Source organism: Pyrus communis, chromosome 17 (assembly GCF_963583255.1).
Source record: "Pyrus communis chromosome 17, drPyrComm1.1, whole genome shotgun sequence".
In the NCBI taxonomy this organism is placed as follows: Eukaryota; Viridiplantae; Streptophyta; class Magnoliopsida; order Rosales; family Rosaceae; genus Pyrus; species Pyrus communis.
This window is the reverse complement of record NC_084819.1, coordinates 11,872,475-11,943,824: the sequence shown is the minus strand read 5'-3', so window position 1 is coordinate 11,943,824 and position 71,350 is coordinate 11,872,475. Positions and strand designations below refer to the sequence as shown.

Below are 71,350 nucleotides of genomic sequence, written 5' to 3'. Positions count from 1 at the left end.
TTTTGAGATTTGTTTCTATACACAACACAAATTTTGAAATTGAAACTTATTTAACTGATAAATAGAGTGGTGAATATCATCATCACTTGAAAATGGTGAGTAAGAATATCCCCCATTTGTAAATAGGTTTTAAAAAGATTCAAACTTTGTGGATGTTAAGTTCCATATCAAATTTTAACTTATTCATTATGGAGCCATGTAAATTCACGTTCTCTTAATATCGTTGTATAAAAAAGTTAAAAACTAAACCAATTTATAAAATTCCAATTAATGTAAAATAAAAATGCTATTACTCTTATCATAATTTACATATCACATTTATACGATATCTCTAATAAAAATGAGATCCACATGTGTTAAGCAACACAAATATGATACAAGTATAACATTGCTTAATGTAAAATACCATTTTCTTGAAAGTACTTCACATTGAAGGACAAGAGAACAGCATTTGCATGGAAAACAACAATTTGACCATTTGACCGGAAGATTCCCATAAACTACGGCTCTCCATCAGCAGCCTCTTTACAATAGCATATCTATTTTGGAGGCTGAGAGCTAGCAAGAATAGGCATGGGATGATGGTAATGTTGATGGAGTCCTCTCATGGTCGGTCTCTCTTGCCGCTGCTCTCGAAGGCTGAGAGCTAACAAATCAAAACCGAACCACACCGAACTAAACCCTACATCATCATGTCACCCCTATCGAAGATAGAAACTACCTAGATTCTAACCACCACCTTCAGAACCTCCACATACAACCACCCAATGCCACGAGGTCAAACATTCTCCACCGTAATACTCACCACCTTTCTCTTGATTCTCGCGGTCTCAGCCAACTTGAGAAATCACATTCTTCATGTCAATCATGTTTACGCGACGAACGCCGATGTTAATCCAATTATGAATCACACGACATAGCTAATGTCGCCGACCACATTGGCAAGGTCGTCGGTGGCATTGCCAACGACGCCAACAGCCCCAACAGCCTTGTCAATAACCTTGTCAGCGCGTTGAAACCAAACAAGGACAACTTCACCGAGTACACTTGGTCGGCGCTGGTCCAAGAGTTCATCATGGCCCATAATGAGATCCGAAGGGCGGAGAAAATGAAACCGTTGGTGTGGAATGACACGATGGCCCAGTTGGCGGAGGACCGGGCCAAGAAGCAGGATCACGACTGCGGAATGCGGCACTCGTCGTATCAAGGTATGGGGGAGAACTTGTTCTGGGGTTACAAAGCGCATTGGCTGCTGAGGGAGACAGTGTATGATTGGGCACATGAGAAGCAGTACTACAACAAAGAAAACCGCTAGTGCGAGCCAGACAAGGCATGCGACCACTACACGCAGATTATATGGAAAGACACTGAACAAGTAGGATGCGCCCGATACAAATGCTCCAGTGGAAGTTTGCTCATTGTTTGTGAATATTACCCACCCGAAAATTGGGTTGGTATGGACCCCTATAACTATTGGAAGAAGTTCTAGGGTTAATATAAATCTTAGTCGGCAAGCATGGGTGTATGTACATGCCATCATTACAACTATAGTCATCATTGCCATAAAGGAAAGACAGCAAGGGTGTGCACTCTGGAAAGGAATGTTGCATGTGATTGCTGACTCCTGGACAGCAAGGAGGTCATTTACTTTGTATTATTACTGCATGTGTGCTGTTGCATCCGGTTACAAGGGTGTAAAGCTTTCTTTGTATTGTGTATAAGTATGCCTTCCCATAAGGCTTTCTATCATATGAAATGTATTACAATTCAAATCAGAAAAATCAATATGGTATCAGAGCGGTGATCTCTATCGACCTGCTTCTGAGTACCGTCTTCCTGTTTCCCATTCTTATCCATCATGGCTGAAGAGAGCTCCATGCATGGCGAAGAAGTAAACTCGCATGCTGCGTTTTCTTCATCTCATCTAGACGTTGATATCAATCCAAATCAACGTCTCAGTTCGGTCCTACTAAATGAGTTCAACTATCTCCCGTGGAAGAGAGTTGTCTCTCTTGCGTTAGGAAGACGATCAAAGCTTGGTTATGTCAATGGCGTGATTCCAGCACCTGATGTGTCCTCATCCGATTACAATGATTGGCTGTGCAAGGACCAGCTGGTCATGTCATGGCTGCTCAACTCTATGGATCAAAAGGTTGCAGAAATCTTCAGTTATACGGAATCTTCATACGTTCTCTGGAAAAATCTCAAAGAGATGTATGGAAATCAGAATAACGCAGCTCGAGTGTTCCAGCTAAAGAAGGATATTGCTAGTCTACAACAGGAAGGGAACTCGTTTGTGTATCATCTTGGCAAGTTGACCACCATGTGGAATGAGTTGAATGTTTATCGGCCACACACCATTGACGCTGTCGTGTTGATCAAGAGAGCTGAGGAAGATAAAATCTTTCAGCTTCTAGCAAGTTTGAGCTCTGAATACGAAGATCTCAGGAGTCAAGTTCTCATGAATCCTGAACTTCCTTCCTTCTCAAGTGTGTGTGCCACTATCCAAAGGGAAGAAACTCGCAGAAAAATCATGACTGTGGAATTAAAGTCAAATATACCAGAATCTAGGGTATATTTCTCAAATCACAAGGCTAGTGAAGAGAGGAGATATAAAGGAAAGAAACCCACTGTGAAGTGTAACTATTGTGATAATGGTGGACATACACGAGATCATTGCTGGATTCTCCATCCTGAACTAAGGCCCAAGCATTCGAGGGGCAGCAATAAGAGCTTCATTAGAGGAGCACACAACTCATCACCCAAGGCAAATCATACCATGACCTCTCATTCCGAGGAAGCACAAATGTTCACCTCTAATCCGGCCATGCTGATAAATGAATTTGCTGCCTTTCTTCACAAGAAACAAGGTGGTGGGGAGAATGAAGGATCAACCAGTCATGTTGACAACAAACCAGTTGCTCTACTTAGGCAGTTTGCTGGTTTTTTGGCTGGGAAAGAAGGCGTGACACAACAGGATATTCCAGGTATCTTACGATCCTTCTCAACTGCTCTTAAAATAGGTAATATGCATGATTATTGGATTATAGATTCAGGAGCCACTGATCATATGACCAACAAGTCCACAAATCTGTATGATTTTAAAAAACTTTCACGTCCATCCCAAGTGTCAGTTGCTAATGGCAAGGGTGCCATGGTTGTAGGGAAAGGAAAAATACATTTGATCTCTAGTAATGTCGAGTCTGAGGCCCTATATGTTCCTTCATTCCCTTTTCAGCTTTTATCTGTTGGAAAAATCACAAACTCACTAAACTGTACTGCTATCTTCTCTCCAAAAACTGTGTTTTTTCAGGATATCACCACCAAGAAGATGATTGGTGAAGGTTTTTTTTCTAAACGGCCTTTACTATCTTTTCCAGCATGTTCAAACTCCCAAGGCTTTTCAAGTCACCTCAAGCCTGATTCAGGAACAATAACTTTGGCACCGACGCCTTGCACATCCTTCTGATAAAGTCTTATCCTTTTTGTTTCCAAACCTGTGCAAGGTTACAAGTTCTTGTGATGTGTGTCATTTTTCTAAATTCACTAGATTACCTTTCACCTCCTCTCTATCTAGGGCTAGTAAGCCTTTTGAAATCGTGCATTCCGATGTTTGGGGACCAGTTCTAGAGTCCTTTAACGGATACAAATACTTTGTAACCTTTGTGGATGATTTCACAAGGATAACTTGGTTATATCTTTTGAAATTTAAAAATGAAGTGTTGGAAGTTTTTCAAGATTTTCATAGACTTGTAAACACTCAATTTGCTTCAAATATTCATGTCTTACGATCAGATAATGGCTCCGAATATATGTCCCATAATATGTCTCATTATCTAAGCACACATGGCATACTTCATCAAACCAGTTGTGTTGGAACACCCCAACAAAACGGGGTAGCAGAAAGGAAGAATAGAGACCTACTTGAAAACACTAGGGCCCTGATGTTTCACTCGAATGTGCCGAAAAAATTCTGGTCTCAAGGTGTTCTCACTGCTGCATATCTTATCAATAGATTGCCCAGTAAGGTTTTGAATTTTAAATCACCCTATGAGATCCTAAAAGGCAGACAAATCGATTTGTCACACTTACGAGTATTCGGATGTACATGCTTTGTTCACATTCAAGCACAAAAACGTGACAAGCTAGAACCACGGGCTGCCAAATGTGTTTTCTTGGGCTACTCTTCCACTCAAAAGGGTTACAAATGTTACAATCCCGCAACTAGGAAAATGGTTGTTTCAAGAGATGTAAGATTTGAGGAACCAATGCCTTACTTCACACAACCGCTGGACCACTCTCAAGAGGGGGAGAACATGCTTGACTTGTTTCCAATACCATATCCATGTAAAGAAGACGCAACGGGTGTCATAAGGGACCAAACACTGAATGAGGTCCATTCTCAGTCTCACAACCTGCAGAACACACCACCAGTGGCACCTGATGAACTTATCTTATCTAAACCCTCAAGAAGTCCTCCCAACCAAGAGACTGCTCAACTACCAGTGGTTCAACCTCCCACAGTTTGTCGAAATCCTTCCCGTGAGAGGAGACTCCCATCCAAGTTAAATGATTATGTAACTTACAATGTCAGGCATCCCTTAACTTCTGTTATTAATTACAGCAAAGTGTCACCTTCATTTGCTGCATTCCTCAATACAGTTACTGAGACCTATGAACCTCAAAGCTTTCAAGAAGCTAAATTACATAGCGAATGGAGAGCTGTTATGGCAGAAGAGCTTCAAGCTCTTCACGAAAACAACACCTGGACCATCATGAAGCTTCCTAAAGGAAAGAAGGCTGTAGGAAGTCGTTAGGTGTACAAGATCAAGTTCCATTCAGATGGCACGATTGAAAGACACAAGGCTCGATTGGTTGCTCGTGGATTTACTCAGACTTATGGAGTAGATTACAAAGAGACCTTTGCACCTGTGGCAAAGATGAATACAGTGAGGGTGCTGTTATCTGTTGCCATTAACAATACATGGCCTCTCTTTCAAATGGATGTTAAAAATGCCTTTTTACATGGGGAACTAGAAGAAGAAGTTTTCATGAAAATCCCTCTGGGTCATCCTCAATCAAACAATCCAGACCTGGTGTGCAGACTTCATAAAGCCATTTATGACCTCAAGCAAAGTCCCCGAGCATGGTATGCCAAGCTCAGTCATGTCCTAGAGGGAGTTGGTTTCTCTCGGAGCAATGCTGATTCCTCCCTATTTGTGCGATCAGGCAAATCTGGTAAACTTGTGGTGCTTATTTATGTCGATGACCTAATTGTCACAGGTGATAATGTTTCTGAGATTAATGCTCTTAAACAATATCTCCGTCACAAATTTTCTATCAAAGATCTCGGCACTCTTAAATATTTCTTAGGAATCGAGGTGGCACATTCCCACAAGGGCTATTTTCTAAATCAGCGCAAGTACATCATTGATCTTCTCCATGAGGCAAACATGACAGATTGTAAACCTGCTCGGACACCTTTGAATAGCAACTTGAAGTTGCAGTCTCATGGTGATCTCATTCCTAATATAGAGTATTATCAGAGATTGGTTGGCAAGCTTATTTACCTAACTATCACTCGTCCTGATATATCATATGCTGTGAGCCTTGTTAGTCAGTTCATGCATGCTCCAAACACAGATCACATGAAGATTGTTCACCGTGTGCTTCGCTATCTGAAGGGTTCCATTGGTAGAGGGATCCTCATGCGCAATAATGTTCATACTCAGATCTCGGGATATACAGATGCAGATTGGGCAGGGAACTCTCTCGATCGCAAGTCTATCACTGGTTTTTGCACATTTGTAGGGGGTAATCTTGTAACCTGGAAGAGCAAGAAACAAAGTGTGGTTGCATGCTCAAGTGCAGAGGCAGAATATCGTGCTATGGCATCAAACGCATGTGAACTCACTTGGCTCAAAACTCTACTCTCGGATCTAGGGTTCCCTCACCCGCAACCTATGTCCCTTCACTGTGACAATCAAGCAGCAATGCACATCACATCAAATCCTGTCTTTCATGAGCGAACTAAACACATTGAAGTTGATTGTCATTATGTTCGGAATCAAGTGCAGTCCAAGGTAATTGCTACACACTTCATTCGCAGTCATGATCAGGTAGCAGATATCTTCACCAAAGGACTGGCATTTACTACTTTCCATCATCTCCTATCCAAGCTCGGATCAATTGATCCCTTTGATCCAGCTTGAGGGGGAGTATTGGAAGAAGTTCTAGGGTTAGTATAAATCCTAGTCGGCAAGCATGGGTGTATGTACCTGCCATCATTACAACTATAGTCATCATTGCCATAACGGAAAGACAGCAAGGGTGTGCACTCTGGAAAGGAATGTTGCATGTGATTGCTGACTCCTGGACAGCAGGGAGGTCATTTACTTTGTATTATTGCTGCATGTGTGCTGTTGCATCCGGTTACAAGGGTGTAAAGCTTTCTTTGTATTGTGTATAAGTATGCCTTCCCATAAGGCTTTCTATCATATGAAATGTATTACAATTCAAATCAGAAAAATCAATAATAACCCAATCCCTTTATATCAGTTAGCTCATTATAGCCTGTCGACAATGTTGCCACCATCACCATTATCTTAAGATTCACATACTTCTCCACTTTTGTCGTCACCATCATCATCGCCGCCACCATTGCCTTCTCATTTTGGTGAGGTTTCGGCTTCAAGTAGCAACACTTTTCTGAACGAAAGGTAATTTTAATTACTTGGTTTTAGGCTTAAGCATGTTAACATCGTTAAAAGGAGAATGAGAACCTAACTTCAATAGTAAGGAAATGATTTTATTTAAATTGTCCGAAAAGATAAGAATCTAAGATACAAGAATTATAATTCTTCTTATAACTTTTTGCTATTTTACTCTCTAGGGTAATAAAGGTGCGGGTCATCATGTTCCACGTGGACAAAATGGACAAAGTCAAGGTCATCACGTGCCACCTCAAGGTCACGGCGATTTGGATCCTCTCCGGATCCTTTTTTTGGGGATTCCGATAATCAAGGCACAAAGACTGTTCATCAAAGATTGTGCGATCGTCATTAAATATTTTTTATATTTTTAAAAGTAAAGTAATCTCGTTTTATCTAAAAAACATTTAATTATGAGTGCACAATCTTTAATGAACGGCCTTTGTGTCTTGATCCCTGAATTCCAGGGAGGGGATCCGGGTCACGGGCCTCATCATGGTGGTCACCATCGTCAACCTCAATCACATTTCTCACAAGGTCATCACGGGACGCGACACGGTCATCGGCGAACGCGTCATCACGGCCAAGGTCAAGGGACTCGTCGTCGTGGTCACCGTCGTCAACCTCAACCTCAAACGCAATCCCGACAAGGTCATCACGTGCCACGTCAAGGTAATCAAGACCCAATTAATCACGGATAAGGTCAAGTGCCTCGTCGTGGTTCTCACCACCATCAACCTCAATCGCAATCCCCACCACTAGTCGAAAAATCCGACCCGATACAACACTAGGGTTAGCCAAAACACACGACCGGCACCACCTCAACTCTGATCGTTGTAAGCTTCACGTTCTAGATGTTGTAGTGGCATACCTTTTCATACGAGCAGCTGAGACGTTAATTTTATGGAGCGATTTTGGCACTCCTCTTTGATCATTTGGACCCAAAGCTGAACATTTTGCAATTGTATCTGAACTCGTAGGGGTAGAGTGCAGTAGGCTAAAGGAAGAGTGTTGACATCACTTCTCCTACTGTGACATCCCACATCGCCCAGGGGAGTGATCCTTATATGTATATTCCCATCCCTACCTAGCACGAGGCCTTTTGGGAGCTCACTGGCTTCGGGTTCCGTAGGAACTCCGAAGTTAAGCGAGAAGGGGGCTAGAGCAATCCCATGATGGGTGACCCACTGGGAAGTTGCTCGTGAGTTCCCAAAAACAAAACCGTGAGGGAATGGTAAGCCCAAAGCGGACAATATCGTGCTACGATGGTGGAGCTGGGCCCGGGAAGTGGTCCCGTCCCGGGCCGGGATGTGACAATTGGCATCAGAGCCTAACCCTGGCCGTGGTGTGCCGACGAGGACGTCGGGCCCCTAAGGGGGGTGGATTGTGACATCCCACATCGCCCAGGGGAGTGATTCTTATATGTATATTCCCATCCCTACCTAGCACGAGGCCTTTTGGGAGCTCACTGGCTTCGGGTTCCGTAGGAACTCCGAAGTTAAGCGAGAATGAGGCTAGAGCAATCCCATGATGGGTGACCCACTGGGAAGTTGTTCGTGAGTTCCCAAAAACAAAACCATGAGGGAATGGTAAGCCCAAAGCGGACAATATGACATCCCACATCGCCCAGAAGAGTGATCCTTATATGTATATTCCCATCCCTACCTAGCACGAGGCCTTTTGGGAGCTCACTGGCTTCGGGTTCCGTAGGAACTCCGAAGTTAAGCGAGAAGGAGGCTAGAGCAAGTTAAGCGAGAAGGAGGCTAGAGCAATCCCATGATGGGTGACCCACTGGGAAGTTGTTCGTGAGTTCCCAAAAACAAAACCGTGAGGGAATGGTAAGCCCAAAGCGGACAATATCGTGCTACGGTGGTAGAGCGGGCCCGGGAAGTGGTCCCACCCTGGCCGGGATGTGACAATTGGTATCAGAGCCTAACCCTGGCCGTGGTGTGCCGACGAGGACGTCGGGCCCCTAAGGGGGGTGGATTGTGACATCCCACATCGCCCAGGGGAGTGATCCTTATATGTATATTCTCATCCCTACCTAGCACGAGGCCTTTTAGGAGCTAACTGGCTTCGGGTTCCGTAGGAACTCCGAAGTTAAGCGAGAAGGAGGCTAGAGCAATCCCATGATGGGTGACCCACTGGGAAAGTTGTTCGTGAGTTCCCAAAAGGCCTCGTGCTAGGTAGGGATGGGAATATACATATAAGGATCACTCCCCTGGGCGATGTGGGATGTCACACCTACTTTATTACATCAATGGTGTTATTCTTTTTTCAATCATGCTTATTATCAGAACAACAACTTATGTACAGGTAAAAGATGAAAAAGTCTCCAATGTGTTTTTGGGAATTACAATATTTTCCACGTGTTTGTAGCCCAAATAATTAAATAGCATGATGGATGCATATATATATTTGCCACTCAGTGCTTGTTTGTGTCGTATGATTGGGTTGAAATGGAGAAATCTCAAATTTCAAGATATATTGCAAGTTAAAATGAATAGTTTTCATTTGGAGGGGATTAGAAGACGATTAGCTATGAAGGATATTCATCCTTTTTAATCCTCCAATTTTGTGAGGATCAGAGTGAATAATTTTTATTTTTATGAGTAATTCATCTCCTATCTTTTAGATAATCATAATTTTATAATTACCTATTCACTTTTAATTTATTTTTTTATTCATTTCAATCCAATCATGTATGTGTACCAGTCCTAAGAGAAAAGCAAAGTGACCGATTGATACACATTGTACAATCTAACAATTCAAAATCCCTATTCTGAATAGAAAACCTTGGTCTCTAACTGATAAGCCTTGGAAAAGAAAGCAGGCCAACACAGATATGTTGAAAAAATGCTGCTAACTGTAGATGCACCAATCAGAAAGTTCATCACAACAATCTGCAGATGAATGGCCTCCAGAGGAGAAGCTCCTCCCATTATGAGACCAGTCATTGCGCCAGGAAGCGAGATGAGGCCGACGGTTTTCGCATTGTCCAGAACTGGAGACAGAGAAATCACCAGAGCTCTCTTCACCTGCTGCATTGTTGCTTGGCGCGGTGTTGCACCGAGAGCCAACGCTGTCTCTACCTGCATAAGCAAATATTAAAATCCCAACTGGAAAATGACACAAACTAAATTGTGATCGTACTGAACTAAATATGACATTCATGATCCATTTGCAATTACCAAATCATGAATATTGAACAATATAACAATGCAAGACTATATCTTGAACACAAGTTGTGGACTCCAGTGTCCGTTTGTAAATTTTTTTGTATGCAGCGCTTATGTTTGTCAGAAAAATACTTGTAAGTACTTTCTGAAAATCACTTTTAGTTATTTCTGTCAAAAAAACGTCACAAGAGCTTTTGGATATATGAAATCGCTATTGGAAACAGGCAGGCAGTCTTCCTGTGGAAAACTTGTAGGTAAAAGAAGAGAGGGATTTGGTACCGATATGGTTTTCTTCGGGTGAGAAATTAACCTACCAGGTTCATTTGACTTCGAATGTCATCTCGAAGTCTTTTCATCGTAACCCCAGTTACCGTCATTGAATTTCCGACCATCATTCCCGCAACAGGGATAATATATCTTGGAGTGAAGGGGAACACGCTCAGCAGCACAAGTAGCAACATTGTGACTGAAGTTCCAGCCAATATAGAAGCCCCAGCAACATACTTCCCTCTAGGAACATGCTTAGCCCTTTGCCCTGCTGTATAACCAGCAACCGTCACCTGTAGGCCAACAATCACAAAGATCCTCAAATAATGTTGGAACTTTTACTATTGAAGCAGTAAGAATAAAAAGAGATACAAAACAAATAGAACCGGTTATAACCTTTTAATTACAAATTGAATTGGAGCGACACAAAACAAACAATAAAAGGACACTAAACCGTGTTATATACGGTTTATGGTCTGATTAGTGTTTGATATCTTTTTTAGGAATGCATGATCATTCATGCTTTATCAGAAGATGGAAAACGCATACCTCTATTCTCTATCCACGAAAACAAAAAAAAACAAAAAAGCAATAAACTCTTGGCTAGTAGGTGACTAAGATAACGAAACTCCTTAAGTAAGCAGAGTAAAATCAGAGGTCTCTACTTCTAAAAAAAAAAAAAAAAAAAAAAATTAAACCAACCCATCAACACGTTTCAAAAGCTTCATCCAAGAAAAGGTAATGACCAAACAGTTCAATTTTTTCTCGGAAACCAAACACATGGCAAGAAAGTTAGCACAATAGAAAGAATCACAAACCATGAAAAGGTAAGCCAGAACGATCCAAACGGCATTGTCCCGAGTGAAGATGAACTGAAGAACAAACCCGATAATTGAGAGCTGAATGAAGGCCCTAGCAATGGAGTAAATCATTTCTCTACCCAATCCCAGCTTCTGCATGTACGACAAGGCCACCGCCATGGGCACCACCACGGTCGCCGCCAGCGGCTTCACCATGCCCTTGAGAAAGTCCACCATCCATGACAAGTCCATGTTGGCCAGAAACTCAGGTAAGGGAAGAAGAACTTGGGCAGCAAATAGGCCTTGTATGAAATTGGACGGTGCAATGTCTGTGTGGTTTTGTGCGGTGGTGGAGAGGAGCGATGTCATTTGCTAGGAACTGATAACGAAATTCTGATTGCGACGGAAGAAATTAGTAATATGCGGTGAGAGAGAGAGAGAGAGAGAGAGAGAGAGAGAGAGAGAGAGGAAACGATCTTCCCCTGAAGTTCGAATTATATGGCGAAGAAAGGAGAAACGACCTTCCTCTGAAGTTCGAATGATATGGTGGAGTTGACAACTCCCAAGATTTTTAAGTACTTTTGCACGTACCTTTTGGTATGACGGTTATCTACCACATGTTTACAAATATTTTTTCTGACACACAAAACTAATCACAATTTAAATATACGGTGTATTAACATTGCGGTCAGTTTTTATAAAATATCATTGTATCAAAATCATGTTGTGCACTTTGTAGTAGTCGGGAGTTTTGTGGGTCAACTTGGCGGTGCGTAAAGGCGGGCAGGGCCGGGGTTGCGTGGCGGGAATGGTGGCGGCTGGGCCGCTGACAGAGGAGAGTTGATCCAGTGGGAGAGCTGCTGAGTCTGAATTTTTTTGGTTAGTTTGGTAAATCCACGTCGACATGGCATTGATCCATGAATTCTTCCTCCGTCATGTTTACTTGTTCAATACCAAATCAAAGCATTTCAATCTTTAATCTAAAAATGTATTCTTAATTATTTCTTAAATTCTTAGAAAATTACTTGTGGTGTTCGTAATGACTGAAAGGGTCGAAGGCCAAGAAGTGAGTTATTTATTGCCAAGAAATGTCAAAAGTTCTTGTTTAGTAACAACGATAATTTTGTGTTACAAATTCAATCAAATTATAATATTGTGGCTCTTTTAAAATTGTCGTTATGCTATATGTCAGAAAACAATTTTTGGACCATAAATTGTAAGAGTATCTGCACGCTAAATTTACATCAAGATACTTCATGTAAACGATGAACTATGCATAACGATACATATGGTTGTCAGCAATGTTCTGGTAAACTTTTGAAGAGTCGCCAAGGTCAAAAGTGTTTATAATGTGTTTGTGAAATCTTTTGAATAATAGTGTTATAATTTTTGTTTACTTTTATTATAAGAGATATTATTCCGCTGAGTTATATTAGGGAGATGATTTAAAATCAAAACACAATAGATTGCAAAAAAAAAAAAACTCTATTCGCCACATACACAATTCTCATTTTATATTTGTCAGGAAATTAGTAAACAAAATGACAAAATATTACTTATAACAAATCAAATAACTGTCATTCTTGCCTTACAAATTTGTACTCAAATTGATATATTAATTGGTTTTTGGTAGCAACTGATAGATTGTCTTGATGCTTAGAGCTTTTCTATTTAGGTCTTTATGTTCTGAGTTTAAACTTTCTATTTCTTCTTAGTGCGATTAGTGTAGAATATTGCTTATAATAAAAAATTAGTAAATATAAAATACATTTTTTAAGAGCAACAGGGTGAATAATAAAATGCATTTCAAATTTTTGGTGGTTTAGCAACATGGTGAGTAATTTTTTTCGTTCTCATGCATACCATGAGGTTAATTTTGTTGTGGATGCTTCAACTTCAATGGGACAGTCATCTTTTAATCCAATGGTGTGATATCGCTCGCTGTTTGGGCAAGTTCGTCTAACTAGATTATGAAATTTTCAATACTACAAAATGGACTTATTATGTCACTGGATGATGTTGTTTTAATATAATATAGTGGCAGACAAGACATTTGCGACGCCTACTGAACATAATGTCGGATTTACTGTCGCTTGTAAGCGTCATAAACTGTCTATGTCACTTTTAACTGACGTAAACATTTAATGTCACTTATAACCGACATAATTTTAATAATTTTTAAATAATGGTGTCGCTTTAAAAAAAATAGTGTCGCTTTTAAGCGACATAAAGTATTGGTGTCGCTTCTAGCCGACACTAATTATTGTTTTTAAATATTTTAAAGCTTGCGTCGATTCTGAGCGACATAGATTTTATTTTTTTAATATTTTGAAACCCAGTGTCGGTTGTAAGCGATAGATTGATGGTCTTTTTATACTATCCCCCGTGTTTTCTTCTTCCTCTCTTGCATTTTTCTTAAGGATAAGTTTATGAGGTGGCACGCAACTAGGCTTAGAAAACGGGTCGTGTCTATCGTTTTCGTGTAACATCTGTTATCTGTCTCACCCATTATCTTAACGGGTCCTTAACAGGCAACCCGTTAGGACCCGTTAAGAAAAAAAAAAATTCTTAAATTTGCACATACCACACATTGCCACATAAATATTACTTCAAAACATTAAAACACATTTGTCGTTTAAGTACTACATCTGCACTCGAAAATAAGAGCCTAATAAACAAACATCCACTTCTGTAACTCAAAGCTTGCATGTTATTCCTTTTACAAAATCCTCAATTTTCATCGATCATCATGACATAAGATTTTGTGGTATCCACTTCTGTAAATATTTTAAATTGACGATCAAATTAGTTCATTATATTCATATAGGATCAAGGAGTGTAACTGTAAAACATTATCAAAATCGGAGTTAAAATAACCTTTAAATCGTGATTTTTTATTTATAACCGTGGAAAAGTTTTGTCTTATTACTTGATCTCTAAATGTTTGTTTTTTGCAATTTTTGGCGTATGTGATCTCGAAGCATATATAAATAAGTTTAACGGTTAGATCATTGAAATTAGTTTCGTAGGATGCGTATCTCATCAAAACGATAGATTCACTAACACTTATAGTTTATTTATACTTTCATTAAGTATAACATAAAATTTTATGGTATCCACTAGTGTAAATATTTTAAATTAAAGATCGAATTCATTCATTGTATTCAAATAGGGTCAAGGAGTGTAGCTGTAAAACATTATCAAAATCGGAGTTAAAATAACCGTTAAATCGTAATTTTTCGTTTATAACTGTCGAAAAGTTTTGTCTCATTACTTGATCTCTGAATAATTTTTTTTTGCGATTTTTGGCGTATGTGATCTCGAATCATATATAAACAAGTTTGATTGTTGGATCGTTGAAATTAGTTTCGTAAGATGTGTATCCCATCAAAATGATAGATTCACTAATACTTAGAATTTATTTATACTTTCATTAAGTATAACATAAGATTTTGTGGTATCCACTAGTGTAAATATTTTAAATTGAAGATCGAATTCATTCATTGTATTCATATAGGGTCAAGGAGTGTAGTTGTAAAAAAAATCATCAAAATTGGAATTAAAATAACCGTTAAATCGTAATTTTTCGTTAATAACCGTCGAAAAGTTTTGTCCCATTACTTGATCTCTAAACGTTTGTTTTTTACGATTCTTGGTGTACGTGATCTCGAAGCATATATAAACAAATTTGACGATTGGATCGTTGAAATTAGTTTCGTAGAATGCGTATTCCATCAAAACAATATATTCACTAAGAGTTCATTTATACTTTCATTAAGTATAACATAAGATTTTGTGGTATCCACTAATGTAAATATTTTTAAATTGAAGATTGAATTCATTCATTGTATTCATATAGAGTCAAGGAGTGTAGCTATAAAAAATCATCAAAATTGGAGTTAAAATAACCGTTAAATATTAATTTTTCGTTTCTAACTGTCGAAAAGTTTTGTCCCGTTACTTGATCTCTATGTTTGTTTTTTGCGATTTTTGGCGTATGCGATCTCGAAGCATATACAAACAAGTTTGACGGTTGAATGGTTGAAATTAGTTTTGTATAATTTGTATCCCATCAAGTTCAATGGTGTGTGTGTGTGTATATATATATATATTAAGTAGATTTAAATTTATTTATTTTGTATGTATAGCACTTAAGAAATTGAATGGTATGTATATTTAATCTGACATCCCGTCCCGAGAATATCGAAAATGTACGTGTGAAATGACAATTTTGCCCCTAGTTCGATTTCTTTACGTTTATTGGTTGTTTTTTGTGTTGTTGGCATGCTTTGAGCCACACACACCTTCCCACACACCTCACACCCTTTCCCTCCTGTTTCCCTGCTCCTCCCCTGTGTTCCCTTTCCTCCCATTTCCCTTGAAAACGTACGGACACACACACAAGCACACTAAACACCAGCAGATTGAGGGAACCAAGGCCACATTCAAGCTCGTGAGGCTGAGAGGAGTGCAGCTGTACCATTTTCAGGTAAGGAAACCACCATTTTCACGTCGATTTCACGAAATCAGTTTTGAGATACTGTTCATGCAAACGTAAATCCTCACGTTTTAGGGAAAATGAAGCTTGTAGGTAGCTTGGTGAGGTCCCAAGGAGTCTCGGAGTAGTTCGTTTGAAGGAATTGGACGTTGGAATTGACGTGTTCAAAGTTGGCCGGAATTGGAGTGTGGTGACAGGTGAGATCTCGTGATTTTTATCCCTTAAAAGTGGTATATTTATGTTCTCCTAGGTCTAAGCTTCATTTTGGTGCAAAAATCGTGAAATTTGGGTGAAAAACGGACGAGATATCAACGTTTGAAAATTTTCCAGTTTTCCGGCGTCGGCGACGGCGCCGGAGTCTCGCCGGAGAAGGAGACGGAATATTCCTGACGCCGTTAACGGAATCCGTTAGAACTAACGGAATATTCCTTACGGCGTCAGTTGACGCCGTTAGCGTGCCAGACACGTGCCTGTGCGTGGCCGGCGCGTGCGGCGGTGGAAAATTTTTCTAAAAATATGGGGATGTTCCTGAGGTTGAGTAGGTCACATTGGTATATTCATTTGTCCAATTTGAGCAATGTATGAGAAGTTATTACGAGAAGTTGGTTATGTGATTTAAAACTTACGTTTTTATAGTTGTTTCGCATATAGGTGATACGTATCCCGAGGACGAGCGTGGTCACTCGAGGCAGGGGGCTACGACCCTTCCACATACCAGTGAGTGGGCTTTTGGTTTTCCGTATATACCTATATACTATATTTTCCCAGAATTGATTTAAATGTTTATTAGTTATATGCCATGCATTATATTATCGGTGGTTGTGCATTGTTAGTACATTATTAGTTGCGTATATATATATATATACATATGCATATTGGGTGCTGTGGACGCACAGGTAAGTGCCAGGTAAGTGTTATTCATGTTTACATTCAGTAGTGATTCGAGATGCTTAGAGAGCTCATAACCTGCACCCCCGGTGTTAGTTCTCCCGCCCAAAGTAGGGCACAGTCCTTCACGTGATGTTCACCTCCCGCACCACACGCTCAGCTTTGATCCAAGTTAGGTGCACAGTCCTGTCGTACATACCACATTAGGTGGTTCCGACTTGTAGGTGACATGCGACTATTCGCACAGCCTTCACGTGATCGTAGCACTAGAGCGTATATATATGTTACACCCAGGCCTGTCGTACAGACCACTTTAGGTGGTTCCGACTCGTGGGCAGGTTCAGTTATTGAGTTTAAGATTTGAGCTCTACATGCAGCCGTACAGGTCACGTTAGGTGACTCCGGCTGCCAGATTATTTGTTATTGATATAATTTTATACCTGAGCACTTGCATTTCATTCTGAGGTTCCGATATGGCATATTATTGAGCATGATTGGCATATATACTATACGTATATTTATTTTCTGGGAAGTATACAGTTTTACGGTGAGGGGTTAGAATGTATTTTATTAAATGGTTTTTGAAAAGCTTTGTTTTTGCCCACTCATGCTTTTGTTTTGCGCCCCTCCAGGTTCTAGTTGTCTAGCAGGGTCGGTGGTTTCCCGGAGGGCTTTCCCAGCATTTCTGACAGACACTCACCAGCGTAGGGTCACCTTCGGGTGTACTGTTGTTGTATCACTTCCTTTCGGACTGCTGTAGGCTTATGCTCTAAACTTAGCGTCTCACTTACGCTAGCACTTGTTTTTATTACTTTGTATGCTAGTTTTTAATTATTCGTACTTTTTATTACTATTTTATTAGCTTCTGCACGTGCACATGGTTACGTCACCTCCGTGTGGCGGCCAGCACGCCCTGATCTCGGTCGAGGTGTGTCAGTTTGGTATCAGAGCCTAGGTTTGGCAGTCATGTGCTTTTGTGTGAGTATTCTAATGGTTTTGGTGTCTTCTGTCAGAATTATGCCACCTCGTCGGGAACCACGTCGCTCTTCTGAGTCTAGCTTCCCCGATGTTGCTCAGCTGGGGAAAGTTATTGCTACAGCCCTTCAGTCAGTGATGCGCCCTGCCCAGAGGACTCCTCTGGAGACTATGTACAATCTGAAATTGGTTAAGTTCGAAGGTAATGAGGGTCACGAGGGCGCAGAGCGATGGTTAGAACATATTGAGAAGACTTTCCGTGTGTTGCACAATCAGGGGAACCTTCCTATTAAGAGGTAGGTCGAGACGACCTCATGGTTTCTGGGTATGGAGTCTGCAGCCTGGTGGGAACAGGAGCTTCATCGTTTGACTCCAGTTGAGAGGGCTGATTGGAACGTTTTCAAAGAGTTGTTCAAGATGAGGTTTGTGCCTCCTGAGTACATTGATCGTAAGAAGCAGGAGTTCACCGAGCTGAGACAGCGAAAGATGACGGCTAATGAGTACTATCGCAGGTTCACTGATTTGTCCCGTTACCATCCTGACGTTGCTGGTAATCCGGCGGAGATGCTTCGTCGTTTCCGCCTAGGTACTAAGAAGAAGTGGCGTTCGATGACGACTACTACCCACTGTGAGACCTACCAGGATTTCTACGAGATATTGTTGAGGATTGAGGATTCTGAGAACATGTCGAGCGAGAGTGAGGAAGAAGAAAAAGATGGCAATCAGAAGAAAGATGACAAGGGTAAAGGTCAAGCGTCGCTCGGGCCTCGTAGGACGCAGAACTTCAAGAGAGGTGGTGCTAGTTCGAGTTCTTCTAGCGGTGCTTTCAGTGCCACTGGACAGGGACGAGGAGGTAGATTTTCTAGTGGTGCTCGAGGCCAGAGCTCCAGTTTGTCGCAGATGTAACAACCGACATTTCGGCGAGTGCAGGCGTGGCAGCAGTGGTTGCTTCACGTGTGGGCAGATGGGACATCGGGCTGCGAATTGTCCCCAGAGTCAGCAGCAGAAGCCGCAGCAGACTTTCATGCCACCACCTGCACCGATCCAGCAGATTCAGGGTTCGAGTAGTTATGGCCAGGCAGGTCGAGGTGGTGCCTACCACTACCAGGGTGATGCTGTTCTATATGCCCCGGGACAGTATCAGTATCCTCATGACCCGTATTCCCAGGGTGGTTACCCTCCGTATCCTGGTAGCTATATGCCGTATCCTCCAGCTTCAGCATACGGTTCTCAGTGGTTTCAGGGAGGACAGTTTCAGCCGGGAGAGATTGCCACTAGTAGTGCAGGGTCTTCGAGGCAGTCGGGTCAGCCCAGTCAGGGGCGTGGTACTCAGGGTCGCGGTGGTCAGGCGAGCAGAGGTCGCGGCGGACGACAGCAGGGCCAGAGGCGTATTCATAATATTTCTCTGCAGGATGCTCAGAACAATCCGGATTTGATTATAGGTACGTTAAATATTCTTGGTTATTTTGCTAGAGTATTAGTTGATTGTGGAGCTACACATTCTGTGATTTCTCATACATTTGCTCAAGTGACGCAACCTCGCCCCACACCTCTAGGGTACGATTTAGAGTTCGCTATGCCTAGAGGAGAGAGATGTATTGTAGATCGTGTGTACCCAGGATGTCCAGTGATAGTTGAGGGTGTTGTTTTGCCAGCTGATCTTATCCCATTGGATATTGTTGACTTTGATGTGATTCTGGGCACAGATTGGTTGCATTTCTATCGTGCCAATATTGATTGTTACGGGAAAATAGTTACGTTTCACCATCCTGGACTACATGTGGTTACTTTTGTGGGTGAGCAGAGTGGGGTGAGACATGGCGTTATTTCGGCTTTGCGAGCGAAAAGGTTGTTGTCTAAAGGTTGCCAGGGGTACCTAGCTCATGTGGTGTTAGATGAGGCCGTTCCTAGCAGAGTTGAGGATGTGAGAGTGGTTAGACACTTTCCCGATGTTTTCCCCGAGGATTTACCTGGTTTACCACCAGACCGAGATATGGAGTTTACTATTGAGTTGCTTCCAGGTACTAATCCTATTTCTTTGACTCCTTATCGTATGGCTCCCGCTGAGTTAAGGGAATTGAAAGTTCAGTTGCAGGAATTGGTGGATAAGGGTTTCATTCAGCCTAGTACTTCGCCTTGGGGCGCTCCAGTATTGTTTGTGAGAAAGAAAGACGGAACTTTGAGGCTGTATATTGACTATAGGCAATTGAATCGGGTGACGATTAAAAACCGTTATCCATTGCCTCGTATTGATGATTTGTTTGATCAGCTTCGAGGTGCTTGTGTGTTCTCCAAGATTGACTTGAGGTCTAGATATTATCAGCTGAAGATTAGTAGGGATGACGTCCCTAAGACGGCGTTCAGGACTCGTTACGGTCATTACGAGTTTTTGGTTATGCCATTTGGGTTGACGAATGCACCAGCTGCTTTCATGGATTTAATGAACCTGGTGTTCCGGCCATACTTGGATAGATTTGTTATCGTCTTCATCGACGACATTCTGGTGTATTCTAAGTCCAAAGCGGAGCATGTTCAACATCTTACTTTGGTGTTGAAGAGGTTGAGGGAACACCAATTGTATGCTAAGTTTAGCAAGTGCCAGTTTTGGTTAGATCAAGTTGCGTTTTTGGGGCACGTCATTTCAGCTCAGGGTATTCTGGTTGACCCTCAGAAAGTTGCAGCCGTGGAGAGTTGGGAGCAACCGCGAACCGTCACTGAGGTGAGAAGTTTCCTTGGTTTGGCGGGGTATTATCGGCGTTTTGTCAAGGATTTCTCTGTAATTGCTTTACCACTGACGAGATTAACGAGGAAAGACGTTAAATTTGAGTGGGATGATAAGTGTGAGTAGAGTTTCCAGCAGTTGAAGCATTGTCTCACTCATGCACCTGTTTTGGCACTCCCGGACGATAGTGGTGATTTCGAGGTTTATAGTGATGCTTCCTTGAATGGTCTGGGATGTGTGTTGATGCAGCATGGTAGGGTGATTGCTTATGCTTCACGGCAGTTGAAACCTCATGAGTTGAATTACCCTACACATGATTTGGAGTTGGCCGCTATCATCTTTATGTTGAAGTTGTAGAGGCACTATCTTTATGGGGAGAAATGTAGGATCTTTACAGATCATAAGAGTCTTCAGTATCTTTTTACTCAGAAGGAACTTAATCTTCGTCAACGGAGGTGGATGGAGTTACTCAGCGATTACGATTGCACGATTGATTATCACCCTGGTCGTGCAAACGTAGTGGCTGATACACTTAGCAGGAAGTCTCAGGGCCGAATCAATGCGTTGTACGCCAGCCGTATTCCTCTTTTGACAGACTTGCATGCTACGGGAGTGAGGTTAGAAGCAGAAGATCGAGAAGTGGCGTTACTTGCTAATTTCCAAGTTAGGCCAATTTTAGTTGATCGGGTGCTGGAAGCTCAGGTAGCTGATAGGGAGACTCAAGAACTAATTCAAGCTCGAGATCGAGGAAGGAGGAGAGACCTCAGAGTTCGTGATTCGGATGACATGTTAATGCAAGAGGGTAGAATGTTCGTGCCTAATAATGTAGATTTGAAGAAAGAAATTCTCGATGAAGCACATATCTCGGCTTACGCCATGCATCCAGGAGCTACTAAAATGTATCATACCATTCGACCATTTTATTGTTGGCCGGGTATGAAGAGGGAGATAGCTGAGTATGTGAGTAGGTGTGCTGTTTGTCAGCAGGTTAAAGCAGAAAGGAAGAAGCCGTTTGGGTTGTTGCAGCCGCTTCCCGTTCCAGAGTGGAAATGGGAAAATATCACTATGGATTTTGTGTACAAGCTACCGCGTACACATAATGGCTTCGACGGCATTTGGGTGATCGTTGATCGGCTCACTAAGTCGGCACATTTTATTCCAGTGAGAGAGAAGTATTCTTTGGGCCGCTTGGCAGAGTTGTTTATCTCGAAGATTGTGAAGTATCATGGTGTCCCTGTGAGTATTGTCTCGGATCGTGATCCACGATTTACATCGAAGTTTTGGGTGGCTTTTCAGGAAGCTTTGGGCACGAGGCTACTTTACAGTACGGCGTATCATCCACAGACGGACGGACAGTCAGAGAGAACTATTCAGACTTTGGAGGATATGTTGCGAGCTTCGGTGTTACAGTTTAGTGATGCTTGGCACCAACGGTTGGATTTGATGGAATTTTCCTACAGCAACAGCTTTCATTCGAGTATCGGCATGGCGCCATTTGAGGCATTGTATGGTAGATCTTGTCGCACACCGTTGTGTTGGTCAGAGGTTGGAGAAAGAGTTTTAGTGGGTCCGGAGATTGTTGAGGAGACTACTCAGAATGTTCAGGTAATTAAGTCTAACCTGAAAGCAGCCCAGGACAGGCAGAAGAGTTTAGCAGATCGGCATGCTACGGACAGAGTGTATGAAGTCGGAGATTGGGTATTTCTGAAGCTTTCACCGTGGAGAGGTGTCGTGCGGTTTGGAAAGAAGGGTAAGTTGAGTCCCAAGTACATTGGACCATACATGGTCACAGAGCGAGTTGGTGAGGTAGCTTACAGGTTGGAGTTGCCTCCGGAGTTGGCTAGAGTGCACAACGTTTTTCACGTGTCTATGCTCCGACATTATGTTGTTGATCCGTTTCACGTGATACCTCCTCAACCGTTAGAGATTAATCCAAATTTGACTGATGACGAGGAACCGGTGACGATCATCGATTGGAAGGAAAAGGTTCTGAGGAACAAGACAGTGAACTTAGTGAAAGTTTTGTGGAGGAATCATTCAGTCGAGGAAGTTACGTGGGAAACAGAAGATCGGATGAGGGATTTGTATCCTCGGTTGTTCTTTGACCACTAGGGGTTGTTACTTGGGTTGTTTTGAATTTCGGGACGAAATTCTATTAAGGTGGGTAGGTTGTGACATCCCGTCCCGAGAATATCGAAAACGTACGTGTGAAATGACAATTTTGCCCCTAGTTCGATTTCTTTACATTTATTGGTTGTTTTTGTGTTGTTGGCATGCTTTGAGCCACACACACCTTCCCACACACCTCACACCCTTTCCCTCATGTTTCCTGCTCCTCCCCCGTGTTCCCTTTCCTCTCATTTCCCTTGAAAACGTATGGACACACACACAAGCACACTAAACACCAGCAGATCGAGGGAACCAAGGCCACATTCGAGCTCGTGAGGCTGAGAGGAGTGCAGCTGTACCATTTTCAGGTAAGGAAACCACCATTTTCACGTCGATTTCACGAAGTCAGTTTTGAGGTACTATTCATGCAAACATAAATCCTCACGTTTTAGGGAAAATGAAGCTTGTATGTAGCTTGGTGAGGTCCCAAAGAGTCTCGGAGTAGTTCGTTTGAAGGAATTAGACGTTGAAATCGTTGTGTTCAAAGTTGGGCAGAATTGGAGTGTGGTGACAGGTGAGATCTCGTGATTTTTATCCCTTAAAAGTGGCATATTTATGTTCTCCTAGGTCTAAGCTTCATTTTGGTGCAAAAATCGTGAAATTTGGGTGAAAAACGGACGAGATATCAACGTTTGAAAATTTTCAAGTTTTCCGGCGGCGGCGACGGCGCCGGAGTCTCGCCGGAGAAGGAGACGGAATATTCAGTCAAGTCTGACGGAATATTCCTGACGCCGTTAACGGAATCCGTTAGAACTAACGGAACATTCCTTACGGCGTCAGTTAACGCTGTCAGCGTGCCAGGCACGTGCCTGCGCGTGGCCGGCGCGTGTGGCCGTGCCTTGGCCAGCGCGTGGGGGCGCGTGCGGCGGTGGAAAATTTTTCTAAAAATATGGGGATGTTCCTAAGGTTGAGTAGGTCACGTTGGTATATTCATTTGTCCAATTTGAGCAATGTATGAGAAGTTATTACGAGAAGTTGGTTATGTGCTTTAAAACTTATGTTTTTATAGTTGTTTCACATATAGGTGATACGTATCCTGAGGACGAGCGTGGTCACTCGAGGCAGGGGGGCTACAACCCTTCCACATACCAGTGAGTGGGCTTTTGGTTTTCCGTATATACCTATATACTATATTTTCCCAGAATTGATTTAAATGTTTATTAGTTATATGCCATGCATTATATTATTGGTGGTTGTTCATTGTTAGTACATTATTCGTTGCGTATATATATACATATGCATATTGGGTGCTGTGGACGCACAGGTAAGTGCCAAGTAAGTGTTATTCATGTTTACATTCAGTAATGATTCGAGATGCTTAGAGAGCTCATAACCTGCACCCCCGATGTTAGTGCTCCCGCCCAGAGTAGGGCACAGTCCTTCACGTGATGTTCACCTCCCGCACCACACGCTCAGCTTGGATCCAACTTAGGTGCACAGTCCTATCGTACAGACCACATTAGGTGGTTCCGACTTGTAGGTGACTCGCGACTATTCGCACAGCCTTCACGTGATCGTAGCACTAGAGTGTATATATATGTTACACCTAGGCCTGTCGTACAGACCACTTTAGGTGGTTCCGACTCGTGGGCAGGTTCAGTTATTGAGTTTGAGATTTGAGCTCTACATGCAGCCGTACAGGTCACGTTAGGTGACTCCGGCTGCCAGATTATTTGTTATTGATATAATTTTATACCTGAGCACTTGCATTTCATTCTGAGGTTCCGACATGGCATATTATTGAGCATGATTGGCATATATACTATACGTATATTTATTTTCTGGGAAGTATACAGGTTTTACGGCGAGGGGTTAGAATGTATTTTACTAAATGGTTTTCGAAAAGCTTTGTTTTTGCCCACTCACGCTTTTGTTTTGCGCCCCTCCAGGTTCTAGTTGTCTAGCAGGTTCGGTGGTTTCCCAGAGGGCTTTCCCAGCATTTCTGACAGACACTCACCAGCGTAGGGTCACCTTCGGGTGTACTATTGTTGTATCACTTCCTTTCGGACTGCTGTAGGCTTATGCTCTGAACTTAGCGTCTCACTTACGCTAGCACTTGTTTTTATTACTTTGTATGCTAGTTTTTAATTATTCGTACTTTTTATTACTATTTTATTAGCTTCCGCACGTGCACATGGTTACGTCACCTCTGTGTGGCGGCCAGCACGCCCTGATCTCGGTCGGGGTGTGTCATTTAAGCCGTTCCAATGGTCACCAATTTTTAAAATCTAATTTAATATATATATATATATAATTATTATAGTTTTTAGGGGTATAAAATTGTTAAATTAATATATATAATTATTATAGTATTTTTTAGGGTTATAAAATTATTAAATTAATATTTTGGATGATCGAATTCTTGATAATGAAAATTTCCATACAAGGGTTGGCGTGGAAGAAACTCTTTTTCTTGAATCATTACCGTTGCCTACTAAGTTTGTTAATCACGCAAATGTCGATGACGAGCTAACATATGATGACATGGAATAAATATATTAATTATTTAATGTATTAATTAGACTATGTTTCAATTCGTGTGTGATGATATCTTATCATAAAATTACATTTATATTTTTTTTTATTAAGTATCATATATAAATTAAAATTTATTTATTAAAATATTATATGAGATAACATAACAACTTATTTTTAAATTTTGGGCTAAACTTTAATATTTTGGGGTGGGAATTTTCCCGCTTGTTTCAACGCCACTTGCAATCATAGTCAAGTTTGTCAGGCTCATGTCAGTTTGAACTGACACAACGTTTTCTTATTTCCACGCAACTTGCACTTACTGGCATGTTTGTCAGCTCGCGTCGGTTTGAACCGACGCAAAATTTTCTTATTTTGACACCACTTTCATAAGTCTGTCAGGCTCATTTCGGTTTTAACCGACACATTTTTTTCCTATTTCGATGCCACTTGCCTTTCAGTAAGTGTGTCAGACTACTTGACTTAGTGTCGGTTTTAACCGACGCTAAAACCGACACTAAGTCCAAATATTTCGACGCCAAGTGCATTTCAGTCAGTGTGTCAGAGAAAAGAAACAATAGAGCTAATATATTGGGGTAACAATGCAGTCCTTATTTCTCATCTCTAAAACCTTTTCGAAAACCTGTGTTTGCGTAATTTTTTCACAAAATTTCTTCTTCTTGAAATGGGAAGTGGCCGGAAGGGCAATATTCCCCAAAGGGTTCCTCTCCCCCTTCTTGTGTATGGAGCGTCATCTTTCAGCAGCTCAAAAACTTCCCGTGCTACTAGTTCAGGTATGCAAACTTCTCAGCTGCCATCTCTAAATACTGTTTTGATGGGTTTGTAGTTTACTTGTGGGTTAACAGTTTATATGGTGTTGAACAGGTTTGCCCCATTCGCCTTACCAATCACGCTCCTTAACCCAACCGAGAAACATAACTAAAAAAGGAAAAATAGTAAGTCCAGATACTCAAAGAGTAGCAGTAGACTAGTATTATCGTTAAGCCATGGCATCTCTGACAACCCTAGCAGCTGTTCAACCTGCCGCCATTAACGGCCTCGAAGGAAGCTCCCTCACTGGAACAAAGCTCGTTGTAAAGCCCACTCGCCAGAGCATCAGAACCAAAAACATCAGGTACTACATGGATATTTGAAAATAGTAAATGCTTCTTGTCTCTTGTTCTTGTATGCATTGTGATGGGTGTGTTGAGTAATATTACTGGTGTGGTCTGTGGTAGTTTAGGAGTGGTGCTGTGGTGGCCAAGTACGGAGACAAGAACGTCTATTTTGACCTTGAGGATCTGGGCAACACCACCGGGAAGTGGGATTTGTATGGTTCATATGCGATGATGATCCAAATGTTAATGAATATTCTAGTGATTTTTTTGGTTGTGTAAGAAGAAAAATGAAAAAGAAGTGAAGAGCTAGCCTCAAAAGAAGTGAAGTTCTGGTGATTTTATGGACGACAACATCACATTAGATCGACTATTTTATTTATTTAACTTACGTGATGTCGGTTTGGACCGACAATAAGTGTGATATTTTTATTGTTTATTTGTTACTTAATGTCGGTTTTGACCGCCATCATATTAGATTTTCATGTCATTTATAAGCGACGTAAGAGCCGATATCTCTTTTAAGCGACGCTGTTGTTCATTTTTATTTTATATTACTTTGCTTTTTGGTGGCGGATTAAGGGGGCTAAGCAACATCATTACCCTTTTGGTGACAGTAGTATTGGTGCCGCTTCCTCTATCCGACATTGCACGATTTAATGTCGGATTTTTACCAAATATCTTACATTAACTGGTGTTTCTTGTCGGCTTTAAAACGTCGATAATATCCCTTTTTGTAGTAGTGTTTGCTAGCTTTTCTTGCTCGTAGGTTGTCTCCAATCCTGAGCTAAAAGTTATTTTTTAACTTTTATTCCCCCCCCCCCCCCAAAACCCAACCAAAGTTCAATGTGTGGCCTAAAACCTAAAACTCAAATGAAAGCTAAATAACAGCTAGGATTTAACCCAAATGCACATGGACTCGCCCAAAGGAAGCCTAGTTTTGGCCCAAAGATGCGCCCCACTTTCCCCACGCGATATGGTGCCTTCAACGCCCAACATGGAGGGTGTTACATCCCACATCGCCCAGGGGAGTGAATCATGTAAGCCTTATATGTATATTCCTATCTTTACCTAGCACGAGGCCTTTTGGGAGCTCATTGGCTTGGGATTCTGTAGGAACTCCGAAGTTAAGCGAGTAGCATGCGAAAGCAATCCCATGATGGGTGACCCACTGGGAAGTTCTCAAGTGAGTTCCCAGAAACAAAACAGTGAAGGTGTGGTAGGGGCCCAAAGCAGACAATATCGTGCTACAGTGGAGTCGAGCCAGGGTTGTGGTGGAGGCCGAGTTGAGATGTGACAATTTGGTATCAGAGACAATCCCTGCCCGGAAATGTGTCAACAAGGATGTCGGGCCCCTAAAAGGGGTTGATTGTTACATCCCACATCGCCCAGGGAATGGATCATATAAGCCTTATGTGTATATTCTCATATCTACCTAGCACGAGGCCTTTTGTGAGCTCACTGGCTTCGAGTTCCATAGGAACTCCGAAGTTAAGCAAGTAGCGTGTGAGAGCAATCCCATGAAGTTCTCGTGTGAGTTCCCAGAAACAAAACCGTGAGCGTGTGGTAGGGGCCCAAAGTTGACAATATCGTGCTACGGTGGAGTCGAGTCCAGGTTGTGGTAAGGGCCTGAGGCGAGATGTGACAGATGGCCCATTGTCAGGGTAGCTGTCGACCACCATCAGGAGCCCAACGACTTTATTTTTCATTTGACAGTTGATATATTTGGACCGTTAGTTGATCCAACAGTCCAGATTCAAATTTTGTTTTATAAAAAAAAAAAATCTAATTTTAAAATACATTGAATCCAACGGCTGAGATCGAATATAATAAAATCTAACAGTAAAAAAAAAATCTAACGTTTGAAATTTAAATCCAACAACTAATTATTTAACTCAAAATTCACCCAAAAACCTTATAAATACCTATGTATCTATTCAAACATCCACACAAAACTCACTTTTCTCCTACAATTCTTCCATGTTTTTTTTCTACCATTTCTTCCCATTTCTTTTTTTTTTTTCAAGATGGCAAGAGAGCATATTATAGGTTGTAATTGGACCTGTGAGGAAGATGTTGCTTTATGTTTGGCATGGGTTTCTATTAGCGAAGATTGTGTTGTTGGCACAAATCAAAATAAAAAGGTTTTGAGGGGTAAAATCGTTGATAAGTTCCATAAAAACTCCAATGCCGGCCGGAAGAAAGGTGGTGGTGTTTAAGATCGGTGGAAGGTTATCAACAAGGCATGCATTTTATGGAAGGGAAGCTTAGAGAGAGTCGTGGTTAGCATGGGCAGTGGAAGGAGCACCACATAAATTGTAAGTATTTTTGTTGATATTTTATGTGTCATGTACATAATATTATTTTGTAACTAATTGTTTTTATGTATTTTTTGCATAGGGTGACAAAGCAATGACAATTTACAAGATAAGAGGAACACCAGAAAATCAACCTTTTAAGTTGCATCATGCTTGGGACGTCCTCAAGGATTGTCCAAGATGGGGAACCGATGCGGATCAACAATGGGAAAGATTATTTCAACGTTAAGCCGCACTGACAAATGATGTCGATGAAGGTGTCGATGAATTGACCCCCAACTTCTTCTTTTGCAAGGCCCCGGGGAAAAGATAAGCAAAAGGAAGCAAAAAGAAAAGGGAAGTCCCAAGATCCAATGAGTGCACAAATTACTACAGGATTTGCAAGATTGACCAAAAGCCATAGCTCTCGATAAGAAGATGCAGCTCGAATGCATTTAGCCATGAAGGAAGAAGGAGATAGGGAGCATGAAAAGTTTAAATGTAATTTCATGATGGAGGACCTCAACAAATACACTCCCGAGAGGAAGAAGTTATTACGTGATAAGCAAAAGAAAATTTTGCGAAGGCATGCCACAAGAATTATATTTCAAGATGATGATTCGTCTCAAGGCTATATCCCAAGTCCACCACCAAGTCAATATGATGGGTATCATTATTAAAGTTTATGTAGTAGTATATGAATTATCGATTGTATTAAGTTTATGTGGTTTTTTAATTGTCGTTTGTATTAAGTTTATGCAGTTTATCACTTGTTGTTTATATTAAGTTTATGACTTAGTAATTATCGTGTGTACTAAATTTATGGCTTATTAATTATTGTTTCTATTAATCTAGGTGTCTTCAATAATTATTGTACTTATTATTGCACACTTTGATGTACGATGGATGTCTTCAATAATTCAAATGACATTCAATAATTTTGACAACGTACTAGACAAGACAAAAGACTTGTCACAAGAAGACACTTCAATTTATTACTAGAAAATACCAACATAGTACACTTAAAATTATTACATAAAATAACAACATAGCACACTTAAATTTAACACAAGAACACATTAATACACCAACATCATCAACATTCACCTTCTCGGCACCATATATACTCAACCAAATCCTTGTGGAGTGTGTCATGACCTTGAGGAGCTTGAATTCTATTTAAATGTCTCATATACTCACTCAGTGTGACCATATCCTATCGGGTCTCATATGTGATTTCAGCGAGATATTCAACATCTCTTACCATAGCTCTTATATGTGTTGGTTGGTCGTCATCCACATCTTTGTTAGAATCTTCTTCAATTTTGACATACTCATCTTCCACAATTATATTGTGCAAATTTATGCACGTTATCATGATTGAATGGAGGTCTTCGGCATGCCACAATCGTGCAGCCTCTCTAACAATGACCCATTAAGCTTGTATGATCCCGAATGCTTTCTTTACATCCTTCATGTAAGACTTTTGTCTTTGCGAAAATAATTTCTTCTTCGCACTATCGGGATGAAAATAACTTTTCACAAAGGTAGACCAACTAGGATAAATATCATTAGTTAAGTAGTAACCTAGCTTATGTCTATTACCATTTACCTTGTACCTTCATTCTGGTGCTCATCCATTGACAACATCATCGAACAGAGAAGAAGACCAAAGAACGTTGATATTGTTGTTTGATCTAGGAGCGCCGAAGAATGCATGCCAAATCCATGTGCCATAAGACGCCACAGCCTCGAGCATGATGGTTGGCTTGTTGTGACGGCCCTTGAATTGGCCAGCCCAAGTAGTAGGACAATTCATCCATAGCCAATGCATACAATCGAGATTTCCTATCAGGCCAGGGAAGCCTTTTTTGTCTGCCTTGCGTAGAAGCCTATTCAAATATGCACAATTTGGCTTGCAGAGGTATGTGGCTCCATATATGGCTTTAATTGCCTTACATAAGCACTTCAGGTTCTCAATAGCAGTACTCATCTCAAGTCAGCAATACTCGTCAGTTGAGTCTGCAGAGCACCCATTAGTTAGCATCTGAAATACAGATGTGAGGTTCTGATGAGGTGATAGACTTTTTTGGCCTATGACATCTATCTTCCTTGCAAAGTAATGGTCATGACTGACAACTGTGTTTAAGATGCTTTCAAAAAGCTTTCTCCTCATCCGAAACCGCCTCTGAAAATCAGGAGCAGGATAACTTGGACGTTCGATGAAATAATCTTTCATCATCCGATCATGACACTCTTCTCTATCATGCTGCACAAATGAACGCCCCATGACAGAACCATGATAGCTAGACTCGGCATGGTGCTCATATTGCATAAGCGAGTTTGCAAATTCGGCTTCTTTGTTGTTCATTTCTGCATCCGCATTGTCAAGGCTTACTTGGTATTGTGTCATTTGTCACCTATTGATGAGATATTAAGGATTCTTAGGAAACAAAAACACTTTGAAAGTTGAAAGATTGGTGAATATGTTGTGTGATGTTTAGATATTCAACCTATGTTCATGTAAAGGATGATTGAAGGTTTGCATTTCATGTGTGTAGGTTTGTGTTGCGTTTCATATGTTTTGTATATATTTTGTATGTGTTTCGTGTGTGTCATGTGTTTCACATGTTTGGTGTGTTATACATCTCTATCATGTGTTTTGTATGTATTTTGGTATGCGTTTTGTGTGTGTCATGTGTTTCACATGTTTGGTGTGTTAAACATGTTTTGTACGTATTTTGGTATGCGTTTTGTGTGTGTCATGTGTTTCACATGTTTGGTGTGTTATACATCTCTATCATGTGTATATGTGTTTCATATATGCTTCGTGGGTCTTGTGTGTTTCATTTATTTTGTGTTTATACATCTCTATCATGATTTTCATATTCTTCCATAATGTTTCATAAATTTCATGTATCGATTTAGCGATTTTTCAATAATTATCGGAATTTAAATATTTTTAGGTTAAAATGTTTATAAAATTAATTTAGGATAGTCTACATAATGTTTTTTTTTAAAGTTAATTTCAAAAAAAAAAATTAGCCTAAATTCATTCTTTTTTGGGGCTAAATTTTTAGGTCATAAAGGTTGAAGCAGAACAACTGTTTCTGGGCTAAAACCTAAATTTTATGGACTAAAAAATTTAGGTTTTAGACCAAGGGTTAGAGAAGGTCTTAGGGCTTTTCTTTGTAATTGTTATTTTCATCTAAAAGATAAAATAAAAGGGAGTTTTAATAAAAGGTCTGTGGTACTGTTTACTTTAACGAAAAACCACATTTTTACACTAAAAAGTCAATCATGGTACTATTCACTTTAGCCTTTATTTTGTCTTTATCGTTAAAACTCAAAGTTTTCAAGCATTTTTCAGTAGTTTTTTTTAAAATAAAATGCATTTATTCGGTTTTTAATATTAAAGGGCATGTGCTGAGATCCAACCCTCACCTGCTATAGCGGAGATATCAAAATTCCACTCAAATTTGATATATAATATTAAATATGTAATTTGTTCCCTTTTAATTCTTCGCAGAGAGATCCGTAAGTGGCCATAGCAATTGGATTCAGGAATTAACTTGACTTCTTAAAATTAAAGAGGAGTTCTTCGTCAAGATACTTAATAACTGATTTAAGAAATTACGTATTCATGATTGAAATCATTTGTATTATTAATCACTCTGTAAACATCATTTATACAAAAAAATAAATAAAATAGGAGATCATTTAGTCATGGAACTATACAAAAATATATGAATAAATCCAATAAAAAAATTACGAACTGTTTATCTATTTGCTACTGTTGATTGACTAAAAGATCTTGTTTTTAATTTTTTTTTTTTTTGTGCAGAGATAATCTATACAAAGTGATTTATAATATAAACAGTTCCAATTATAAACACTAAGCTTCGTAAATTGATTTAATGTTTAAGTTTCTGGTTGTTTTATAAGGTAATAAGAATTAATTAGGAAACCAAACACAATTATCTATGTTTGATATATGTAGAGATAATATGAGGGAAATAAGAGAGAATCGAATATAATTTGTTGGATGGATGACTTATTGTCTTTTTTGAAGTGGACTTATTCCCTCATAGGAACGATTGGGTAGGTGGCTGATCTGTCTACTTGTATTCAACAGTTGGACATGGTTTGTTTGGATTCCAAGAGAGATTCCATCAGAACTTGCAAACTACTCGCACTACATTGAAGTTAACTCCTTGTTTGTTTGTTTGGCTCCTTGTTAATCAAGTTGTGAGGAAGTATATAAGTTCAATTGTTTTACATGGAGTGAAGGAGTCAGAAATTGGTTTCAGGAGGGACCTTTTATGTCATATAAAATAAATTAGACAAAATTTTAGCAACATAATTAGTTGGAGAAAAACCTTTTTTTTTTATTGGCAAGGAAATTTTAATCAAACAAATGTGATGGAGCTTTAAAATTTGTATGAAAATTTTGATATTGAGAAGATTCTTTCATAAGAACATAACTTATTTACGAGTTACGATAAAAAAGAATTAAGTCTCAAACAAAAATTTAAGACAAAAAATCAAAACTATTCCTATGAGATTTTCCTTTTAACATAATTTAATTTTCTTCTAAATCACATAGACCCATTTTATATGAAAGGACTAGAAAAAAGGAATTGAATTTAATATTGTAAAACAGAATGCTAGGTATAAGGTTGGATTTTATTCTTTTAAAAGGTAAAATGGTATAAGGTTGGGTTTTTCAAAAGAAGAAAAAAGAAAAAGGGGTAATGTTATCAAATTTCGAATCCATCCATACTAGACACACACACACACATATGTTGGTAATATTGGTAATATTCCAAGATAGGACCAAACTAAATATGTATATATTGGTAATCTTGGTAATATTCCAGGATGGGCTTGGCCTATCCTGAATTTCATATGGTTCCGCCACTATTTATGTATATTATTAGAATCCTTAAGAAATAATAACCATGTCAACGGTTCGATGATGATTATATTAAATATATATATTTACATGTTTTATATATGATTGTCAAATAATAATTGTATTAAATACATATAAGTATTATAGTCATTCCCAACATCATATTACTGCTGGTTCATTGGATTTGGGGATGCCTGCGGAAAATGTGCTGCATTTTACTCCTGAGTTTAAGTTTAATTTTAGTCTCCGTTTGTGTAATGGGGTTGCCCATTGTTTAGCTAAGTTTGTTTTGTCTATTAGCAATAAACTAGTTTAGACTGAGGAGCCTCCTACTCTTGTCTAAAAGCCCCTCCTCCAAGACATATGTAACTTTCTTTGAGTTTGCTCCAATACAATCGTTTCACTCCGAAAAAATCCCAACATCGTATTGTCATCAGACATTGAGAACCTGGGCTTTCGTCAAGCCCAATCTAATGAAAGAAAAGCAACAGCACTTTATAAATAGGTCAGGGGCAGAATCTATAATCTCTCTACAATTCCGGGGCATTTCTCGAATTCCACTTTCTCGAAACGACAATCACCGTCCTCACCCCTTGATACTCAGTAGAGCAGAGACACTGACGCCGCGCCACTGTGAATCTCCAAAAGAGAGAGCAAAAATGTCGAAGCTCGGTCTTCTCCGCGCCGTAATCACGTCAAACCTCGCCGTACGTACGGCCGTGCGGCAGAACCGCGGCCTCCCTATGCTCCTCGGCGAACCGACGAGACGGTTCTCGACGGAAGCCGAAAACCCGCCTCAGAACTCCCCGCCGTCTGATCAGCCGCAGGATGCTTCACCGATCGAACCATTTCTCCAAACCCCAACCACAGGTATTATAAACTGACCTATCGGCTGCCGTGGGCATGGCTGTGATTTCATTTCCATTTTCAATTTAGGGTTCAGGGTTTTGGGGATTTAATTTCAATGATGAAATGTGTCAATGGCAATGTGTCGCATATGATATTTTTAAGGTTTGGTGTATGGGAAGCTGCTTGGAATCTCGAGGTATACGCTGAAGACCGATGTCGTGAATATGCTGGAGGGCTGTAATTTGAGCCTGGAGGATGTCAAAGTTGATTACAATCGGGCCTTCACGCCGATGGGAATGTAAATTACGTATTCTCTATTTTGTTTATTTGCCAGTAGATTGATAATTTGTTATGCCATGCAATAGATAAATTTGTTTAGGTGCTCCAAAAATGTTTGGTTGATGATTTGGATATGCATTTTGGTTGTTAGGGTAGTGCAATTCCGGTCATGGAAAGCTTTTGATAATGCAGCTAGGGTGATTTCCAGGAAGGGCCGCCTGTTTAAATTGGAGAGGGTAATGATGTCATTGATGCTTGATAGGATATAATTGTTGCGCACGTATTTTGTGTCATGGTGTGCTGATGGTAGGTTTGTGAATGACAGGCTAACCGATCGCTGTGGGACAATCTTACTCCTCATGATGGAAAAACTGTAAGTCAAGGTTTTCTATTGCATGCTTATTATTGTTTTCAGTGAAATGTTTGATAAAGTTGGTCGTGTTTGGAGTTACACTTCGTGCAACAAATTTGCTTGCTATGTAGAATGGACTGAGTAGTAAGACAGGATTGATGAATAATTGGCTTTCGAGGATGAACCCAATGAATTCAAATTCTTGTGCAAGGCAATATATGCCATAGGCAGTTTGACACTCTAAACAGTTGAAGTAGGTTTTTTATCTGGATAACACCTAAATATTACTGGATAGAGTTGCTTCCTCTTGAAAATGGAATCTCTGGAACTACCATGTGGCAACCTAGTGAATTTTTGGTTTAGTATGTTTACATGCACCATCACAAGAGGTTGCCATATGTATTGATTCTATTGACCGAAGAGAAACAGGCTCCATCGGTTCATATGTAGACTGAGTCTTCGTAATTTGGAGTTATTGTTTCCCATATGTCAAGTATATGCCATAATTATTTGAATGTAATCTATACACTTAATCTTACAATTAATTTGCTATGAAATGATGAAAATCTTTCTGAAAGCATCGGAAATGGACATTTGGTATTATCAGGTTTTATTGCAAGGAATTCCTCAAACTGCTGCTCCAGAAGATGTAGAACGGTTTTTGTCTGGTTGTGAATACAATTCGTCTTCCCTCCAGATAATTTTCAGGTAAGCTGAATGGCTTGCGAGTGAAACATACTTATATATATTGAAATACTTTTACTCTACTTGATTTTTATTTTATTTTTGTTAAACTATGTTCAGGTCTTTCCCAGAACCCTCTAAATTTGCGACTGTTCGCTTTCCGTCTCAAACCGAGGCAATGAATGCATTCCTTGCGAAGAACAAAGGCTTCTGTCAGAATGGTCAAATTTTGATGCGCGTTCTCCAGTAATCCTGGTTTGTTGGTTCCCTTTGTCAGAAGAATTGCTATGAGACATGATAAAATGAGAATAGGATTATGTAGTATCATGTCGTTGTGCGGCACTTTAGGAATTTGCATGGTATACGATATGTCTTTTTATGAGGCCGTGTTTTTATTTACTGGATTCAACTCAGGAGTAGAAATGTGTTCATTCCTTATGCAGGAATGGGTATTGCATTCTTTCTTTTAATCCCAAGTCCTATTGCTAATAATTACAAGCATACATGATTTTAATTTCTTAACGTTACGATGTGTAGAAGAATATTTTGCAATCAGATCTATATTACAAATGTATCTTAGAAATGATGTGCTACCTTAAGATTTTGACTCAAACGTCTAAAAGGGAAACCCTTTAACGGTATCACACAATTTTGGGATCACAGGCCATAATAGGAGGAAAACTTTGCGTTTTTCATTAACCATCGTCGGTTCATGAAGGTGAAAACATTTGTTTGTCGACCTATATTAGCAAGCGGATTGGTAATGCGACTGATTGGGGGTCAAATGGAAACGAATAACAGTACAGATTTGTGTGTTACCTGTGAGACATTCAAATGACATGGTGGGAGAATTGCAGCAGTGAACTAGAATAAAGATAAGGGAGTCATAGACTGTCGTTGAAAATTAACCATTAACAATATGATTGAGATTTGAGACTAATAAGACCAATTAAGCTAGAAAGATACCGATTAATTAAGTTACATTCTTTCCTTAACAAACAAGCGCGGGAAGAAGCAGGATTTAAACATTCTTTCCTTATTCTACTATATAAAATGCTGAGTTCAACCTTACATAATCTCACACAAATTTGATACATATAACATCCTTGATCAAATGATTTATTGCACACGGACAAGACGAGTGTGGTCCCGTTATCCTAGACCACAAGGTTCAAGTGTGGTCTCCCACCATTCGATCTTACGTCCTCCACTGTTGGATGAAGATCGAACGGTGAGTGACCATAATTTTCTTGGACCATGGGGTCTAGGAGAATGGAACTCTCACATTTCTAATTCTAGCCTCTACCTCTTAAATTGAGATATGAATCTCTAATTGTCTTTAATTTGTTCACAACAACATCCATAAGCATTCGCTCTGACGGCGATGTGGCAGAGCATGAGAGTCCAATTTGCATCACTGAAATTGAGCATTCCACCAACCTTCTTGCTTGAATTGGGCTTCCATCAACATCTACAACTTCACATTCGACAAGCAGCAATGGGTCAACTATGTCCATGGCATGGTCAGGCATCGCCATGGCAATGAATTGGTGAATGCTCATACCATCTTTGAACATGTCATCTGTAGGACATCTTCTTGTGAACATTTCTAGCAATAGTATTCCAAAACTATAAACATCTCCAAGGATGGAAACTTGGCCTCCCATGCCATACTCTGCCATTCAATGCATACATTAGAACTTAATTTGGCGTAGTGATAAGTTATTACAAAGAGAAGGCATTGAAAGAGATAGAAACTCATACCTGGAGGAATGTAGCCTATTGAACCTTTTAACCCGGTTGATATGGATTGACTTTGAGCGGGATCATTAGATGCCTCCAAGAGGAACCTTGCTAAACCAAAGTCACCAACATGAGCTACCATATCTTCGTCAAGAAGAACATTATTTGGCTTCATATCACAATGAACAATTGAAGTTTCGCAACGGTGGTGGAGATAATCCAATGCAGAAGCAACATCGATTGCAATATCGAGTCTTTGGACAAGGCTCAATCTCTTACTCTGAGTGTGCTCGTCATTTCTCAGATGCAGCCACATTTCTAGGCTTCCATTTACCATGTACTCAAAAACTAGACTTTTGAAATCTTGACCCTGGTTGTCAATGCTTGAGCATGCAGTTATGATCTTCAGAAGATTACGGTGCCTTACGCTTCTCAAAGCTTTGCATTCATCCATAAAACTCTTGGATGCTCCTTGTTGTTGAAGGTTTAATACCTTAACTGCAACTAAAGTTCCATCACCGGGGACTAGTCCTTTGTAAACAGAACCAAAACTTCCAGAACCAATCAAATTTTCCGTAGAGAACCCGTCGGTTGATTGAACAAGTTCTGAGTAAGAGACACCAACTTTCCAATCCTTATAAGAACGTGAGATTACAGGTATACTCCTTGGCCTCTTAAGCATTGAACGAGCACCAATAAAGCATGACATACCAATTATGATGGCAAGTGCGCAAGCTACAGAGATGACTACTTTTCGAGCAAGCAGTCCTCGAGATGAGTGAGGCTTTATGTTGGGGCATGCAGGTAAATGTAGTTTCGACCTACCACCACAGAGATTAGGATTTCCAAGAATTGAGAGACCAGTTGCATTTGAAAAGATTCCTTCTTCAGGCATTTTACCCTCAAAATTATTATATGAAAGGTTGAGATGCCTAAGAAATCTAAACTTGCCTAGAAATTCAGGAATCTGCTCGGATAAGTTATTGCTCGAAAGAACAATTTCTTCCAGGCTTCTTAAACTTTTAAGAGATTGAGGAATTATTCCTTGAAACTCATTACCTTCCAAATGCAAGCTCACCAACATAATACAACTGCCAAGGCTATTGGGTATTTCGGCGGATAAATTGTTTCCTGATGCATCTAGCTCTACTAGATTTATCAAAAGACCAACTTCAGATGGCAGTGAACCAATCAAATGATTGTCAAACATTCTCAAAGAAATTGAAAGGGATGAAAGCCCAAAAATCTCTTTAGGTATGGTGCCTATAAGATTGTTACTAGAAAGGCCAAGCTGTAGATATGGATGAAGATGGATCTCCAACCATTCAACAAAAAAGGGTAGAAAATCCGTCTTCGGGTGAAGGTTCCATACCTAGGGCTATGGGACGAAACAAGGCGCGAAGGTTGAAGGAAAAGGGTAAGGCAAATGATAATTACGCCGCTCAACATGAAGTGGCGGCCTCATTGGGATTATTGGTGGAGCAAAATGCCCTTGAGGCTGAAGAAATGAAGCGTAGGCATGAAGAACGGGCCAAACAAATACAAGAAAAGATGGATGATAAGAATATGGAAAGGAACACTTCGAATTACACTCCAATGAGTAAGGCCTATTTTGATAGGAAAAAAAGAAGAAATTATGAGTTGATGACAGTTGTTTACCTCTGACTATACTCCTACGATGGCGGATGATGAAGATGATGTTGATTATGGATATTAAATTTAAGTTGTTTTAGTTTTTAAATTTAAGTTAATGTTGTTTTCGAATTTAATTTGTAGTTTTTAAATTTAATTTGTTGTTTTTAAATTTTAGTTGTAATTTTTAAATATAAATTATAGTTTTTAAATTTAAGTTGTTGTTTTTAAATTTAAGTTGGTGTAGTTTTTAAATTTAAATAATAAATTATGTTTGGCCCTCGATTAAAGACGGTTTTTTGTGGCAAGGCTAAAACGAGCCCTCTGGCCCTTGGTTGGAGACGGAGGCAAATATGGCCTTGTACTGTTCATTAAAATATTAATATCTTGGAGAATCTTGGAAGGCCAGAGGGCTAAAACAAGCCCTCTGGCTAGCCCTCGGTTGGAGATGGCCTTAGAGTTCTATGAAGGCACTACTCCAGTTAATATTCGAAACCGCGAGAGTTGTTCTTCAAGATGGAAGAAACATCTTCACCCAGAGGAGGAATTGTAGGTGTTGGGAAATTTTCACAATTTATTTTAAATATTTAATTATATTACATTTAATTTCATAAATTAATTTCCTTTAATTTTTTTCTAGGTACACCAAGCGGAGGAATTGTATATGGAGAGCAGCTCGAAACTCTTTCAGTTTCACAGTTGTTGGGAAATTTGTAAAGGGTGGGTGTTAATTGAAGATCCACCACTGATAGCCCCTACGCTGATGTTCGGAACTGCATCCTCAACTGCAGATATGGATGAAGATGGATCTCCAACCATTCAACAAACAAGGGTAGAAAATCCGTCTTCGGGTGAAGGTTCCATACCTAGGGCTATGGGACGAAACAAGGCGCGAAGGTTGAAGGAAAAGGGCAAGGCAAATGATGATTGTGCCGCTCAACATGAAGTGGCGGCCTCATTGCGATTATTGGTGAAGCAAAATGCCCTTGAGGCGGAAGAAATGAAGTGTAGGCATGAAGAACGGGCCAAACAAATACAGAAAGAGATGAATGATAAAAATATGGAAAGGAACACTTCGAATTACACTCCATTGAGTAAGACCTATTTTGATAGAAAAAAAAAAGAAATTATGAGCCGACGGCAGTTGTTTACCTCTGACTATACTCCTACGATGGCGGATGATGAAGATGATGTTGATTATGGATATTAAATTTAAGTTGTTGTAATTTTTAAATCTAAGTTGATGTTGTTTTCGAATTTAATTTGTAGTTTTTAAATTTAATTTGTCGTTTTTAAATTTTAGTTGTAGTTTTTAAATATAAGTTGTAGTTTTTAAATTTAAATAATAAATTATGTTTGGCCCTATGACCCTTGGTTGGAAACTGTTTTTTTGTGACAGGGTTAAAACGAGCCCTCTGGCCCTTTGGCCTCCGGTTGGAAACAGAGGCAAATATGACCCTATACTGTTCGTTAAAATATTAATATCTTGAAGGATCTTGAAGGGCCAAATGGCTAAAATGAGCCTTCTGGCTAACCATCGGTTGGAGATGGCCTAATGAACTAAAAGCAGCACCCTATGCATAGGGCAGGGGCAGAATCTATAATTTCGCTACAATTCCGGGGCATTTCTCGAATTCCACTTTCTCGAAACGATAATCACCGTCCTCTACCCTTAGTCCTCAGTAGAGCAGAGAAAATGACGCCGCGCCACTGTGAATGTCCAAAAGCTCGAGAAAAAGCAAAAGAGAGCAAAAGTGTCGAAGCTCGGTTTTCTCCTCGCCGTAATCACGTCAAACCTCGCCGTACGTAGGGCCGTGCCGCAGAACCGCGGCCTCTCTATGCTTCTCGGCGAACCAGGGAGACGGTTCTCAACAAAAGCCGAAAACCCGCCTCAGAACTCCCCGCCGTCTGATCAGCCGCATGATGCTTCACCGATCGAACCTTTTCTCCAAACCCCAACCGATCGAACCTTTTCTCCAAACCCCAACCACAGGTATTATAAACTGACCTATCGGCTGCCGTGGGCATGGCTGTGATTTCGTTTCCATTTTCAGTTCAGGGTTTTGGGTATTTAAATTCAATGATGAAATGTGTCACAATGGCAATGTGTTGCATATGATATTTTTAAGGTTTGGTGTATGGGAAGCTGCTTGGAATCTCGAGGTATACACTGAAGATCGATGTGATGAATACGCTGGAGGGCTGTAATTTGAGCCTGGAGGATGTCAAAGTTGATTAAAATCGGGCCTTAACGCCGATGGGAATGTAAATTGCGTATTCTCTATTTTGTTTATTTGCCAGTAGATTGATAATTTGTTATGCCATGCAATAGATAAATTTGTTTAGGTGCTCCAAAAATGTTTGGTTGATGATTTGGGTATGCATTTTGGTTGTTAGGGTCATGCAATTCCAGTGATTGCAAACTTTTGATAATGCAGCTAGGGTGATTTCCAGGAAGGGCCGCCTGTATAAATTGGAGAGGTTAATGATGTCATGGATGCTTGATAGGATATAATTGTTGCGCACATATTTTGTGTCGTAGTGTGCTGATGGTAGGTTTGTGAATGACTGGCTAACCGATCGCAGTGGGACAATCTTACTCCCCATGATGCAAAAACTGTAAGTCAAGGTTTTCTATTGCATGCTTATTATTATTTTTAATGAAATGTTTGATCAAATTGGTCGTGTTTGGAGTTACTCTTCAATCAACAAAATCGCTTGCTATGTAGAATGGACTAAGTAGTAAGAGAAGATTGATGAATATTTGGCTTTCGAGGCTGAACCTAATGAATTTAAATTCTTCTGTAAGGCAATATATGCCATAGGCAGTTTGACACTCTAAACAGTTGAAGTAGGTTTTTTATCTGGATAACACATAAATATTACCTGGGTAGAGTTGCTTCTTCTTGAAAACGGAATCACTGGAACTACCATGTGGCAACGTAGTGAATTTTTGTTTTAGTAAGTTTGCATGCACCTTCACAAGAAAGTTGGTAACTAAGGCTGCCATATGTATTGATTCTATTGACCGAAGAGAAACAGGCTCCATCTGTTCATATCATCATATGTAGACTAAGTCTTCGTAATTTGGAGTTATTGTTTCCCCTATGTCAAGTATATGCCATAATTATTAATGTAATCATGTACATTTTATCGTACAATTAATTTGCTATCACATGATGAAAATCTTTCTGAAAGCACTGGAAATGGACATTTGCTATTATCAGGTTTTATTGCAAGAAATCCCTCAAACTGCTGCTCCATAAGATGTAGAACGGTTTTTGTCTGGTTGTGAATATGATTCATCTTCCCTCCAGATAATTTTCAGGTAAGCTGAATGGCTTGCAAATGAAACATGCTTATATATATAGGGGGCGGATCTGTGGCACCATATTTTTTACACAAGATTTGACACAAATCTTAGACCATTAGATTTGTCCACATTTAATGGTTGAGATGTAATCTAATTAGTCCAATTAATTTCTTTTATTTAAATAGTTTTGCATTAGGTTTTTTAAAAATTAATTAATTATTCTACCCTGTTCTCTTTCTTCTTTTCTGAACTTGACTACTATCTTTCTTTTGTTTCTATCTTTCCGTCATCTGCATATTTTTCGCTCACTCTTTCTTCTCATTGCACTAGCCATAAGGGCATGAACCCAACTTCAGTAGCAAAACATATATAACTGAATTATTTGAATTTTAAAAGAATGAATACTTCGGTCACAATGTCTATTTTCTGAAGGTTAGGTAATGAACCTAAAACTTGGCATCATATTATTTGAATTTACATTTTAGTTGAATTTTAAATTTTCTAAAATCTCAAGGGGTTAATGTGGCCATATATTTTACATTGAGTTAGGGTTCTGTTGTCAAATAATTAATATCGTGGGATTCATGAGGCTTATAGGCTGCAACAATTTCAATTATTTCTTTAATAAATGGATGATTCCTGGACGCATTAATCTGTTGCTAGTTAGCTACATTGTGCAACATTTTATATGGACTGCGATTCCGTATGTTTTCAAAACATTTCAAGGGAGATAAGGAATCGGGTGTGAAAATTTAGCTGGTGCAGAAAGATTCGATCACCAAGATGGAGAAGAAATTTAAAAACAAAACCAAAAAAATTAGAAAATAAGATAGCATGCCCATGGGAGGATCAATGGAGAAGAAAGAGGGGAAATATCTGTACATACGATGAATGATGAAGAGGGAGAAGAAAGAGTCAATGGAGAAACGAGAAATTAATGAAAAACAATTAATGAGATAGGAAGGAGAATATAAAAATCTTATTAGGTTTTTAGAATTTTATTCCCAATTCATAATTATTTGAATAAATAAAATTAATTGGAGTAATTAGATTGTATCTAAACCATTAAAAATGTGTACATCTAATGGTCTAAGACTCGTGTCAAAACTTGTGTGTTTTTTGTGGTGCCACGGATATATATACATGTATACTTGATTTTTATATCGAAATACTTTTAGCCTACTCGATTTTTATTTTATTTTTTGAAACTATGTTGCAGGTCTTTCCCAGAACCCTCTAAATTTGCAACTGTTCGCTTTCCGTCTCAAACCGAGGCAATGAATGCATTCCTTGCGAAGAACAAAGGCTTCTGTCAGAATGGTCAAATTTTGATTCGCGTTCTCCAGTAATCCTGTTTTGTTTGTTCCCTTTGTCAGAAGAATTGCTATGAGACATGATGAAATGAGAATAGGATTATGTAGTATCATGTCGTTATTCGGCACTTTAGGAATTTGCATGGTATACGATATGTCTTTTTATGAGGCCGTGTTTTTATTTACTTGATTCAACTCAGGAGTAGAAATGTGTTCATTCCTCGTGCAGGAATGGGTATTCCATTTTTTCTTTTAATCCCAAGTCCTTTTGATAAAATTACAAGCATACATAATCTTAATTTCTTAACGTTACAAGTCCTATATTGCTAATAATTACAAGCATGCATAATTTTAATTTCTTTATGTTACGATGTGTAGAAGAATATTTTGCAATCAGATATATTTACAAATATATCTTTGAAATGATATGCTACTTTAAGATTTTGACTCAAACATCTAAAAGGGAAACCTTTTTAACATCAACCATCTTCGGTTCATGAAGGCGAAAACATTTGTTTGTCTACCTATATTAGCATGCGGATTAGTAACGTGACTGATCGAGGGTCAAATGGAAACGAATAACAGTACAGAGTTGTTTGTTACCTGTGAGACATTCATATGACATGGTGGGAGAAGTGCAGCAGTGAACTGGAATAAAGATAAAGGAGTCATAGACTGCCATTGAAAATTAACCGTTAACAATATGATTGATATTTGAGACTAATAAGATCAATTAAGCTAAAAAAACTACCAATTGATTAAGTTACATTCTTTCCTTAACAAACAAGTACGGGAAGAAACAGGATTCAAACATCCTTTCCTTATTCTACTATATAAAATGTTGAGTTCAACCTTACATAATCTCACACAAATTTGATACGTATAATATCCTTATTCAAATGACTTCTTGCACACAGACAATATGAGGCTAATTATTTAACAAACTTGACCTCACATTTATCAATTCCGTTATCCTAGACCACAAGGTTCAAGTGTGGTCTCCCACCATTCGATCTTATGTCCTCCACCGTTGGATGAAGATCAAACGGTGAGTGATCATAATTTTCTTGGACCACGAGGTCTAGGAGAATGGAACTCTCACATTTATATTTCTAGCCTCTACCTCTTAATTTGAGATATGAATCTCTAATTGTCTTTAATTTGTTCACAACAGCACCCATAAGCATTCGCTCTGACGGTGATGTGGCAGAGCATGAGAGTCCAATTTGCATCACTGAAACTGAGCATTCCACCAACCTTCTTGCTTGAATTGGGCTTCCATCAACATCTGCATCTTCACATTCAACGAGCAGCAGTGGGTCAACTCTGTCCATGGCATGGTCAGGCATCGCCATGGCAGTGAACTGGTGAATGCTCAAACCATCTTTGAAAATGTCATCTGTAGGTCGTCTTCCTGTGAACATTTCTAGCAATAGTATTCCAAAACTATAAACATCTCCAAGGATGGAAACTTGGCCTCCCATGCCATACTCTGCCATTCAATACATACATTAGAACTTAATTTGGCTTTGTGATTAGTTATTAGGAAGAGAAGGCATTGAAAGTGATAGAAACTCATACCTGGAGGAATGTAGCCTATTGAACCCTTTAATCCGGTTGATATGGTTTGACTTTGAGCGGGATCATTAGACGCCTCCAAGAGGAACCTTGCTAAACCAAAGTCACCAACATGAGCTACCAGATCTTCGTCTAGAAGAACATTATTTGGCTTCATATCACAATGAACAATTGAAGTTTCACAATGGTTGTGGAGATAATCCAATGCAGAAGCAACATCGATTACAATATTGAGTCTTTGGACAAGGCTCAATCTCTTACTCTGAGTGTGCTCGTCATTTCTCGGATGTAGCCACATTTCTAGGCTTCCATTTACCATGTACTCAAAAACTAGACTTTTGAAATCTTGACCCTGGTTGTCAATGCTTGAGCATGCAGTTATGATCTTCTAAAGATTACGATGCCTTACGCTTCTCAAAGCTTTACATTCATCCATAAAACTCTTGGATGCTCCTTGTTGTTGAAGGTTTAACACCTTAACTGCAACTAGAGTTCCATCACCGGGGACTACTCCTTTGTAAACAAAACCAAAACTTCCAGAACCAATCAAATTTTCCGTAGAGAACCCGTCGGTTGATTGAACAAGTTCTGAGTAAGAGACACTTGCTTTCCAATCCTCATAAGAACGTGAGCTTACAGATATACTCCTTGGCCTCTTAAGCATTGAACGAGCAACAATAAGGCATGACATACCAATTATGATGGCAAGTGCGCAAGCTACAGAGATGACTACTTTTCGAGCAAGCAGTCCTCGAGATGAGTGAGGCTTTATGTTGGGGCATGCATGTAAATGTAATTTCGAGCTACCACCACATAGATTAGCATTTCCAAGAATTGAGAGACCAGTTGCATTTGAAAAGATCCCTTCTTCAGGCATTTTACCCTCAAAATTATTATACGAGAGATTGAGATGCCTAAGAAATCTAAACTTGCTTAGAAACTCAGGAACCTGCCCGGATAAGTTATTGCTTGGAAGATCAATTTCTTCCAGGCTTCTTAAACTTTTAAAAGATTGAGGAATTATTCCTTGAAACTCATTACCTTCCAATTGCAAGCGCACCAACATAATACAACTCCCAAGGCTTGTGGGAATTTCAGCTGATAAATTGTTTCTTGATAAATCTAGCTCTACTAGATGTACCAAAAGACCAACTTCAGATGGCAATGGACCTGTCAACTGATTGTCAGACATTGTCAAAGAAATTGAAAGGGATGGAAGCCCAAAAATCTCTTTAGGTATGGTGCCTGTTAGATTGTTAACGGAAAGGTTAAGCAGTAGAAGATGTTGGCAGTCTCCTAGACTTGGTGGTATATTTCCCAGAAATCTATTCTGTTGTAGGAAGAGTTTTGTCAATGAAGTCATGTTACCCAGGGACGACGGGATTGACCCAGAAAAAGTGTTGCCGTCCAAATATAGTTCATTCAATTTCTGAAGCCTCCCGATTTCTTCAGGGACACTACCACTGAAATAGTTATTATCCATTCCAACAAGGGCCAAGTTTACTAGATTTCCAATACCCAAAGGGATGCTTCCATGTATCAAATTTATCCCCAGAAAAAGATTTCTTAGTGTGGTAGAAAGGTTGGACATGGATACAGGCAATTCTCCTCCAAATTGATTTCTGGAAAGAGACAACCACTCCAGACTAGTACAATTAGCCAAGAATTTGAGAAAATTCAGGTCCCCAGCTTTCCCACTTCCCAATCTATTGTGATTAAGGTTTAGTATAACTAAGCTTCGCAAGGTTCCAAGACTTTCACCTGGGATTGTGCCAGTAAGACCATTTTTAGCCAAGTCAATAAGTTGTAGTCTAGAAGCATTTGACAATGATACAGGAATATTTCCTGTGAATTTGTTGTCGCCACAGGCAAATTCTTGGAGATTAGGAAGAGTAAGGCCGAGATCTGTTGGTAGCTCTCCATGCAATTGGTTTGAAGCAACACCAAACAAGTATATGGAAGAAATATTATAGATTGAAGCAGGGATTATACCAGAGAGCTTGTTTCCTTCAAGTCCGAATTCTTGCAATCTTGTTAGCCGCCCGAGCGCATTGGGTATGCTTCCTTGAAAATTGTTTCTGGCAAAATCTAACAAACGCAGAGAAGAAAAGTTTCCTATCCAACTCGGGATGGTTCCAGTCAGACTGTTGTTATAAAGCACCAGATGCTTTAATTTCGACAATGAACTGAGTTGTTTTGGAATCGAGCCAATAAGTTCATTGTAACGAAACTCAAGCGTCTTTAGTTGTGTACACTGGGATAAATTGGTTGGAATTTTCCCACTGAAGGAATTGTGAGACAAGTTGAGAACGTGTAGGCTTTGCAGACGACCAATTTCCTGAGGAATTTCACCACGAAAGCTGTTGCTTCCTAGGTTGATTCTAGTAAGATAGGAAAGATTTCCTATAGAAGGAGGTAAAGAGCCTGCCAATTTTTGATCTTGCAGGTTCAAAATCAAGACTCTTTTGGTGGAATGGTTGCATGTAACGCCCGCCCAACTGCAGAAATAGATGGAATCATTCCATGCGCTCATGACACGGAGAGCATCTTGAGTGATGTGTTTCTTGAAGTCGAGCAGCGCCAGGCGATCAGTTTCATTTCCAAGACTAGTGCTGGAGAGTGCTGCAGATCCCAGACATGTGGTCATGCATAAAAGAATGAAGCCATGAAAGAGTTTAAACAAAATCAGCCTGCCATGAGTTCGACGTGAATGCTCCATCCCTACCAAAATACAGACCGCAAATAAGAAACTCTCTGTTTTTCTCTCTCTTTTGGCTGTGAAATTAGTAGCCAATTCCCGCTTACAGGAATGCGTATGAAGCACGAAGACATTATATGTCTTATCACGTGGAACCTAATCTTGATTGAAAAGTAGGCCACAGCTCCCACCGTGTCGAGCAAGGAATAGGAAGACCATATTAGTCTGCGGATCCCGATAGGTCTTTGTCCTCACAGTCAAGTTCATCGTGTAATCAACCAATTATTCTTTATTGAACAAATTAAGGAAGAGGAAACAGAGAATGTTGGAAAAAATAAAGTTTAACATGGGTTTTATTCTTATTCTTTCTTAATTGTAAGTGCAAATACAAAATTAAGTTCATATGATCTTTTGATCTTACTTCAATACAAAACGAGTAAATAACTATACATGTCGATGATAGACAGTGAATTTACTAAAGCGATGCGTTAAAGTGATTGATAGACTTAACTAAGATTTACGTATTTAAATGACTCGAACGATTTTCTAATTGATGAAGACTGAAGTAAGACTTACGTGTTCATTTAGCCTCAGTTTTGTCCTTGTTAAAATCACCCAAAAGAAAAAAGCACAGGGAAAAGTAGAAACTCCAAGCAGTATGAGAAAGCTAGTAAATGTGAGGACCACACTAATAGTGAGCATCGGCTTTACTCCGTCACTTGTAAGTTCTTTCTCTAAGGATTGTTTTTATAAAAAATTAAAAATTAAAAAATTAAAAAAAAATACTTATGCTTATAAAAGTTTCTACTAAAAGTATATTCATTAGAAACACATAAATTCAAGTGCTAAGAAAAACATTGGTAAGATGCACCTACCGACTGTATTTTCGAAAAATGTTTTGTGATACCATCTCATTTTTAAGTTTTTATGTTAAACATAGTTTAAAACGCTCCTTGTTGTAAAAAAAATGTTGAAAGGTCTTTCAAAAACAGTTCCAAACATGTCGTATCCAACTCTTGATCGCACCATGTCCTCATTCAAGTTTACTGATTTAGAAACAAACTTATTTTCTTTGCCCGTCGGGCCTACCTTTCAATTCATACACTAACAACATGTTACAGTTTAGAGTGTGATTTTTATGTCGAAATCCACAATTTTTCTGCTAATTTTGGAAAAACAATTAAACAAATGCATTTATTAGTTCAAACTATATATTGGCCATCTTTTCAAAGATCAATTAATCAGTAATGCATGCATGTTTAGGAATTAAGACATTGTTCACAGAGGCAGATCCATACTGGTCAATTGCAATATTGAGTCTTTGGACAAGGCTCAATCTCTTACTCTGAGTGTTCTCATCATTTCTCGGATATAGCCAAATATCTAGGCTTCCATTTACCATGTTCTTCTGAATTGTAATTGCAGATACAAAATTATGGTCATTTGACCTTTTGACCTTCCTTTAATATGAAACAAGTAAATAACTATACCTATCGGTGACAAACAATAAAATTACTAAAGCGGTGCGTTAAAGTGATTGATAGACTTACCTTAGATTTACATGTTTGAAGGGTTCGATTTAGATTTACATGTTTGAAGGATTCAAATGGTTTTTTTTCAATTGATTAAGACTAAAGTAAAGTTTACGTGTTCATTGAGCCTCAGTTTTGTCCTTGTTCAAATGACCCGAAAGAAAAAAGTACAGGAAAAAGTAGAACTCCAAGCAGTACGAGATAGATAGCTAGTCAATGTGAGGACCACACAAATAGTGAGCTCCCATCAAGCAAAAGACTTAAGGAGAACCTTTTAGTGGGGATGACTCAAAAGTTGCATATGCACCTTTTAGTACGTTGTCTTGACTCACAAGTTCCATATTGTGCCCGGAAATGATGGCATCAATGTCCCCTTTACTCCGTCCCTTGTAAGTTCTTGCTCTTAAGATTGTTTTTGTCAAAAAAAAAAAAAAAAAAAAAAACACTTATAAGAGTTTCTACTAAAAGTACATTCATTAGAAACACATTAAAATCAAGTGCTTAGAAAAAAAACTCGGAAGTGTTTTCTGAAAAAGAACCTACCAAGTGTATTTTCAAAAAATGTTTTGTGATCCGGTTACAATTTTAAGTTTTTATGTTAAAGGTAATTAAAAGTGCTCCTAGTTGTTCAAACATGTTGTTAGACGTTTCGAAAAACAGTTCCGAACATGTCGCGCATCCAACTCTCAATCGCACCTTGTCCTTGTTCAGGCTGTTTTGTTGATTTAGATTCATACTTTTTTTTTCTACACCTATAGGGCCTACCTATCAATTCGTACATTTACAACATGTCACAGTTTAGAGTGCGACTTTCTGTGGAAATCCACAATTTTCTGCTAACTTTAGAAAAACAATTAAATAATGCATTTATTAGTTCAAACTATACATTTTCAGAGATTAGAACACTAATTACTTCTGACCAAAAAAAAAAATCGCTAATTACTTAATTAGTAATGCATGCATGCTTAGGAATTAAGATATAGTTCAAAGAGGCGGATCCATTTCATGAACCCTGCCAGGTGGTCCTGGGCAAAGGCGAGTCCAAAATTCTAATATCGGGTGGTCTTAATCAAGATACGTTAGGTGTTAGTAGGGCAGCGGACGAGGACCTAGCACCCAGATGAGACCTAGGCCGACTAGACAGATAGGCGGATGTAAGTAAATTCGGAATACTTTATGAAATATCTTTCAAATGTTGTATGAATTTATAGTGAATTTAAAAAAAAAAAATATATATATATTACAGTGTCAAACATATGGTATAAAAAGTATTGGTTGAGTTAATACACCATCCCCTTATTAATTAAATGCTAGGAGACACCTGATTATACAACAATTAAAAAGAAAAAAGAATAGGAAAAATGGAAAGTTGGTCAATTGAAAAATGGAGTCTTTCTTCTTCGTTAGAATCAACGTCCAAGAACAGCCATAGTGACCATCTTCTCTTTGTTCCTCTGTGATTTTGAGGAGGCTAATTATGTAACAAACTAACCTCACATTTATCAGTAGAATTGCTTTGAGACATGATAAAATGAGAACATAGGATTATGTATTATCATGCCGTTGGGCGGAACTTCAGGAATTTGCATGGTATACGTTATGTCTTTTTATAAGGCCGTGTTTTTGTTTACTGGATTTAACCCAGCAGCAGAAATGTTCATTTCTTTTGCAGGAATGGGTATTCCATTCTTTCTTTTAATCCCAAGTCCTGTTGCCAATAATCTCTTTTAACCTTTGTTTTATAATTACAAGCCATAATATGGAGAAAGTTTCACGGTGTTATCAATTCATTCATGTTTTAACTTACGGGTTTGGCACTAACACTGTCTTCGGTTCTTGGAGAAAGTTTCACAGGTAACAGTACAGATTTTTGTGTTACCTGTGAGACATTCAAATGATATGGTGAGAGAATTGCATCAGTGAACTCAGACTGCCATTGAAAACTAACCATAAACAATATGATTGAGACTAATAAGACCAATTAAGCTAGAAAGCAAATTAAGTTACATCCGATTCAGCCAAAACAAACTAGTGCGGGAATAAAAAGGATTACACATTCTTTCTTTATTCTACTATATAAAGTGCTGAGTTCAACCTTACATGATGTCACACAAATTTGATACATATACTGTCCTTATTGAAATGATTTCTTGCACACAGACGAGATGAGATTAAATATGTAACAAACTTAACCTGACATTTATCAGTCTCGTTATCTTATACCTGTTCGAAGAAAATTGTGGTTGCCCACCATTCAATCAAGTCCTCCACCATTAGATAAAGATCGAACTACCATAATTTTCTTAGACCATGGGGTCAGGGAGAATGGAACTCTCACATTTATATTTCAAGCCTCTACCTCTTAGATTGAGGTAGGAATCTCTAATTTTCTTTAGTTTGTTGACAACAACATCCACAAGCATCCGCTCTAATGGTGATATCGCAAAGCATGAGATTCCAATTTGCATCACCGAAACTGAGCATTCCTTCAACCATCTTGCCTGAACTGGGCTTCCATCAGCATCTGCATCTTCACATTCGATGAGCCACAAAGGGTCAACTATGTCCATGGCGTGGTCAGGCATCGTCATGGCAGTGAACTGTTTTTCTAGACCCTTACGCTTAGACCATAAAAATAACGTTCTTCTTGACGAAGATATGGTAGCTCATGTTGGTGACTTTGGTTTAGCAAGGTTCCTCTTGGAGGCGTCTGACGATCCTTCTCAAAGTCAAACCATGGCAATCAGGTTAAAGGGATCGATAGGCTACATTCCTCCAGGTATGAGTTTCTATCACTTTCAATGTCTTCTCTTCCTAATAACTTATCACCAAGCCAAATTATGTCATAATGTATGTATTGAATGGCAGAGTATGGCATGGGAGGCCAAGTTTCCATCCTTGGAGATGTTTATAGTTTTGGAATACTATTGCTAGAAATGTTCATAGGAAGCGCTTCATAAAGAAGCACCTACCAAGGGCATTTTCGAAAAACGCTTTAGTGATCCATTCGCATTTTAAAGTTTTTATGTCAAATGTAGTCAAAACCGTTGCTGGACCGTACAAAAACAGTTCCAAACATGCCGTCAGTCCAACTCTCGATCGCACCTTGTCCTCACATTCAAGCTGTTTTGTTGATTTAGAACCATACTTGTTTTCTATACCTGCAGGGCCGACCATGCAATAATTTCAATTCATACATTAATAACACGACACAGTTTTCTTCCTTTGCCAAATTGCTGGAGTGTGATTTTTCACATAGAAATCCACAATTTTCTGCAAACTTAGAAAATCAATTAAATAATGGAATTGTTATTAGTTTTCTAAAATTATCATTGTGTACCTTAAACTTTTTATATTTAGAAAGAAAAATACACTTATGAGGAGTACACAATGAAATTTTTGAAATGTCAATAACAATTCTCTTAAATAAATGCATTTATTAGTTCAAACTATGCATTGACCATCTTTCAAAGATTAGAACACTATTTACTTAATTAGTAATACCTGCATGTTTTTTTTTGTGGGGCCCTTTACCATCGTGGTGGAGAGGAGTGTAGCATTGCATCCCAGCGTGGGTTCGAACCCCTCGGCTCCCTAATCTTAACATCTAATCTAACAAATCTATCGTTTGACAAAAAACTAAAAAACCCAACAGGGGAAGCAAGTACAAGAAAGGCCAGAACATGTCCAAGTGAAAAGGTTGAAGACAGAGGAAAGTAGATACACTCTAAACAACTGAAAAGTCATCCTAGAAATCAGACAAACTGCAACTAGCATCCTATCAGTGACCAACAGAGAAGTGAGGCTGGTAGATCAGAGAGACTAGCAGACCTCAATTAGAGAACTACGGGCGGGCATGGCAGCCCGTCACGAGAAAGTACCATGACCAGTGAGGTAGGAGGCGTTGATACAAGCTTGGTGATGCGGTGCGGACAACAGTGGGATTCGGCGCCCTCTCGTTGAAAATAGCCGAGCATCGCTCTTTCCATTTTTCCCAACAACCAATAAAATTTAGAACCTTTGGTGTGGCTTTGATTCCCCACGCAATTGTCCAAACCTCCCTATCAATAGTATGAGAGGAGGAAGCCATGGGTTTAGGGCCTCTTTCTTTGTCCAAAGACCCAGTGATACCCACCCTTTGCACTAAAATCACCCTTAGAATTCCAGGGCCAAAAAAGGGAGTCAGGTTCCTCTAGGTTGTACGGGGGAATATATTTGATCAATGAAACATCTTGAGATGATAAAATATGAGATACGGAGACCGGCACTAAAATGATCCCTTTAATGCCTGCATGCTTAGGAATTAAGATAATGTTCATATCTTAATCATCAAAATCTCATACCAAACCGTTGTGCTCATAAATTCATCATTTGTATCCATATTAATTTTCCTTGTTTACACCTTTGTTTTACTCTTTTATTTAGGTTTTACGTTCTTTTAATGTTTTGTAGGTGGAAAACGAGCTAAAAAGAAAGAATTGAGATTAGAAGGCTTTACAATCCTATGTTGTCAGAACTGTCTTCGTAGATCAGTCAAATTTGATAATTAAACTGTACTGACTCAGGAAGAACAAAGAGATGAGCTATACATGTTTGGAAAGCTACGGATTTCTGTTTTCTATAAAATTTGACGGTTCATAAATTTCATTTTTTTTTATATGGAGTATGGCAGTTTTAGTGCATGAAGGTCGATCTACGTGCTCGAATCCAATGCTTCCTACGACTAGGCATCAACCTTGATAGATTAAGATATGAAGGCATTTTAATAAAAGGGGACGTTAAGCCGATAAGGTTAAAAGATAAGGGACGAAACAGCTGGAAAGAGAATTTGGAGAGTTTCCAAGAAGTCTGGAAGAAAATAAAATATGTGTTGCAGTCCTATTAGATTAGGAATGTGATTGTGTAAATCCTAATGGACCTAGGAATATCTATTATATTCCTATTAGGAGTTGATTACCTATTAAGAGTTGTAATTCTAAAATGGTAAGGAATTAACCTCCCTACTACTATAAATAAAGGCACAATGGGGTGGAATAGAACACGCCCACAATTACACATCTCTCTCTTCTCTCCACTATTGCCGCAACTTTCTCTCTCTCTCTCTCTCTCTATGGCCTTCATAATCGTTCAGTAAATTATGCCTACAACACGTTATCAGCATGCTCTTCGCTGCGCTAACTAGAGAATTTATTCTTCAATCAGGGGAGTATTACATTTTTTAATCATGCTTTTTATGATTAATCTATTATTTTATTGAATTGATCTACATGCTATTGATTCAATTTAATTTTTCTGTGTTGAACGTGATACAACGCATTAGAGATGCAATTTTGACTTTCTGAGAAGGATCTTCTACAAATTCAAAGGCTTTTGTAGTTTTCTGCCAATCAGGTACGCTTAAAATAAAGTAAGATATTTGAAACGATCATGAAGTATGAAAACATTCCCCATGATGCATAAACCCCTGCATTTATATTTACCTTCCAATATATATATATATATATATAGACATTTCTTGCATTACGTAATTTTTGCTACGTGGAATTTGTGGGTCAAAGAATTGAATAAAATACAAGCATGATTTTTTTTTTTCGGGTTTTGAAAACCCGAAATATTAAAATCTGAAAATTGAAAAGAACAGTTGCCACAGATCATTGATGGTCGAAAGCCTTTGCTGGCAAGGAAACTAAAAAGTTCCTTTTGTGTCTAAAGGAAAAGGTGGCTTCAAAATTTGGCCCGCCCAGCCCACCAGCAGGATGGGCTGCTTTTTTTTTTTCACAGACCAAGCCCAATTAGGCTTCCTTTCTGTTTTAGCCGGCACACTGAGCCCTTTCTTTCTCGACCCACTACCACTTGCAGCCATGATCCAAAGCCCAGCCTGCAGCCTAAAGCTGCAGGGCCTTATTTTGGACAACAGCTAGCAATCCTTTACTGGGCTGCCTTTTGTTCTCAAGCCAAAGCCATTTTTGGCTTGTTTTTTTTCAGCCTGCACCCATATTTTTGGTGCCCTACTCACAGCACCCAAGCCCAATGTTATTGGGCTATAGTTTTTTGAATCCAATGCTAATTTTTGGCATTTTAAATAAATTTAACCCAAACATTATTATTATTTTTTGCTTCTACAATCGACCCTGAATGGTTCTGATCTATTGAATTAATTGAAAGTGACATGCAGTCCATTAATCTGATAATTAATCCAAAATTATTGGCTTGAAGCCCACTTTTGGACATTAACGATTCAATATTTTATTTCTTTTCTTTGAACCGTTGACTCACTTTTGTAGTCCCGAAGCGCTGACACTTGAGTTCCCGAAGCAACTCAAATCTACTACATTGCCTGCAACACACCATGATTACGTCCATGAATGAGTACAATTTTGAAGTTTATAAATCAAATCGAATTTTGACTAAGAGAATACTTTTCTTGTTCTTCCATGTTTCTAACTTGCTCTTGAAGCAGCAATGTAGAAAGTGGAAGTTTATTGAATTCTCGAATTTGATTACTACCACAAACATGAGAGAAAGGTATAGATCTATACCCAGTTTGATTGGAGCCTACCGAACCCAATTCGGGTCTGCCTCTCACAATCCAATTTCGAGTTTGTTTTTACAACATATGGTAGAATCAGGGTCTACCAAAGTGTAGCATCATGCCTGAAGCGTGATCTTCGGCACCTAAGACCTAAAACTTCAAGAATAAGGGATGATATTCTCGAACCTCAACCCTGCAGAATCTATTTTCGTCTCGATAGAATAGATCATTGGTTATGCACCTGTTCGTGCCTCTACCAATGTTGTTGAGGAGTATCATTCTAGTCGTCAATATATGAGACTAATTTCGCTCCACCGAACATCGTTGAAAGAGCAGAATTTTGACATGGATGGCCTTGTTGGCCGAATCCCCTTAGTAAACCATTTACTTTGTGAACATTTTTTCATGTTCTTGGATTTACATTTCGTGATTGTTTTACTTATGGATAATCTTATTGATATTGTTCTCGAATATGAGTTAATTGAATCATGTTTCTCAATACATGTGACCGATTCAATTAAACACGTGATTAGGTAAAAATGTGGGGAAGTTAGTTGTCTGGATGAATGCGATACTACGCACACTAACTTTACACCTAAATCACATCTCTAACAACGACTTCAAGTCTATCCAACCTGATTAAGAGCATTGGCACGCTCCTCGTTGTAAGTATGGTACTGAATTACCATTTAAGGGACCTTAAATTCTCCCAGTCATTGAGTTTTTAAGGATATTCGAGAGAACAATGATCATTAATGAAACCACTGAAGAAAATAGAGTGAAATATCTTTGCACCACCTCCAAAAATGAGCATGAAGCTTTGATTTAGGGTCATTGGGTTGTCTTCTAACTAGAAACACACCACATGTGGTCGCCCTGAAACCAGGTGATTCGAGCAGTTTACTTGTTTTGGCACGACCTTTTGGGACACTTAGGTCGGACAATGATGCTACGACACATCTCCTTACCCAAAGTAAGGATCTTATGCCTACAAGCACACTTTGCCAAAACCCGCTCATTTTGGAATTTTGATTTCTAAATCATCCCTAGCAAAGATATGAAACGACTCTCTTTTCCCAATGGATTCAAGGGAATATAAGTGGACTCATCCAACCAAAATGCGGACCATATATATACTTATGGTTTTGGTTGATGAATTAACAAACTGGTCACATGTTTGTCCATACACATTACTGCTAAACCTTCTGGCCAATTAAGGGTTCACCACCCTACTTATCCATTAAAGTCTAGGAGACTGGATAATGCCGAAGAGTTTATATCGACAGTTTTCGATAAAGTATTGCATGTATTTTAGGTTTATAATTGAACATCGAATTCCCACGTTCACCCCAAATAGTTTAGCCTAGTAATCATAAAGCGCATTTAAATGAACGTCCAAATTTTGGTGAATGTACTAAGTTTTCGGTTTCTGCCTAGGGCTATGCAATCTTGTACGCAGATATATTGGTCCGCTTTGAGGCCTATTGCCACCCAACCTATTTGACATTATAGCTGGTTACTGGGTACGAACTTGACTTTTTTTGTATTTACGCATTTGGGTGTGCATTCCATGTGGTAGGTTGCGTTGCCGTAACGTACCAACATGGGTCCTCAAAGAAGGATGTAAGTCTTTGTTGATTATGATTCTCCTTCACACTAACTATCTTATAGCCTTTGCATGTGTTCTCTTTACCGCTTATTTGCGGGTTGTCACTTTAATGAGATTGTATTCCCGCTGTTAAGGTGAGATAAGAACGTCAATGTTCCTGTAGAACAGCGCGAATTTGCGTGGATGTTGCCCACTATGTCTCATCTCGATCCCCATACCGCACAAGTGTGATAAGCAAGTACGATAAATTCTAGCTTTTAGAATGTTGCTCCAGACTCATTCCTCTGATTTAGCTAAAGTGACGAGATCATATACTAGTTGCAAACATGCTTGCAAGGATAAACGTACTTAATGGATGTCGAGTCAACATCCTTAGAGGGTGTGTCGCCCTTGTTGGATGGTTTGGACGTCCCCGTTGAACGGTTTGGTACATCAGCGGATAGCCAATCAATCTGTCTTGGCCTGGAGCACGACAGATCATTTAGTTCGTAGGATTCACTTCCCTAGAAGATGACGACATGACACAACAATGAATCCATACTTGATCGCTATCTAAAATCATTTCCATCTCATGAGGTTAATTCGGATTACTCCCGAGACTTGAAGTTTTTGGTCCAGTATACTAGTTTGGATGAGCTAAATGAAATTGAAATGAGATTACCATCGATGATGTTTTCACTGTTTTCCGTTGATTAAGTGACAACGTATAACTGATTGGACAACCGAAATTACAATCCAAGTCAAATTCCTTACCAAAGTGTGTTTTGGACCTGTCGTTCCTACACTGCCCAAGGTAACCCTATTGTGCTATAAGTGAGAGTTAAAGAAGAAAGTATTCAAGAAGCACCTGAGATAGTGATGGTGATCTTTCAAATGACAATGATACTTGTGCTGAACTAAAGCCCATGATATATGGCTGCTGACTTATATTATGTATCTCATTGTTGGTTTCCGTTAATCAAACAATGCGATAGAGCTTTAAAATTTGTACGTAAAATTTGATATTGAGAAGATTCTATCATAAGAACATAACTTATTTACGAGTTACGATAAAAAAGGATTGAGGCTCAAACAAAAATAAGATCAAGAATCAAAACTATTCATATTAGATTTCCCTTTTAACATAATTGAATTTTCTTCTAAATCGTATAGACCTTGTTTTAAATGAACGGACGAGGAAAAAGGAATTGAATTTTATATTATAAAACAGAATGCAAGATATAAAGTTTGATATTTTTTTTAAACAAAAAGGTAAAATTGTATAAGGTTGGGTTTTTCATAAAAAGAAAAAAGAAAAAAGGGTAATGTTATCGAATTTCGAACCCATCAATACTATATATATTGGAAATATTCCAGGATGGGACCAAACTATAAATGTATATATTGGTAGTCTTGGTAATATTATGTGGCTCCGCCACTGTTTACGTGTATTATTAGAGTCCTTAAGAAACAATGACCATGTCAACGGTCAGATGATGATTGTAATAAATATATATATTCACATTTTTTATATATGATCGTCAAATAATAATTGTATTAAATACATATAAGTATTATAGTCGATCCCAACATCATATTACTCCTAGTTCGTCGGATTTGGGGATGCTTGCGAAGGACGTGCTGCATTTTACTCCTGGTTTTATTGATTTTAAGTTTGACTTGGTCCCCATTTTTGTAATGGGGTTGCCCATTGTTTAGCTAAGTTTGCTTTGTCAATTAGCATTGAACTAGTTTAGATTGAAGAGCCTTCTACTCTTATCTAAGAGCTCCTCCTCTAAGACATATGTAACTCTCTTTGAGTTTGCTTCAATATAATCGTTTCACTTCAAAAAAAAAAAAAAATTCCCAACATCATATTCTCACGGAAGACTATCATTAATTTGGGCTGAACTTCAGACATTTAGAACCTGGGCTTTCGTCAAGCCCAATCTAAGGCCATCTCCAACCGAAGGGTCCAGAGGGTCAAAGGGCCGAAAATAGACCTAAAACCGTCTCCAACCGAGGGCTAAGCCAGAGGGCTATGGAATCTAAAAAGGCCCCACGGAATCAGAGAGGGCTCGAGGACTGGAAGGCTGGCTGCATGTAGCCAGCCCGGGGCTGGCCAGAAAAATCAGCTTTTTTGTCGGTTATATTAAATACAATAAATGTATTCATGTCGGTTATAACCGACAGGAAAGCTTAAAAAGAATTTTGAATCCAACGACTAGCTGACGTCAGCTAGCCGTTGTTAGCTAGCGCCAGTTATCGTTGGATTCAATTTTTTTTTTTTTTTTTTTTTAGGTTTTTTGGGCCTTTTTTTTTTAATTTCCTATAAATACCTAAACCACTCCTCACAAAATTTTCACCATTCCTACACCATTTCAATTCTCATATTTTCCTTCCTCTTTCAAAAATCTATCCTTCAATTTTTTTTAATAATTTTGAAATGGCCTCGTCTGCAGTGAAAGGTAGGGCTTGGACCCGAAAAGAAGATGAAGCTCTTTGCAAGGCTTATAGATGGGTGTCGGAAGATAGTGTGAGGGGGAATTGTCAAACAAATGACGATGTTTGGACTCGTGTGTCCAAAAAGTACTTAGAGTTCTATGAAGGCACCACTCCAGTGAATATTCGAAACCGCGAGAGTTGTTCCTCAAGATGGAAGAAACATCTTCAGCCAAGTTTGAACAAATGGCATCAAGCATTGTTAGCAACCGCAAGTAGCATGAAAGCGGCGCTAATTACTGCGACAAAGTAAGTGTTTTCACAATTTATTTTAAATATTTAATTGTATTACATTTAATTTCATAAATTAATTTCCTTTAATTTTTTTTCTTGGTACACCAAGCGGAGGAATTGTATATAGAGAGCAGCTCGAAACCCCTTCAGTTTCAGAGTTGTTGGGAAATTTGTAAAGGGTGGGTGTTAATTGAAGATCCACCACTGAGAGCTCCTACGCCGGTGTTCGGAACTGTATCCTCAGCTGCAGAAATGGATGAAGATGGATCTCCAACCATTCAACAAACAAGGGTAGAAAATCCGTCTTCGGGTGAAGATTCCAAACCTAGGGCTATGGGACGAAACAAGGTGCGAAGGTTGAAGGAAAAGGGTAAGGCAAATGATGATTGCACCGCTCAACATGAAGTGGCGGCCTCATTGCGATTATTGGTGGAGCAAAATGCCCTTGAGGCGGAGGAAAGGAAGTGTAGGCATGAAGAACGGGCCAAACAAATACAAGAAGAGATGGATGATAAAAATATGGAAAAGAACACTTCGAATTATACTCCAATAAGTAAGACCTATTTTGATAGGAAAAAAACAAAGAAATTATGAGCCGATGGCAATTGTTTACCTCTGACTATACTTCTACAATAGCGGATGATGAAGATAATGTTGATTATGGATATTAAATTTAAGTTGTTGTAGTTTTTAAATTTAAGTTAATGTTGTTTTCGAATTTAATTTGTAGTTTTTAAATTTAATTTGTCGTTTTTAAATTTTAGTTGTAGTTTTTAAATATAAGTTGTTGTTTTTAAATTTAAATAATAAATTATGTTTGGCCCTATGGCCCTAGGTTGGAGACCCTTTTTTTGTGACAGGGCTAAAATGAGCCCTCTGGCCCTTTGGCCCCCGGTTGGAGACGGAGGCAAATATGACCCTGTACTGTTTATTAAAATATTAATATCTTGAAGGATCTTGAAGAACCAGAGGGCTAAAACGAGCATTCTGGCTAACTATCGGTTAGAGATGGATGAACTAAAAGCAGCACTCTATGTATAGGGCAGGGGCAGAATCTATAATTTCGCTACATTCCGGGGCATTTCTCTAATTCCACTTTCTCGAAATGACAATCACCGTCCTCTCCCCTTAGTCCTCTGTAGAGCAGAGAAAATGACGCGGCGCCACTGTGAATGTCCAAAAGCTCGAGAAAAAGCAAAAGAGAGCAAAAGTGTCGAAGCTCGGTTTTCTCCTCGCCGTAATCACGTCAAACCTCGCCGTACGTAGGGCCGTGCCGCAGAACCGCGGCCTCTCTATGCTTCTCGGCGAACCAGGGAGACGGTTCTCAACAAAAGCCGAAAACCCGCCTCAGAACTCCCCGCCGTCTGATCAGCCGCAGGATGTTTCACCGATCGAACCTTTTCTCCAAACCCCAACCACAGGTATTATAAACTGACCTATCGGCTGCCGTGGGCATGGCTGTTATTTCGTTTCCATTTTGGGTATTTAAATTCAATGATGAAATGTGTCACAATGGCAATGTGTTGCATATGATATTTTTAAGGTTTGGTGTATGGGAAGCTGCTTGGAATCTCGAGGTATACGCTGAAGACCGATGTGATGAATACGCTGGAGGGCTGTAATTTGAGCCTGGAGGATGTCAAAGTTGATTAAAATCGGGCCTTCACGCCGATGGGAATGTAAATTGCGTATTCTCTATTTTGTTTATTTGCCAGTAGATTGATAATTTGTTATGCCATGCAATAGATAAATTTGTTTAGGTGCTCCAAAAATGTTTGGTTGATGATTTGGGTATGCATTTTGGTTGTTAGGGTCATGCAATTCCAGTGATTGCAAACTTTTGATAATGCAGCTAGGGTGATTTCCAGGAAGGGCCGCCTGTATAAATTGGAGAGGTTAATGATGTCATGGATGCTTGATAGGATATAATTGTTGCGCACGTATTTTGTGTCGTAGTGTGCTGATGGTAGGTTTGTGAATGACTGGCTAACCGATCGCAGTGGGACAATCTTACTCCCCATGATGCAAAAACTGTAAGTCAAGGTTTTCTATTGCATGCTTATTATTATTTTTAATGAAATGTTTGATCAAATTGGTCGTGTTTGGAGTTACTCTTCAATCAACAAAATCTCTTGCTATGTAGAATGGACTAAGTAGTAAGAGAAGATTGATGAATATTTGGCTTTCGATGCTGAACCTAATGAATTTAAATTCTTCTGTAAGGCAATATATGCCATAGGCAGTTTGACACTCTAAACGGTTGAAGTAGGTTTTTTATCTGGATAACACATAAATATTACCTTGGTAGAGTTGCTTCTTCTTGAAAACGGAATCGCTGGAACTACCATGTGGCAACGTAGTGAATTTTTGTTTTAGTATGTTTGCATGCACCTTCACAAGAAAATTGGTTAATTTGCTATTACATGATGAAAATCTTTCTGAAAGCACTGGAAATGGACATTTGCTATTATCAGGTTTTATTGCAAGGAATCCCTCAAACTGCAGCTCCATAAGATGTAGAACGGTTTTTGTCTGGTTGTAAATATGATTCATCTTCCCTCCAGATAATTTTCTGGTAAGCTGAATGGCTTGCAAATGAAACATGCTTATATATATAGGGGGCGGATATGTGGCACCATATTTTTTACACAAGATTTGGCCACATTTAATGGTTGAGATGTAATCTAATTAGTCCAATTAATTTCTTTTATTTAAATAGTTTTGCATTAGGTTTTTTAAAAATTAATTAATTATTCTACCCTGCTCTCTTTCTTCTTTTCTGAACTTTACTACTATCTTTCTTTTGTTTCTATCTTTCCGTCATCTGCATATTTTTCGCTCACTCTTTCTTCTCATTGCACTAGCCATAAGGGCATGAACCCAACTTCAGTAGCAAAACATATATAATTGAATAATTTGTATTTTAAAAGAATGAATACTTCGTTCACAATGTCTATTTTCTGAAGGTTAGGTAATGAACCTAAAACTTGGCATCATATTATTTGAATTTACATTTTAGTTGAATTTTAAATTTTCTAAAATCTCAAGGGGTTAATGTGGCCATATATTTTACATTGAGTTAGGGTTCTGCAGTCAAATAATTAATATCGTGGGATGCATGAGGCTTATAGGCTGCAACAATTTCAATTATTTCTTTAATAAATGGATGATTCCTGGACGCATTAATCTGTTGCTAGTTAGCTACATTGTGCAACGTTTTATATGGACTGCGATTCCGTATGTTTTCAAAACATTTCAAGGGGGATAAGGAATCGGGTGTGAAAATTTAGCTGGTGCAGAAAGATTCGATCACCAAGATGGAGAAGAAATTTATAAACAAAACCAAAAAAATTAGAAAGTAAGATAGCATGCCCATGGGAGGATCAATGGAGAAGAAAGAGGGGAAATATCTGTACATAGGATGAATGATGAAGAGGGAGAAGAAAGAGTCAATGGAGAAACGAGAAATTAATGAAAAACAATTAATGAGATAGGAAGGAGAATATAGAAATCTTAATAGGTTTTTAGAATTTTATTCCCAATTCATAATTATTTGAATAAATAAAATTAATTGGAGTAATTAGATTGTATCTAAACCATTAAAAATGTGTACATCTAATGGTCTAAGACTTGTGTCAAAACTTGTGTGTTTTTTATGGTGCCACGGATCCACTCCATATACATACAAGTATACTTGATTTTTATATCGAAATACTTTTAGCCTACTTGATTTTTATTTTATTTTTTGAAACTATGTTGCAGGTCTTTCCCAGAACCCTCTAAATTTGCGACTGTTGGCTTTCCGTGTCAAACCGAGGTAATGAATGCATTCCTTGCGAAGAACAAGGGCTTCTGTCAGAATGGTCAGATTTTGATACGCGTTCTCCAGTAATCCTGTTTTGTTGGTTCCCTTTGTCAGAAGAATTGCTATGAGACATGATGAAATGAGAATAGGATTACGTAGTATCATGTCGTTATTCGGCACTTTAGGGATTTGCATGGTATACGATATGTCTTTATGAGGCCGTGTTTTTATTTACTTGATTCAACTCAGGAGTAGAAATGTGTTCATTCCTCGTGCAGGAATGGGTATTCCATTCTTTCTTTTAATCCCAAGTCCTATTGCTAATAATTACAAGCATGCATAATTTTAATTTCTTTATGTTACGATGTGTAGAAGAATATTTTGCAATCAGATATATTTACAAATATATCTTTGAAATGATATGCTACTTTAAGATTTTGACTCAAACATCTAAAAGGGAAACCTTTTTAACATCAACCATCTTCGGTTCATGAAGGCGAAAACATTTGTTTGTCTACCTATATTAGCATGCGGATTAGTAACGTGACTGATCGAGGGTCAAATGGAAACGAATAACAGTACAGAGTTGTTTGTTACCTGTGAGACATTCATATGACATGGTGGGAGAAGTGCAGCAGTGAACTGGAATAAAGATAAAGGAGTCATAGACTGCCATTGAAAATTAACCGTTAACAATATGATTGATATTTGAGACTAATAAGATCAATTAAGCCAAAAAAACTACCAATTGATTAAGTTACATTCTTTCCTTAACAAACAAGTACGGGAAGAAACAGGATTCAAACATCCTTTCCTTATTCTACTATATAAAATGTTGAGTTCAACCTTACATAATCTCACACAAATTTGATACGTATAATATCCTTATTCAAATGACTTCTTGCACACAGACAATATGAGGCTAATTATTTAACAAACTTGACCTCACATTTATCAATTCCGTTATCCTAGACCACAAGGTTCAAGTGTGGTCTCCCACCATTCGATCTTATGTCCTCCACCGTTGGATGAAGATCAAACGGTGAGTGATCATAATTTTCTTGGACCACGAGGTCTAGGAGAATGGAACTCTCACATTTATATTTCTAGCCTCTACCTCTTAATTTGAGATATGAATCTCTAATTGTCTTTAATTTGTTCACAACAGCACCCATAAGCATTCGCTCTGACGGTGATGTGGCAGAGCATGAGAGTCCAATTTGCATCACTGAAACTGAGCATTCCACCAACCTTCTTGCTTGAATTGGGCTTCCATCAACATCTGCATCTTCACATTCAACGAGCAGCAGTGGGTCAACTCTGTCCATGGCATGGTCAGGCATCGCCATGGCAGTGAACTGGTGAATGCTCAAACCATCTTTGAAAATGTCATCTGTAGGTCGTCTTCCTGTGAACATTTCTAGCAATAGTATTCCAAAACTATAAACATCTCCAAGGATGGAAACTTGGCCTCCCATGCCATACTCTGCCATTCAATACATACATTAGAACTTAATTTGGCTTTGTGATTAGTTATTAGGAAGAGAAGGCATTGAAAGTGATAGAAACTCATACCTGGAGGAATGTAGCCTATTGAACCCTTTAATCCGGTTGATATGGTTTGACTTTGAGCGGGATCATTAGACGCCTCCAAGAGGAACCTTGCTAAACCAAAGTCACCAACATGAGCTACCAGATCTTCGTCTAGAAGAACATTATTTGGCTTCATATCACAATGAACAATTGAAGTTTCACAATGGTTGTGGAGATAATCCAATGCAGAAGCAACATCGATTACAATATTGAGTCTTTGGACAAGGCTCAATCTCTTACTCTGAGTGTGCTCGTCATTTCTCGGATGTAGCCACATTTCTAGGCTTCCATTTACCATGTACTCAAAAACTAGACTTTTGAAATCTTGACCCTGGTTGTCAATGCTTGAGCATGCAGTTATGATCTTCAGAAGATTACGATGCCTTACGCTTCTCAAAGCTTTACATTCATCCATAAAACTCTTGGATGCTCCTTGTTGTTGAAGGTTTAACACCTTAACTGCAACTAGAGTTCCATCACCGGGGACTACTCCTTTGTAAACAGAACCAAAACTTCCAGAACCAATCAAATTTTCCGTAGAGAACCCGTCGGTTGATTGAACAAGTTCTGAGTAAGAGACACTTGCTTTCCAATCCTCATAAGAACGTGAGCTTACAGATATACTCCTTGGCCTCTTAAGCATTGAACGAGCAACAATAAGGCATGACATACCAATTATGATGGCAAGTGCGCAAGCTACAGAGATGACTACTTTTCGAGCAAACAGTCCTCGAGATAAGTGAGGCTTTATGTTGGGGCATGCATGTAAATGTAATTTCGAGCTACCACCACATAGATTAGCATTTCCAAGAATTGAGAGACCAGTTGCATTTGAAAAGATCCCTTCTTCAGGCATTTTACCCTCAAAATTATTATATGAAAGGTTGAGATGCCTAAGAAATCGAAACTTGCTTAGAAACTCAGGAATCTGCCCGGATAAGTTATTGCTTGAAAGATCAATTTCTTCCAGGCTTCTTAAACTTTTAAAAGATTGAGGAATTATTCCTTGAAACTCATTACCTTCCAATTGCAAGCGCACCAACATAATACAACTGCCAAGGCTTGTGGGAATTTCAGCTGATAAATTGTTTCTTGATAAATCTAGCTCTACTAGATGTACCAAAAGACCAACTTCAGATGGCAATGGACCTGTCAACTGATTGTCAGACATTGTCAAAGAAATTGAAAGGGATGAAAGCCCAAAAATCTCTTTAGGTATGGTGCCTGTTAGATTGTTGACGGAAAGGTTAAGCAGTAGAAGATGGTGGCAATCTCCTAGACTTGGTGGTATATTTCCCAGAAATCTATTCTGTTGTAGGAAGAGTTTTGTCAATGAAGTCATGTTACCCAGGGACGACGGGATTGGCCCAGAAAAAGTGTTGTCGTCCAAATATAATACATTCAATTTCTGAAGCCTCCCGATTTCTTCAGGGAGACTACCACTGAAATAGTTATTATCCATTTCAACAAGGGCCAAGTTTACTAGATTTCCAATACCCAAAGGGATGCTTCCATGTATCGAATTTGTCCCCAGGTAAAGATTTCTTAGTGTGGTAGAAAGGTTGGACATGGATACAGGCAATTCTCCTCCAAATTGATTTTCGGAAAGACCCAACACCTCCAGACTAGTACAATTAGCCAAGAATTTGAGAAAATTCAGGTCCCCAGCTTTCCCACTTCCCAATCTATTGTGATTAAGGTTTAGTGTAACTAAGCTTCTCAAGGTTCCAAGATTTTCACCTGGGATTGTTCCAGTAAGACCATTTGTAGAGAAGTCAATAACTTGTAGTCTAGAAGCATTTGACAATGATACAGGAATAATTCCTGTGAATTGGTTGTCGCTACAAACAAATTCTTGGAGATTAGGAAGAGTAAGGCCGAGATTTGTTGGTAGCTCTCCATGCAATTGGTTTGTAGTAACACCAAACAAGTATATGGAAGAAATATTATAGATTGAAGCAGGGATTATACCAGAGAGCTTGTTTCCTTCAAGTGCGAATTCTTGCAATCTTGTTAGCCGCCCGAGCGCATTGGGTATGCTTCCTTGAAAATTGTTTGCGGCAAAATCTAACCAACGCAGAGAAGAAAAGTTTCCTATCCAACTCGGGATGGTTCCAGTCAGACTGTTGTAATAAAGCACCAGATGCTTTAATTTCGACAATGAACTGAGTTGTTTTGGAATCGAGCCAATAAGTTCATTGTAACGAAACTCAAGCGTCTTTAGTTGTGTACACTGGGATAAATTGGTTGGAATTTTCCCACTGAAGGAATTGTGAGACAAGTTAAGAACGTGTAGGCTTTGCAGACGACCAATTTCCTGAGGAATTTCACCACGAAAGCTGTTGCTTCCTAGGTTGATACTAGTAAGATAGGAAAGATTTCCTATAGAATGAGGTAAAGAGCCTGCCAAGTTTTGATCTGGCAGGTTCAAATTCAAGACTCTCTTGGTGGAATGGTTGCATGTAACACCAACCCAACTGCAGAAATGGATGGAATCATTCCATGAGCTCATGACACGGAGAGCATCTTGAGTGATGTGTTTCTTGAAGTCAAGCAGCGCCAGGTGATCAGTTTCATTTCCAAGACTAGTGCTGGACAGTGTTGCAGATTGCAGACGTGTGGTCATGCATAAAAGAATGAAGCCATGAAAGAGTTTAAACAAAATCAGCCTGCCATGAGTTCGACGTGAATGCTCCATCCTTACCAAAATGCAGACTGCAAATAAGAAACTCTCTGTTTTTTCAATCTCTTTTTGGGTGTGAAATTAGTAAGCAATTTCCCACGGTGTCTAGCAAGGAATGTGAAGACCAAATTAGTCTAGCTCCCCGGTAGGTCTTTATCCTCACAATTGATGCGAGATTTATACGCACACAAATTAAACCCTCTTTTTGACAATTGTAGTATAAGTATAAGTAGGGATCGTTCTGGACCGGGGATTAGGAGGGATTGTTAATCACTTGGATTTGACTTAAAAACGTAAAAACATAATATAAAACACTAAACTAGACTCAAAGAATGTAAAACTAAACTTTAAAACACTAAAACAAATCAAAAGACTCAAAATGCTTTTAAAAACACAAACTAAAATGCTATACTAAACTCGAAGAATTCAAAACTAAAAATAAGAAAGATTAAGACTAAGACTTAAACGAAATATGGGGGGATTGATTTTGGACGAATTTAAACTAAAATGGATAGATTGTAAAGAAAACAAATTGTAAATATGAAATTGACGGAAATGAATGGATGGTATGGCTAGCTAAGGGGTTCTTCTCCACACATGTTACACTTGCATAATAAAAAGATTTCCAATTGCATTTCAATAAATTATGAAACTCATCACCCCGGGTTAATTAGGTCCGCTTAAATTAACCGTCAAGTTTTCCTTAAGTTAATGAATTGGATGATTGCATACGACAACCCAAAGCATTCCCCACAAGTTCCCTACATGAATTGCATAATAGAGATACAAGCAAGAATCATTAAGTTCTTTGAAAACTATAAGTGTTGACGAGGCATTCGTTACTATGGAATACGCATGAAACTTATGCCAAGAATTCGTTTAACGCGATTGTTTATAAGCAACCTCCACTACTTGTGAATATAAGTTCATAACGATTAGGTGAAACTCACTTATATTCTAGCGTCATATTCATGAATGAAAATTAAGCGTGCACTCTCAATAAACATACATAAATAGGTTATCAATCAAATAGTTAAACAAATTGAATTCACAACTTATGAAACGCAATTAGAAGTAATCAAATCAAAATGCAAGCATAAACATTTATTTCGAATTACCCCCTAGCTAAAGGGGGATTAGTTCTTCATAACATTGAAATCAAAGAAACACCTAAACATTCCAACAACTCAAACTTGAATTGTATGAACGTTTAGGCACTCTTCTCTTCCATTCCTTATACGTACAAAACAAAGAGAATTAAAATGAAACATTGAAATCAAAGAATCACCTAAACATTCCAACAACTCAAACTTGAATTGTATGAACGTTTAGGTCCTCTTCTCTTCCTCGTTGTTGTAGCATAAGGTCTAAGGATAGTTGGTTTGGGGGAATGGAAGTGTGGAATGGAGTGAGGAGTGATGGAAATGGAAAGATGGTTGGTGTTTGGATTAGTAGGGAGGGGGGACTCACGGCTAAGGAAAGAATGGAAGTGTTTGAGGGGTGTTGTGTTGTGAATGAGATGTTCTTGAATGAATGAATGCAAGGGTATTTATAGGAGTAGTGGAGGGAACATATGGTTGTTTGTTTAAGATGCAAGTGGCTAATTAATGATGGAAAAGTATGTGATTTAAAGGATGCAAAGTGAATGAATCATGAATCATTGTGGATGAAAGGTGGAAGTGCATGTGTTGATGACTAGGTTAGTGGGTGGAAATCTGAAAATGGCATATAGGAAATAATGAAGATGCAATAAATAATGCATGTAAAGTGTGTGTGAATGCATGTGAAGATGCAATAAATAATGCATGTAGGGTTAGGAAATAATGAAGAAATGCATGTGAGATGTTTGGAAAGGAAATGGGAACCCACAACAATGAAGTTGTTTTGTGTTGTGAATTATGATGAATGCATGTGAGTTAAAGAGGGAGAATGTGGTGAAATGATGAAGTAGGAAGGTGGAAATGCATGTGAGATGTTTGGAAAGGAATAAAGAATGAATGGTGGAAATGTGAGTGAATGATGTGCATGTGTGAGAATGCATGTGGAATTAAGAGGAGTATGGAAGTGAAATAAATGAATGATATGTTAAGTGATAAGTGAATGATATGTGGTGAGTGATAAGTGAATGGTTTGATAAGTGATAAATGAATTAGTTTAAAGGGCTAGGGTTTAAGTACATAGAATGGGCCTAAAATAGGTTGGTTTGTATGGCATAATGTGTTTGATTGGGCTAGAGCCATTGTTTTGTGTCTTCAAGTGCATACAAGGCCTTCAAATTCGTCCATCCTCTTGGCTCCATGGATAAGCTATCCAATCCATGCCCAAAAATGCTCCAAATGGCCTCAAAATGCACTTTCTTGCTCCCTAGGCCCTTAGAACCTGAAAACACACAAAAGAAGCATAAAGGACTAAAATAACGAGAGAAACATAACGTAAATGCACGAGAACAAGCCATTTAAGTCGCATGAATATGCTCCTATCAACAATCAATTTGGGTTTAATTACAGGCCCTACCACTGTGGAATCAACTAGTGGTTCTTCAATGAACAAATTTTAAATCACTAGGCAAAGTAGAACTCCAAGCATTATGTGAGGACCAAAGATAGTCAGCTATCATCTAGCAGACTTGGATGACCAAATACTGGCCCTTTTGGTGGGAAGGACGCACAAGTTGCATATGCACCTTTAATTACACTACCGTGGCATTTGTTGCCAATAATATAGTGTTATGTGCAAGTATTTTTTTCATATTGCATTGTATTAGAGTGATTGCTAGACTTAACTTAGATTTACGCGTTTGAATGGTTCAACTTTTCATCAGGTAGTATTTCAGGTAGTATTTGTGTTTAATTTTAAATAAAAAAATCAAATAATTTCTGACCGCACGATGCAAAATAAATGGCTAAGATGTGAGGATCTTTAGAATTTGGATCCAGATGGGATCCAAATCCTTGTTCAAATGACCCAAAAGCAAAAAGTACACAGAAAAGTAGAACTCCAAGCAGTACGAGATAGCTAGGTAGTCAATGTGAGGACCACACAAATAGTTGTTGAATAAGAAGAGTATCCAAGATAACTCTAATGATCCCAAGAAGAAGAAAATAGAGACCACTCTTAAAGAAAGCTCACAAAACAAACTAATTAGCAAAGCTTTTCTTATTTAGCTCTAGGCTTTGTTTCTCCTTGGATGATTTACAATGCTTGGGGACTTGGGTAGTTATAGCAAACCAAATGAAAGCTACACCACACACTTAATTAAACTAAGATTATTTACTACCCCACAAAACCCATTAATTGCACCTAATTTTTTCCACTCAACCATACCTAACATTGCCTAACTTTCCACTCAACCATACCTAATTTGGACATTGATTCTCAACACTCCCCCTCAATGTCAGCTCTCATTCTTTGCACTGTGCTGAGCAGACAG

General features: G+C 38.9%; 6 protein-coding genes and 3 pseudogenes across 6 annotated transcripts; 4 read left to right on the top strand and 5 right to left on the bottom strand.

The window, feature by feature from the left end:
* Window positions 1-767: 767 nt before the first annotated feature.
* Window positions 768-1,501, top strand: LOC137722274 (pathogenesis-related protein 1C-like; annotated as a pseudogene).
* Window positions 1,502-9,373: 7,872 nt separating this feature from the next.
* LOC137723319 (protein ALUMINUM SENSITIVE 3-like) lies at window positions 9,374-11,431 on the bottom strand. Its single transcript, XM_068462482.1, has 3 exons — window positions 10,975-11,431; window positions 10,204-10,449; window positions 9,374-9,802 (listed from the first exon to the last, which is right to left on the bottom strand). Exons 1-3 carry the CDS (start codon window positions 11,323-11,325, stop codon window positions 9,488-9,490), a joined length of 912 nt encoding a protein of 303 aa, XP_068318583.1. The 5' UTR covers window positions 11,326-11,431; the 3' UTR covers window positions 9,374-9,487.
* Window positions 11,432-18,281: 6,850 nt separating this feature from the next.
* Window positions 18,282-22,151, top strand: LOC137722013 (uncharacterized; annotated as a pseudogene).
* Window positions 22,152-30,094: 7,943 nt separating this feature from the next.
* Window positions 30,095-30,508, bottom strand: LOC137722011 (uncharacterized). The gene has a single exon (XM_068461019.1). The coding sequence runs from the start codon at window positions 30,506-30,508 to the stop codon at window positions 30,095-30,097; it is 414 nt and encodes a 137-aa protein (XP_068317120.1).
* A 3,050-nt stretch (window positions 30,509-33,558) lies between these two features.
* LOC137723624 (uncharacterized) lies at window positions 33,559-35,701 on the top strand. Its single transcript, XM_068462822.1, has 6 exons — window positions 33,559-33,880; window positions 34,022-34,157; window positions 34,290-34,374; window positions 34,464-34,511; window positions 35,098-35,198; window positions 35,295-35,701. Exons 1-6 carry the CDS (start codon window positions 33,670-33,672, stop codon window positions 35,422-35,424), a joined length of 711 nt encoding a protein of 236 aa, XP_068318923.1. The 5' UTR covers window positions 33,559-33,669; the 3' UTR covers window positions 35,425-35,701.
* Window positions 35,702-36,469: 768 nt separating this feature from the next.
* LOC137722010 (probable LRR receptor-like serine/threonine-protein kinase At3g47570) lies at window positions 36,470-38,127 on the bottom strand. The gene is made up of 2 exons (XM_068461018.1): window positions 36,939-38,127; window positions 36,470-36,849 (listed from the first exon to the last, which is right to left on the bottom strand). The coding sequence occupies exons 1-2, from the start codon at window positions 38,125-38,127 to the stop codon at window positions 36,470-36,472; spliced, it is 1,569 nt and encodes a 522-aa protein (XP_068317119.1).
* Window positions 38,128-40,245: 2,118 nt separating this feature from the next.
* On the top strand, window positions 40,246-43,462 carry LOC137722009 (uncharacterized). Its single transcript, XM_068461017.1, has 5 exons — window positions 40,246-40,351; window positions 40,679-40,779; window positions 41,136-41,178; window positions 41,823-41,877; window positions 43,082-43,462. The coding sequence occupies exons 1-5, from the start codon at window positions 40,246-40,248 to the stop codon at window positions 43,209-43,211; spliced, it is 435 nt and encodes a 144-aa protein (XP_068317118.1). The 3' UTR covers window positions 43,212-43,462.
* Window positions 43,463-44,060: 598 nt separating this feature from the next.
* On the bottom strand, window positions 44,061-47,487 carry LOC137723623 (probable LRR receptor-like serine/threonine-protein kinase At3g47570; annotated as a pseudogene).
* A 17,036-nt stretch (window positions 47,488-64,523) lies between these two features.
* Window positions 64,524-67,970, bottom strand: LOC137723604 (probable LRR receptor-like serine/threonine-protein kinase At3g47570). The gene is made up of 2 exons (XM_068462802.1): window positions 65,220-67,970; window positions 64,524-65,130 (listed from the first exon to the last, which is right to left on the bottom strand). Exons 1-2 carry the CDS (start codon window positions 67,933-67,935, stop codon window positions 64,751-64,753), a joined length of 3,096 nt encoding a protein of 1,031 aa, XP_068318903.1. The 5' UTR covers window positions 67,936-67,970; the 3' UTR covers window positions 64,524-64,750.
* Window positions 67,971-71,350: the final 3,380 nt, after the last annotated feature.

Coding starts and splice junctions, on each gene's coding strand:
- LOC137723319 (XM_068462482.1), bottom strand. CDS start 11,325: ATGACATCGCTCCTCTCCACCACCGCACAAAACCACACAGACATTGCA. Junction 10,450..10,974: donor TTCTGGCTTACCTTTTCATG/GTTTGTGATTCT, acceptor GTTGGCCTACAG/GTGACGGTTGCTGGTTATAC. Junction 9,803..10,203: donor TTCGAAGTCAAATGAACCTG/GTAGGTTAATTT, acceptor TTGCTTATGCAG/GTAGAGACAGCGTTGGCTCT.
- LOC137722011 (XM_068461019.1), bottom strand. CDS start 30,508: ATGACACAATACCAAGTAAGCCTTGACAATGCGGATGCAGAAATGAAC.
- LOC137723624 (XM_068462822.1), top strand. CDS start 33,670: ATGTCGAAGCTCGGTCTTCTCCGCGCCGTAATCACGTCAAACCTCGCC. Junction 34,375..34,463: donor GCCTGTTTAAATTGGAGAGG/GTAATGATGTCA, acceptor TGTGAATGACAG/GCTAACCGATCGCTGTGGGA. Junction 34,512..35,097: donor CTCCTCATGATGGAAAAACT/GTAAGTCAAGGT, acceptor TGGTATTATCAG/GTTTTATTGCAAGGAATTCC.
- LOC137722010 (XM_068461018.1), bottom strand. CDS start 38,127: ATGTTTGACAATCATTTGATTGGTTCACTGCCATCTGAAGTTGGTCTT. Junction 36,850..36,938: donor AATAGGCTACATTCCTCCAG/GTATGAGTTTCT, acceptor ATTGAATGGCAG/AGTATGGCATGGGAGGCCAA.
- LOC137722009 (XM_068461017.1), top strand. CDS start 40,246: ATGACGCCGCGCCACTGTGAATGTCCAAAAGCTCGAGAAAAAGCAAAA. Junction 40,780..41,135: donor TGAGCCTGGAGGATGTCAAA/GTTGATTAAAAT, acceptor AACCGATCGCAG/TGGGACAATCTTACTCCCCA. Junction 41,179..41,822: donor TGCAAAAACTGTAAGTCAAG/GTTTTCTATTGC, acceptor CATAAGATGTAG/AACGGTTTTTGTCTGGTTGT.
- LOC137723604 (XM_068462802.1), bottom strand. CDS start 67,935: ATGGAGCATTCACGTCGAACTCATGGCAGGCTGATTTTGTTTAAACTC. Junction 65,131..65,219: donor AATAGGCTACATTCCTCCAG/GTATGAGTTTCT, acceptor ATTGAATGGCAG/AGTATGGCATGGGAGGCCAA.